Below are 59,304 nucleotides of genomic sequence, written 5' to 3'. Positions count from 1 at the left end.
ATTATATTTATATATATAAAAACAACATTAAATACAAATATTTTCTAAAAATGGAAAGCAAAATCCAGGAAATTTATATTTTGAAATGCCAAAGCTTACGGAAAACCTTAAAAATGTATACATATACATATACAAATATATAAATATGTATATGCTTGTATAAAAATTTAATAATAATTTGGAACAGTATCCACTTCCTGAAGGATAATACATATAATATATGTTTATGTGGCCATAAAAAGAAAAACGCTGTCGTGCGGTCAAACGCTCCAACAATCTGTTGAATATTCCCTTTAATGTCTTTGTCTATTGATTTAATGTGGCCCAGAGACAAAAAGAGATAGCTAGCGAGGGAGAGAGTGAGAGAGGGCGACCAAGTTGAGCAACAAAATGCGGTCACATTTCTCGCAGGCAAAAAGTGCGGAAAATATAGGGAGAGATATTTGCATACATACACACACACACACACATACATGCTGGGGAAAAAATGGAATTTAACTCATTTCGATCAAAACGATAGCTGCTTGGGCCAGGCCACGCCCCCCGTTTCGGTCACGCCTCCTATCCATACAGGGGATTTTGTGGGCGTGGCGGGCATAATTACAGCGGGGCGGTTGTGGTGAATTTTCGGAATTTATAGCATACTTTTCGGCGGTGCCTGCAATCCAGACATTACGTATACGCATTACGTATGCGCCATGTTGCGGGAAAGCGGAGTGTGTGTGTCGTAAGTGGCAAGTAAGTTGAATTTTTATTGAGCAAATTCACGAGTTCCTTAAATATTTCAACATGAAGAACCAAGCGAAATTGTCAAAGGAGAAGCAACGTCGTCGTCCTCGTCCTGGTCGCTTTATGACGCCACCCGATGCCATGTCATAAAAATCCAACATGCACCCACAGACACTCATCATTATCCCCCTCAAGTCTCAGCCAACACCTTAATTCTGATAATTTTTTTTCGATTTTTTTTTTTATATTAAACCAAATGTTATGGTCAAAGATATAAAAGAGCGACGCACAGTAGCGCCTTTTCTCATTTAGCGCTGCAAAAATCATATCTTTTGAACCAAATAAGGTAATCGAATTATTTAAACGGTATTGGACAGGTAATTTTTGTAAAATATATATATGTAATGCATAATGTACCACGCCCACAAATATGCCTTTTCAAAGGGTATCAAAGTGAAAAAAAAAAATATTTTTTTTCAATGAAAACAATTTTTAAAAAATATTTTTTATTTAAGTTTTTATGTTTATTTTTATATATTTGCTCACATAAAAATAATTTGAAAACTTAAAAAAATTTTTTTTTGTTAATTCAAAGTGTAACCGCCACGCGTTACAGTTATATTTCTTCGAATGTATGAAATTGTGTCGGTATTTTGGTATATTTAACCCTGAGTAGTTTTGGTTTATGTCGTTGCATTTTCGGAGACGCAGATCGACGCAGCCGATGAAAGTTCATTCTGGTCCAGGAAAGATTTACGTAACTTGTAGACATAGTGTAGTCGGTGGCTTTCATTGGCTTCAGAAGTTATAGACTACTTTAGGCAGAAAAGGAGAAAAAAAATGGCACCTGACAGGTAGCGATTTACCTGTACAAGCCCAAAGCAAAGTACCGTTTCTTTAAAAGTTTATGAATGTATCTATCATTTAAAGTAAAAACCGTGACCATTGGTTTTATGGTTTTTGTGTAACATTACCTGAAAGTCGACCAATTTACCCATTTTTTTTGGTATGATGCAAAAAACGAAAGAAAGTTCAACTTAAAAATGCTCATATCTTCTAAAAAAAATCTTAAAATATATTTTATTGCAGATTCTGAGTCCTTGGGAAATTTTCTGTCGATTTTAAGTATGGTTAAAATCGTTTTTGCGGGCATGACTTTTTCGATTTTTGCAACGCTAATTGTTCGAGAGGCGCTACTGTGCGACAGTGAAAAAAACGACAAGGAATCAGGTAAAGTTCATTTAAAAAAAAATTAATTTAATACAAATTAACATTTTAGCTGACAGAAAAATGTAATTACTTTTAATTTCTTTTTTTATTAAAGCTAGAAAAATATATATTTTTGCAATGCAAAACCTAACTGAGAAAAAGCATGTTCCCTTTCAAGATGAGTTACTTGAAAAGCCACGCAACCAGGGAGACAGGATACAGAGATACAGGATACGGAATACCGCCAGGACAGGTTACTAGGGGACACGGGCCACCTGAAGTGGCGCTAGTGCGTCGTAAATAAATAAGCTGCAGGATGCCAATTGATGGGGAGTGCCACTGCCACTGCCACTGCTAGTGCTTGAAATGTGGCCCAAGGACACTCACTGCAGCTGCTGCTGCTCCTGCTACTGCTCCGTAATTAGAATACATTTTGTTTACCAGCACAGCTCCAGCTGCGGCCACAGAATATCCATTACGATGGAATAACAGGGTGGGCATGGGGATGGTCACTGCGTGGGGCGTGGCGGTTGCCCATTACTTTTGCGGTCAGTCGACAGAAGTCAACAGGTTGAAAGGCTCTTTACTGTATATTGATTTTTAAGAAAAAAAACCCTAGGTCTTGGGTCTTAGTTTTCCCTAGTTTTTTTTTTTTTGCCTACAATCAAAAGATCCTTTTTCCCCCGTAATTCAAGTCAAAAGTCCGCCTTTGATTAACGTGAAAATCAATGGGGTGGCCTTGAGGGTTCCTTGAGGGGAGGTGCTCTGTAATTTGGATGCGTAAAGGTGCAACTTCAGCGTCATGTTTCGTTGCTTTGCCTATGCGAGCAGCCTTTGTGATCACTTAAAAAAATCGCACTACGTTTGAAAAGGGATTTATATGAAAAAAAAGAAATAAAGAAAAAGAAAGGAAAATAATGTAAGAAAAAGAGAAGAAAAATAAGAACACGAAGCTTTTATTGAAATCGATAGCTATGGGCCTAACTTAACCTTTTATTGAAATGATTGAAATTATTTATCTTAGGTTTAACACTTTTATAACCTTTATTTAACTTTTTATGGCAATGAAAATGGTGGAAAAATCGATATACCAAACATAATATCGGTTTATTGAATTTTGAATTTATTACTAATAAATCAACTAAATACGGTGTTTTTTAAGATATTTTTTCGATAACACCGATAGTTTTACGTTAATTTCTACATTTTGTAAATGAAAAAAAATGTATATATTAAAGTTTTTTGGTCTTTTCCTCTCGATATACATCCCTTATACTTGATTCCAATTCCGGAAACAGTTTTCTGTGATTCCCTACAGCCTCTTCTCCGATTTCTCAGAGTGAGAGGTGCTGGTGGCAATCGTCAGAAATCGAATGCCATAGTGCAAGGCCGAAAAGAACATGGAACATGGCCTCCAGCTGACGCCTCGGTTGCTTTGCAGTCTCAATTTTCCGCAATTACCCCTTTTCTGGGCCTGCCAACAAGCAGCAATTAGTCAGAGGCGCCCTGCAACCGATGGAAATGCAAGATGCAACACGTGGACATCGTCCACTGTTACCTTCCAGCTTCCACCTTCCAGCGCCCACTTCCGATTTCCATCCCCCAGCAGTAGTTCTTTTGTTTCCACCCACCTGGGCCTGAAAGTGAAAGCGGATGCCAAAACCTGTTGATGATGGCCAGTAGCGGGAATGGAGATGGGGATGTGAGGAGTGGACACTGGAGTTCTGCCCGAGATTGCTGGGATTGCGTTGCCGTAATTAAGTTGACTGCACTTGTCATTTGTCAGCGCAGGAGGTTTGCACAGCCAAAGCGGAGAGGGGGAGGAGCAGGAGCAGGAGCGGGAGCAGGAGGCAGATGCTGCCAAGGAGGGACTCCCGCAAGGAAATGGTTAAAATGTCCTGGGTGTCCTTTTTGCCGCTCGTATTTCAGCTGTCGCCTGGCTTTTGTTTTCTGAATTATTTATGCCAGTGGGGAATATACATAGCATATATATGCACGGGCGAGAGGGAAAGAGATGAAACCGCAAGCCTGCACTGGAGATAATCTATAAAAAATCATTTACTTGGAATATTATATCATATTAATTTGGTTATTAGTATAATAAATTTGGTTTTTATTATAATAAATTACTTCATTAAAGGAATTTATTATAATAAATAAATAATTATAAATAATTATTATAATAAATTCCTTTAATAAAGAAAATTATTATAATAAAATTGATATCGAAACTGTTGTAAACTTTTATTTATCGAAATTTTAAATTTTGAAAAAATATTTAATTAGTTTTGAATACATGCAATTAAATCAAATTAATTTATTGATTTATACATAAATATATAGATTTTTAATACAATTATTATTTATATTTAAAAATTTCATATAATTTCAAATTTTATATTTATCCACTTTAAAATTTTTTTAAATAATTAAATCTAGTCTTTTTATTTTATATATATTTTTATTTTCCAACTGCATTTAAGCTTTTCTCTGGCAAAGAGTTTTCCAGTTAAGGGAATATATAAACATATGCCAAGTCCAGCCTCAACGAATGCCCTTCGATCTGACCCGATTTTCCGATTTTCCGGTTTTCAGTTTGCCTTTTCCGCCAGACCCTCCCCCCTCCACCCACACCCACTAGCCCGCTTTGTGCAACTGCAAATGCCACCACTAACAGTTTCTTTTAATTTACTGTGAAATGAGTTTGTCCAGTGGCAGAAAAGTGGGCGATGGGCGGCAGGACTCAGGGATAACTGCAATTGCTGACTGCTTCTAATTGACAGGATGGCAAAGTTTCCAGAAATTATGGCCAACAATATCGGGGAGAAGAGAAGTGCTTAATTCGACAGCCCCGGAGATTTATAAGATCCGGAAAATGGTTGCAGGGGGGGTGGGGGCCCGAACGGAAGGATTTGGCGAATCCGAGGCAACTCTGATGGATGGATGACCAAGGGGCATACTACTCACCAAAAGTTGAATGAATCCTTTGAGTGGTTTGTATTGTTCACAAAGCATTCTTGAAGCTCTTTTAAAATATGATTTAAATTAGATTTAAATAAATGAAAATTGTATTACAGATTTACAAGGCACTGAAACCGGTTAAGGGGAGGACTTTATTGTTAGCATCTTATATATTATAGATAATAATTTCATCAGCACAAAGCAGACAAAATTTCCCAGAAAAAAGCCAGCAAAAGTTATGACTTTTTTACACACACTCAGCTAAGGACGACCCTTTCGCCGTAAATTGAATTTGCATCCATTGAGCTCCTGCATAATGCCACCCTTGGAGAATCCGCTGAATCCTTTGGATTTCTAATTCTAATTGGCAGTTGATTAGCATTTGCCGCTTTTTCCAGTCACAAATTGGATCATAACCATAATCTCAATCAACGTCGGGGGTCACGTCCTTTTCGCTACTTGATTCGGGACGGGCAACTAATGAGTTTAGGACAAGATTTTCGTTATTTTTTTTCTGCAAATTTAGTGCTGATTTAAAATCACTTGAAAAGTTACCCAAAAGTAGGCTGCCACAAATCTTACTTTAGATTTAAGAAATTAAATACATATTTAAAGTATGCTTAAAAATAATATTCAAATAAAGTTAATATCGATTATGATCTATCTAATAATTGTTGTTTATTTTGATTTATTTATATATGGTTAAATTTACATGGATTTAAAAGTTAGTCCAATAGAAATTATGTATACTTAACTACAAAATAAAATATTAATTTGCGAAAGAAATTCAAATATTTTTTTGAATTTTTAAATCAAATGCATTTTTGTTAAAAAATCTTAACTACATGTTGCAACGCCATTCGCATTTAACCGCAACTTAACACGCAACATTTTGGTGCAGCAATTCTTTCGCACTATGGAATATTTTTAAACATTTTAAGTAATAACGAAGAGCGAATGCTTAATTTTTATATGACAGAGGCAATTGTAATTGTATTAATTTTATTGATTAGTTTATTTTCGAGTTGCATTTTTTATGTACACTAAAGTGGTAAATATTTTAATTATTTTTAGAAATACAAATGGACCAAATTTTCCCCATAGTGCACCGAACCTTCGAACCAGACAGCATCGAACCGAACTGCCGTTCCAGCCTGTTGTGTTTTGTTCGCTTTCGAACCTCAAAACTTCACAGCCGCCTAACAGTGGTCAAACATTGTCATTACAGGGAGTTTTGGCAGTAACAGTGCGCCACACAGTAGCGCCTTTTCTCATTATTCTTTGCAAAAATCAAAGCTTTCGAATGGAATAATATAACTGAATAATTTTAACTGCATTTAACAGGTAATTGTCGTAAAATTTTTATAGGCATTAACCTTTTTATAGAGTATAAATCTGAAAAAATCAATTTTTCCTAAAAAAAATATTTTAACTAAGTTTAATATTTTTAAACTTTACTTATATTGGTTTGATAGAATAAAAATATTTTAAAACTGTAACAAAAATATACATTTATTTCAAATATAAGTCAATGAATTTCCAAATATTATTTTGGTGGCATATTCCGAGTCCTTGGGATCCTTTGCGATCATGACTTCTGACTATTGCAACCGTGTTTGTTCTAGAGGCACCACTGTGCGCCGGTCTGGCAATTAGGCCGCGCGCACACTACGAGCTGAAAGCGGAGCTGACGGCTGACGGCTTATCAGCTCTCTGAAACAAACACACTACTTGTATGAGAGCGCGCACACTGAAAGCGGAGCTGAGCTTAGAAATTTGCACTGAAATTATCAGCTCGCTTATCTCAGCTCCGCTTTCAGCTCGTAGTGTGCGCGCGGCCTTAGCGTCATGTTCGATGCTCGATGCTAGCGCGTTCGAAGCGAGCTCGAGTGAATCCTATAAATACGGGTGCAAGCGAGCCATTCGAAGCAACATTTTTTTTTCAAAAACAAATTTCGGCGTCACGGCTGCGTCGCCGCGGAAAACGGAAAATTCGACGTTGTTTGGCGGGAAAACAACCAACTGAAAACTGAGAACTGACAGCAACCGAAAAACGATAAACTATAACAAAAACATAGCCAGAAAAAACTGCAGCTGAAACTAAACTTGAAATATCGGAATAACGGCAAGAACGTGTGATAAGAGCGGCAGCCGAGAGTAAATTTTGTAATTGTAGGCGCGTGTGAGTGTTCTTTGGTTTAATTTCATTGCAGACATTGCCCCAAAAAACAATAATAATAATTGCAACCAATAATAATAACAGAAGCGAAAAAACGTGGTTTTGTTTTTACTTTTTTTTACTGTGTGCAAAGTGTGCGGAGTCCGGCGGCGTGAGCGTGTGTGTGTGTGTGCGAGTGTGTTAGTTTGTTTGCCTTTTAATTAGTTTGCCTCTTGTTTTGATTTTGTGTTTTTCCGCGTCTGATCTCCGCGTTTTGTGTGTGTTTTTGCAGCAGATAAACCAAAGTCACAACAACAGCACTAACAACAACAAGTAAGTGCATAGAACTAAGTTTGAGAGTCAAGTTCATTTATTGTTTTTCTGCTATTTGCCATTTGTTATTGTTATTCTTATTCTTACAATTTCGGTTGCATTCTACAAGTGCTCTGCTCTGCCCGACGGCGACGGCGTCGTCGCAGCGCTCGGGAGATACACAAAACTGCGATCTCTTCCTCTTCCTCTCTTCTGTATTTCTTCTGCCTCTGCCTTCTTCTTCTTCCACTCGATCTTCTTAGCACCACGCACAGTGGGCTGCATTGGAGTCTTGGAATTCGCTCAGAAAAGTTGTATAACAATATTCGAAGGACAATTAAGTTTTGCTTTTTAATCTGTTTTTAAACAAAATATTACGTGTTATTTTAATAAAAATAATACAACATTTAGTTCCCAACAATTTTGGCCTATCTTCCACTGTGCGCCGCCAAAAGGAACTCTCTTTGTTTTGAATGCTTTTTAAAATAAGGCTTAAAGATCACTTGCTCTCTCGTTTTCTCTCGCAGTCTCTCTTTCAATCTTTGTCTTTCCCTGTCTCACGCCGTTTTAAGCTCAATGTGTAAAAAAATAAGAACAGATATTAAAGGCTGCAAGTCCAAAACTAATACTTTAAGCCACCCACATTTGCTCTTCTCTTCCATTCCGCCCCCCACGGAATGAAACTCAGTATGAACTCCAGTTTTAAACAAATTTTTTGTTGTTATAATACTAAATAAAATTATAATTTTAAGGAACTAAGAACTTTTAGAATTTAAAAATGGTGAAAAAAGAATCTTTTTCAGTTGAAAAATCTAATTTCCCTAATTTTAATGTACAAAATATTTAAAAATAAATTCTTTAAAATTAATTATTAAAGTAAGGTTACAGGAAATCTCAGTATAGTCTCTCCCCTTAGCCTAATTAATGCAGATTTTAAACAATAAACGCTTAATTAATATTTATTTGCTGCTGCTGCTACCTCGTTTGAGATAGAATTTCACATTTGTGTTAACACCAGGAAACTATGATTAATGGATGTTTGGTTATTCGAAGCCGAAGCCGTTTTTTGTTGCCATTTTTGTTTGTTTTCATTGTTGGTTTTTGCCACGCCCCTATGTTCATAAACTAGACAGGGAAAAGCTTAAGCCAAAGCTTTGGGGCGATGCTGAAGAGGGGGTTCCAGTTTTCCATAAAATTCCCCCCATTATTTTTTTCTTTACTTTTTTTAAAAGCCAGGATTTGGAGTGGTGCTTCCTCATCGATATCGAAATTGTTTTCGCCAGCTGCTCTTGGCCTTCATGGGTTAACGGCAAGGCAGCATCCCCCGAAAAAAAAAAAACGAAATAGAAAAATAGAAGGACGAAATAGTGGAGATACTGGGTTGTAGCTAAATTGCTTGTTTGTCTGCGGTGATAACGGCACCCCCGTTTTGCCGGAAAACTCCCGCCCGGGAAAATTGCATTCCTCTAAAAAAAAAGAGAATAATAGAAGAAAAAATGTGGCACGAGTACATTCCCCCAGAGAACGGAGTGCAGTTAAGCGCAATCTTGTCTAGAATTTCAATACCAAACAAAACGCTTGACGCTTTGACAGCCCATGAAGTGGCGGCGGCGGCATCGGCATCGGCATCGCCATGGGCTAGATGGGGTTAAGGGAGGGGGTAGCCATGGGCTAAAGGGGAGTTACGAGTTACGAGGGCAGTGGAAACGTTCCTGGGACTAATCTAGACAAGTGGAAATTGTTTCGAGTGATGCAATGCAGCAGCAGACGTCAGCCAACAAAAATGCAACAAAAGACGCTGAAAGCGGAACTGTAACTTAGATCTCTCAGATCTTACTAAAGTCGAGGTGGTATATATAATAATATGTATATAATTAATATGCATATTTTATTTTATTTGGTTGAGAGTCGTTATTTTTTTATTTATAACAATTTCTAAACCAGATCTATCGCAAATCTATCACAAAACTATTACAGATGTATTGCTGATCTATTGCAGATCTATCATTAATTAATCGCCAAGAATGTTAAAACAGAACTGAAATTATTTCAAGAGTTATTTTCACAGTTAAGTACTCATCAAATATTATTGAAACCCATAAACATAAAAGATTCCATGCCCATTTATCAAGTGTTTATCCCATAAAAACGCAAAACAACATCTTATATATACCAAATATCAACAAATAGCCCATGATTTCGGCATTGAAAATGCACATGTGCTCATCTGGAATTATCCAGATTAAATCAAGTATTTTGTTTGATTTATTAATCACAATATTGGGATGTACTTTTGCACATTTAGTTTAACTTAGCAAGAGATAAGCGTAAAATTAATATAATATTGATATTAATACTTTGTGATGCCTGCCAGATCTTAGCTGGGGATTATGGAACAAAGTCTTCCGAGTTTTACGAGTTCTCGACTTGAGATTTAAAATCGTATCAATCTTATACTATCGCTGATACCGCCGTGGTTTATCAGTTTGTCATATAGTATTTGTTTTGTGTGCCGCGTGCGACTGCAAAAGTTAATACATTTTTGATTTATAGAGAGGCAGAAATAAATGTTACAAGCCGATTGATAAACGTTTTTATATTACTGTATATATATATATATACATATGTATGTATATTTCTGGGTTAACACGTTTTCCAGGGATTTCCCCGGGCCCCGTCATTTATTTATTTATTATTTTTTTTTTTTGCTCTCCTAAAGTAACCCAGTAACCTAGAGTAGAGTAGTTAGTATGTGTTTTTTCCGTGCAGCTGCTTTGCACCTGCCTTGAACGAATTTCCCTCGGCCCCTTGGGGAATCAGCGACCCACCTAAGCTGCAGTCCATTCAAATGCATTTCCTTGCAGCTTTGGCTTGGGGTTTTCTACAGAAAATGCCCCATTCCCCGCCCCTTTTTCTCCACAACTCGCATCTCGCCCCAAGTTTCGTTTTTCACTTTATTACCGCAGGACATTTGCTGCTGCTGCTGCTGTTGGTCCTTGCCAGAAAACAAAAACTGGCTAAGGAAAAGCTACCGCCACCCACTTTTTGAGGTTTTTCCACGTTCTTTACCCCCTGTTCCTGGGCTGTTCTGTGCGTTTTTCCAGTGTTACCTTTAGAAGGGTCGCAGCTACATTTTGACATTCAACTTTCTGCTAGCATTGTTGGCCTGGCCACAATGGCCCGCAATTTGCTGCTTTTATTTATGGAAAATTAAAATTAAAACTGATTAATTAAGCAGCAGCAACAGCAGCAGCAGCAGCAGCAGCAAATAAATAAAATAATACCGCAGGTTTTTGTTTTTTCGTTTTTTTTGTCTGACTTTGCTGAACTTTTGTATGAATTTTTAAATTACTCGTATAAAATTTATGTTTTTCTTTTCAACGCTCGCACACATGAGAGCTGGATAGCAGGGGGCAGGGCAAAGGCGAAGGGTAAGGGTAAGGGGGCGGGTGGTGGTGGCCAGACCAGTTTCAGTTTTCAGACTTTGTCGTTGAAAATCCAGCGAACAAATTTCCGAAGCGTGAAGAGCGTCAAACAGCAGCCAATGCCCAAAAGCCAAAGCCAGCGACAAAAATCAAAATCAAAATCGAAACCGAAACCGAAACCGAAATTTAAACAGCTGTTTTCAGACGCCGCTCGAAGTTACACAGGGGAATAAAATCATTAATAAAGCCAGATTATTCAAAAAGTCATATAAATATCAACTTTAACTTGTTGCAAAGGCTTGAGAAATATTTGTAGAAAAGATTAAAGTAGCTTGTCTCATGTAATATCTGTGTGTCTTTAAATTTATAGGAAATTTGTGTTTTTTATTAGCCATTTTGTATTATTTATTGATCGTTAAATGGTTGGGACTTCTGTGATGTACATATATTCTTTTGTGCATTAAATTTTTGTATAAAACTTGCTTATAAAAACAAATTCCTTATTGCTTATTAATCGTAATACTTTGTGGGTGTTTTGCTGCCAAATTAAAAAAATAATTAATAATATTTATTATATATAATTATTAGTATTATATTAATATTAATATAAATCAAATAAAATAAAAATATAATCATAAATATAAAATCTTGTATTAGTTACCATTTTATACTTGCTTAATTATTATTTTGTTAGTGTATTGTTATTGTATACCTTATTTTGGCCAGTGTAGCAGTTGTTGCTACTGTTGCTGGTGTGTTGTTTGATGTTGCTGCTGTCGTCGCGATCTCAGCTCACGATCTGAGTTGAGCCGACTTAGATGTCGCTTTTTTGGCTCGATTGAGATATCGGCTAGGATTTTTTTTACTAACTTCCCAAGCACACTCTCTTTGAGGGTCTTTAGAAATTTAGGTTTATCTACTTTTTCAATTTTTATTAATTATAATAAATACAATCATTATATATTTAAGGGAATCAAAAATATGTTAAAGGAAAAATGTGATATATTTTCTTAAATATACCTTGTAATTTTTTCCAAGAACTTTAATGTGGAAATCCTTGAATTATTTTAGTTGAAAATTCCTTGAACATCTTATTTAAACAACTTTGATTGCAGATTTATTACTTATCCCATATAAACCAAATATGTTCAAGGAAACTCGAGTGTATTCTGTTCAGCTTTTTTATAGTTTAAATATCAAGAAAATCGGAAATAGCTAAGGTTTTGTAAAAGAAATAAATTAAGCTAGATATTATAAATAGAAGCTTAAATATTTAAAGTTAGAGTATTGGTAAATTCTACTACACTTGTTGGTTATTTTTTAATTTTTGATTTGTTACTGTTGGTTGTGGGGTTCGTTCTCAAACTCGAACTCGGAATTCGCATCCGAATTGGAATATGTATCTGTATCTGTATCTGCAGCTGTAGTTGTATCTTTAGCTGTAGTTGTATCTTTAGCTGTGTCTGTGTCTGTTTTCGTATCTCTGGCTTTAGCTGTATTTGTAGTGACGCTAAAACTGAATCCCAATCCGAGTCCGAATCTAAATCTGAGGCTGACTCAAGGTGACGTAATGGCAACGCCTAAAGTGGCTTTTATACGCTCCGCCAGATCAAGTATCAATTACAAATAAGCAAAAAGGCGAGCACACACACACGCACACACTCAGTTTGTGGGTCAGGGGGAGTAGCCTCCGAAAGGAAAGGAAATCTCTGGCTAAAATTCATTGGGCATTTAGTGTTTGGTTTTTGGTTATTGGCTCTAACACGAGAGGTAAACAGAGCGGAGAGTGGAGTTCGCCAGATCCATATATATATATATATATATATATATATATATATATAGTATATATATATATCTGATTTGTGGGCAACTGCGAACTTTTCTCGCCCCGTTTCGACTTTGTTTGAGTATAAATTATAGGGCACTATAAATAGCCCAGATCTCTCACAGTTCCCACTCCGCAGAATCTTGAGAATTCGAGCACATTTCGGGGTGACAGCCGCCGTTGCCCTGGGATATCAGCTTACAGCTTGGCCAAAAAGCTCAACCTGCAACTGACGTTTCAACTTTTTGTTGTTTCTTTTTTTTTGTTGTAGTCTGCTGCCGACACTTTCGGCCAGCTGTCATTCCCCCTCAAAAAAAAAAAAAAATTCTCAAAAAATCTCCCAGCCGCAGCCCAAAAATTCAATGTTAATCACTCGACAGTGAAAAAACGGTAGCAATAACAATTCGCATACTAAATGTAAATAAACAATAAACAATAAGCGGGAGCACCCAGCCAAAAACAAAAAAAAAATAATAAAAACAGAAAAATAATAACAGATAAATCGGTTAAAAAAACGAAGGCACCATTAATTGGCAGATTGGCAGAAAATTAAACAACCCGAAATTTAGCAAAAAAATAAAATAAAAAAACAGGCAACAATGAGTGCTGAAAATGAACTCGACCATGTTTGCCGGGTTTTTAACGCCTCGTCAATGGCGCCAGCATCAAGTTCTATCAGTAGCACCTATTTTCTATATTATATATTTTCCATGTTCTCCAGCGATGAAAGCTACTTATATCTTACAGTAGCAATAGATGTTATTTTATTTGGAGAAATTATTTTATAAATAATTTGGAACTAACTGATTATATTTTTGTTTCTTTATTTTTATTTTAATAAAATAGTTTAAAATGTATATATATATTCTTGATTAGCATCCGAATTGTTTTAGCCATGTTTGGAGGAAAATAAATTATTTATTTCAAAATTTTATAAGGTGATATTTTTGATCTTAAAAATTTACAAAAATTTTAATTAAACAAAAAATTAAATTTAGTATGCAGATTTATTGATTAATAATTAAAACTAGCATAGCAAAGCTTTCCGAATTTCGGAGTTATTTTATATACGTTTTCTTGATTAGCATCAATACCTGAATCGTTTTAGCCATGTCCGAACTTTTGTAAATTTTTTAAAAAATGTTATGCATCTTTAAAAATGTCAAAAAATTATTTTTTTTAATTTTTGTTAGTCCCTAAAATTGTTTAAAATTTTTTTTAAAATTTTAAATGTAATTTTCTTAACTTTATAAAATCTAAGCATTTTTGTCTTAGCTATGATCGATTCTGTTCAAACTACAAACTGCAAGGGACTTTGGCTTTCCTTGGCTAGCTTTCTTTCTTTCTGTATTTCATTAAATGTATTATATTTATAGAGTATATTTCTATGAATAAGAGTACTCACGCGTTCGTTGCGACCCCGATTTATGCTTCGTTCTGCTTTATTTCATTACCATTACCCCGCTCCATCGTCTATTTCCATCTGGGGCCTTTTGTTTGTGTTTTATTTTTGTTGATCTGTGTCTTTTATTGTTATTTTTCTTGTTGTTGTTGCCGCCGTGTTTGTTATGTTTTTTTTTTTTTGGTTGCCTTTAGCTTTTTGCTTTTGTTACCTATTTGCACTTTGCCGTCGTTTATTTGTCTTTCAACTTTTCGACTTTGTGCTTAGAGTTCATGAGCGAAGAGAGCGCCATGTAAACAAATGCTTAAAAATGAATTTTTCAATTCGCATTTAATGTGTGTGGTGGCAACGAGGACAATAACAACAGCAATAACAGGCTGTCGTCCGCTGTCCTTGTTTCTTGCTCGCCGCAAAGGGAATTGGGACCTGCGGCGCGGAGGTCAAGGACGTGTCGAGGTCGCGGCTACGGGATTTCGAGGGATTCCCCCCATTTCAAAAAAAAAAAAAGCTGGCCGCTGGGAAAACTTCACACACCAATTCCAGTTTATGGGACACTTGGTCCTCATTTGGAGTCCCATTCTTGTGGCAACTCTGATGATTTATTTATTACGTTGTCACAGAACTTACTTAACTTAAAAAAAAAAAGGAAAGAAAAGTAAAAGAAACTTTCACTTTGCATTTTATAATTTAAAAAATATGCAAATTTAAACAAATTTATAAATAAAAATACAATTATAAATAAACTGATTTATAAAATAAATCAAACAAGTAATTTTAATAAATACTGCAAATATTTTTAATTTTAATTTATTAATATGATTTGTATATTTTATTATTTTACTAAGTTATTCCTTAAATTGGGTGCAAGCATTTTTAATTTCAATTAATTAAAATCCAATATTTCATTTATATATTTACACAACCTAAATTCTGTTAATTTTGTGTCTTTTTTTATTTCTTTTTGGTTTCAGTAATTTTATTAAATTCTATTTTATTATTTTATTTTATTTAGTAACTCAATAAATACAAATTTGATTGCCTTAAAACAATAGTTAATAAATCTATTAACATCTTACATCTGGAATATCTAGTTTTATCTTGCCATTTTCGACCCAATAACTTTTACTTTTACCCATTTTTCTTCGTTTTTTGTTCCGATTTTCCGCTTCCATTCCGATTCCAATTCCAATTCCAATTCCGATCCCCTTGCATCCGCCTGAAAATAACACCGAGCTCGGCATGTGGCTGATGATTAGCATTAATCAAGCCGTTGATGGCTTCGCTTATCATTACGGATGCTGATGATGATGATGATGATGATGATGATTCTGATGGATCCGATGGAGAACTTTCCGCTGTGAATAAAGCAATCAGCGCACCGATCTGGTGCGATCCATAAACACATTGTTTCGCCAAACAGTCAGGGAGCGTGTGCCTCAGCCTCATAAAAATGTTTCCATTCCCATTCGGCGCCAATTATCGCACGGCATGATCACTGGATCATCTTTTCCGCCCCGGGGGTCACTGCCAGTGACCTGGGCCAGCGCACCTGTACGCATATATTATGCACAGAGAAAAAAAAACAACCACTACGTAATACATGGTAATGAAACTTAATTTATATTTGAGCTCGTTGTAAAATGTTTTATGTTAGATTTTTAGAAATATATATATGTTTTTAGTTTAAAAATTACCTTAATAATTCTACAGTTTTCCTAATAGCTAAATAAGCAAGAGAAAAAAAATACTATTAGCTATACATTATTCTCCTGGCATTTACCTTTTGCACATTAAATATCTCACGTTTACTCAACTAACGAATTACCAATTCCAATTCCATTTATTTGCTCAGTTTTCTTCCATGATTATTTTTTTCTTGATAATTATAGAGAGCTATTGACCGGGTACACAGTTTTTTACGCTTTACAATTCGGGGTTTACTTAACAATTAACAATTTGCATTGTTCTCGGTCTGTCATTAAGCGGTGGCAGCATTGGGTTGCTCCCCCTTTGCCGTTGCGCCCCTGGCCTCAATTAGGAAGAACCCCCGAACTGAACCATAGTTGTAGAACAGCTGCATTGACTTTTGTTCTTAGTTGTCTGCCAAGTCTGGGCTTAGCAAGTGATTATACACGAATGCAGGCTCCATATAAATAGGCCCACATGTCGCTCTGAAACAGAGAAACTGAGGCACAGAGACACGGAGACACACAAATCGATGCCAGAGACAAAGGAGAAGTGTATGTAATTTACTTTAAATATTTATAAATGGCTCACTGTCTCTGGCATTTTCTTGTCGTGATTGCGATCCGAGTGCGGGGAGAGTAGAGAATGGAGATTAGAATTCAAAACGGAATCAGTTCAAAGTGAGGCAAAGTCAGGCAAGAATAAATATTTTATTTATATTTATTTTATATTTTTATAATTTTTAAAAATATTTCATAAGATTCTTGTACAGAAATGTATTTAAAAATCCATTTTAAGCAAACGAAAAATCAAAGGTAAATCTAGTAAAAATATATCTACAAAAAACTGAAAGTTCTCTCTCTTTAAACAATATTTTTTTTAATTTTTCTGTAGTTTTATTTACTAAATCATCTAGACTTGAATATCATTCGTTGTCAGTGTAGAAATTGTATTTAATTCCCAGGAATTTGAGTTATTTTTGTTGTTCTCCCAGTGTGTGCGTATTCAAAAGCTTATGATGATGAATATGACGATGACGCTGCTGGAAACTAATGCGTATCATATCAATTTTTAATGAGCAATTTGTGCATAATCATTGCGCAAAAGCCGCAAAAGCCCAAAAAGCCGCACACTACGAAATCGCAATGTGGCAGGCAAATAGATATATGCACACGCATAATTGTAACTGCAACTGTATATATATTTTTTTATATGACAAAAGTGGAAATCAGTCACAGAATAAGAAGAAGCTGTAACATTATTATGGGTTTTCCGTATATTAATGGCATGATATCTGGGTTGATTAGCTAACAATTTTTACTTCATGGCATTATATTTCGATAATTAATCGATATATTTGTTGGATTAAGTATATAAATATTTTATGGGTTTTATATAATAGTTAAGATTTTGAATTTTAAATTAAATAAATTAAAATTAAATATTTTTACGGTACATATTTTTCGTTAAATAATTCTATAATTAATAAATGTTTTTTTATTAATATTATTAATACCAAGTATATATTGTACATTATTGTATACTTATTTACTCCTTCTGGAGTAAGAATTGGTATCTAACAATTATCTATAAAGAAGAGAATGCATTTATAGATTTTCCGATTAATTCGATAATTAATCGATTTGGTTTATAATATAATTGTTATATATTTCTTTAAAAATATTATTTTTATACATTTTTCAATTAATTCGATGATAAGCAAAATTATTCTTTCGACTAGCAGGCAATACTAAAATATATAATAAATATTTTTGACATTTGTAGTAATATTCTTATTTATCGTTTCATTTATTGATATATTTATGAATTACTTTTATACATTAAGTATATAAGTTTATTTTGCTGTGTGCATTTATCAGTTATGAATGGGTCCTCGTGTCTATCACATATTATTACAGAAAGGCAGATATCAAAGTCTTGGCATTTATCGACCACTTAGCAATCCTAATCGGTCTGTGCACACTGCGCCAATTACGATTTCCGATTGCATTCCCGAACTTTGTCACTGTTGCAACGGTGCGAATGTGTTGCATTATCTAAACGTCTGCTTCCTGCCGCTGCTGCTGCACTTGGCCCAGCCAAAGGGGGTTCATTCAAATACCCGATATCGGGGCTGTAAATGAGCAAACAATTGCGCTTTGTCAAATGACATAATCCCCCGCCATGCCGCCATAAATATTGTATAAACAATATGGAATTGAGTTCTAGTATTTACTGATGCGGCTGTCGCCTCGATGCGTCATTGCAAGTCACTTGTGCACTGGCAGAAAAAAAAGCATAAGAAGAAGTGGAATGCCAGTTACACCATCGTTACAATGAGCCGTAGGCATGACAACTGCAGCAATCAGCTGCTGATACAAATTAATTACGACGCAGACACAGCGCAGACTGCCAGCACATATATATAATATATATAGTATATATACATATGTACATATATCGCGTGGGGAGATCTCAAACTCGTACTCACACTCGATCTGGGCCTGACATTGCTCTGCCGATCTCGATCTCGTTCTGGATCTCGCTCCCGATCTCGATCGAAGCCCACCAAGTGCTTGGGCAACCGGCAGAGCAAGTGCCGTAACCCGAGACACCGTCACCACTGCCAGCATCTTCGCAGCTGCACCATAAAATATATACTCATCTGAGAAAAAAAAGAGTAATAATACAAAAAACAGGAAGTAATCGCTCTCCTTTGCATGCGAACGATTTACAATAAATAATTATGATAATGCCGCCGCCGGCAATGTCAGAGATGAATCTCGGGCAATGACACAGAGAGGAGATCGGAGACCGGAGATCGGAGATAGCAAGTGCACAAGTGTCGGACAGGAAGGAAGTGTTTGAACTTGTTAATGCCCTCTCTCCAGTCCACGCCCCACACACACGCTAGGGATGGGAAAAATATAAGAAAAAAAAATGAATTAATATTGAATATCGATATTGAGTATTTGGGTTTTGTGGAAATTACAAAAATTATTATGTTTTTAAATATTATTTTTATGTCGAACTCAAAATTATTTATAAATCAAGTTAATCTGGAAATAAAATCGATTTTATAATCAATTATTGGATTTTTTAATTTATTCGATACATCGAAATAAATTATAAATATAATTAGAATTGGATTTATTCTTTTTAATTATAATTTGTTTTAGGAATCCAGAATTTCCGAAATTTTTTGTATTCTATGTACATTTCATTTTTTTTCGATTATAATCGAGTACTTGTAGAATTTTTTAGAAAAAAAAAATCGATTCACCAAAAGTCGAATTATTTCCAGCTCTAATATCAAGCTACAAATTTTTAATATACTTGATAATATATCATTATTATATCGATAGTCCCAATAGTTCGACAATATAAACGATATTTACTTATTCTATGTATTATAAAGGAGTTTCATTTCTCGAAAAATACACTCCGAAGCAATTTCAGCAACTATTTGCCATAAAATATTTAAATAAAATATTAAAAAACAAATTAAAAATAACTCTGAGGCTTTGTAGACGTGGCAATAGTCATATATGTCAGCCTTAAAATTAAAAACGTTAACTATTTTTTAAATTAGCAAGCCAGGTTAACTAATGGCTTTTGGACATTAAGTGCATATCGTTCACAGTCTTTCCGTAGTTTTCGAAAACTAATTTATCTTTTAATAATAAGTAAATAAAAAATATTAAGTGTTAAATAAATAATTATGAATAATAATGAATTAAAACAAATAATTTATATATTGTATTCTCTGAAAGTCAAGAAACTTAAACAAAAACGGGTCAAGTCGGGGCCTAACTCCTTGGCTTAACCCTGGCATTTTAAAGATATTTTTCGCGGCCGCTAAAGTACTTTTTTGCCGAAGGAGGGATTTCAGAACTTTTTCTCGCCCCTCAGAAAGAACACTTTCCCTCTCGGTTTTTCTTCACCAAAGTATTCTTTGTGAGCTCAGAGCTTTTTTTGTATGCCTTTTGGCTGTCTGTCTGTCAGCCTGTCAGTCTGTCGTCCGTCCGTCTCTATTTGTCTTTCTGGCACTCTTGTTTCGGTTACAATTTCGTTGTTGGCCGTTGTTGGTTTTAAATTTCGTCGTATTTGGCGTAAAATAAAAATGAAAAATAAAGAAAAGCAAAGAAAAAAAAAACAAAAATGAAAATGAAAATACAAGAAAATGAAATGATCGGAGCCCTTGGTGGGGTTAAGATACTCATTTGTGACATTCGAATCTCAAAATGGTCAGAGTGCAGGCCATTCCAGGAATTTCTGGCATTCCTCAAATATTATTTATGTCAACCGAGAATCGCCGTCACATATATATATATTTTAATTTATTTTTGCAACACCCTGTAATTACATTTTTATGCAGAACTTTCTGTACTTTTTTCGCCATATTTTATGTTTCATGCTTTGGTTTAACCAGGAAGTAAAGGTAAACAAATAGTAAAAAAAGAATTTTTAAGCGAAATTTTCAGCCATTCGTAAAAAATTAAACATCAAAGACCGCCAAATTCCATCAAGTTTTAAAAGGAATTTGTTCTTGAAATAAACATTAGACCGATTTAATGGTAAATAGTTGCCAAGAAATAGTTTTTTTTTGTAAAATTTGTTTAAAAATAAAATTTGTATTCAAAATTAAATTCTAAGTTATTTCTTTAACTATTAATTTACTTTTGTATTTATTTTCAATTTATTCTGTAATATTTGTTTGCAAATTACAATATTAGTTTAATTATGCAAATATCTAAAATTTATTTCATTATATTTAATTAAAAAATATTTAAAAAATAAAATTTATTATAATCCCTGAAAATGTTTGCCAAAAATAGCTCAAAAATTGACTTAAAGTAACACTTCATCACTGATACAATTTATGTGCTTGAATAGAATTTATTTGTGGTATCATTATATGATTATTGCCCACCATGCTGTGACCTTCCCCTTCACCCACCTCTCCGCCCACTGTCCGCGCCCGCATTTCCCGCCACGCTTTCTCACGAGCGGAAGCAGTAACAAAAAACAAGCGGGATTCGTGCCCACATCGTCACTATCATTGGGTCCATTATTATGCATTATGTGTGCCCGTCCCGATTACCATCTCTGTGCTCCGTTCTCCATTCCTCAACGGCTGAGAGGATTCCCGCTGTTTCAGGGGGAAAGTACCCAGAGAGGGTTACCAAGGATAAGCGGACTTTACGCAACTTTTCTCTACGATTCTTCTCGCTTTTATGGTTATGTTCGTAAATTGTTTGCAACAGCAATTGATTATCTAAATTTTTGTAGAGTTATGGCCAGTTTAGTAAGAAAATGGAAAACTTTAAACTAGAGTATAGAAATTATGAAAATGATCATAGTAAAATATATTCCTTAAATAGTATTTAATATTAAATAAATTCTAGATAACTCTTTTAGCAATAAAAACACTTAAGAAAGTGAGTGTTAAAGAAAAAATTTACTCTGTTTTCCAGAAAACTATGTCACAGACAATCTGCTCAACTCTTGAATGATTCTCACATACATTAGATACTCGAAGAAATATTTTGGCGTTGTCTTTTCATGTTTTCGTTTTCTTTTTCTCAAGTTTTTCGCACAGCCAAAGTTTGGGAAATAGCTTGGAAAATAAGTTTTCGTTGAGCGATGATAAAAACTGACAAACAAGTTGATACATTGGATAAGCTCAGAGCTGGGAAGCTGCAAGAGACAGAGAGAAGAGACTTTTTGAAGCTAAAAGATGCTAATTAGAAACGGCGACAAATTCAATCAAAGCCAAGCGAGTTCTCTCTCTCTCTCTATATATATAGTATTTATATATCGTAGCTCTTTCCCCCTTTAAAAGCCAGACAAACAGCCGCCAAGCGATATCGATAAACACGATAAGTGCAGCAGCGAAGCAGAAAAACTTGAAATTTATTTTGAACTCACCAAGTCACTAAGGTCATTTCGAAATGAAAAAAAAATAATAAATAAGAATAATAACAAAAATAAAACAAAACCTGACACCTCTACCTCATCGCCCCCATCTCCCTCCTTCGGTTTGAATCAGGTTTGATTGTTTGACTGATTGATCGCCCGATTATTGATTGATTAACTTCAGTTCTCACTGAGATTTATTTTAGATCATTTAAGAGATTTTTTTAATTTATTTATCGCGGATGATATTTCTGTCGATATATTATATTGAATTTATTTTTTCGCTGTAACAATAATTGAAGCTACTTAAAATTAATAGATTTCAAAAGCCAAAATATTAGTTGGCAATCAAAATTCTTAACTATTACCTTCAGCTATTTATTTAACAAATCAAATTTTGCAAAATGCTCTGCCTTTTAACTAATATTTATTCTCTGTGTACCTCCCCATTTTCAGGCACACTTCAGACTTGAGACAGTCGCAGGCATTAGCATGTGGCAGCCATGAGGCGGCGGCACTGCACTTGCTGCCAGCTGTTACTATGCCCGGCACCCACTTGTTGCAGTCACTCATGATGCAACAGCAACAACAGCTGCCGCACTGGCGAACAACAAAAGCAACAGTAACAAGAATAACATTACAACGAACTCGAGACAAGTCGGTGGGCAAAAATCACCCATACGCCATGTGGGCGCGCGTCGATCGGAGGATGTTGCATGAACAACCTGGCGCCACAGTGGCCCATGGCCAAGGCCAAGGCTGAAGGCACTCATACACAGACACACGCACACGCACACACACGCACACATACGCACACGCATCGGAGCAACAACAACAACGACAACAACAAGAACAAGAAAGCAAATACTGGAAACATCAACAAAAGTTGAAGAATTCCACTGAACTCGAACGAAACGAAACAAAAACAACGCAAAATGTCTGAGGTAAGCTAAGACGTGCAGTGAAAAAAATAATTAATAAATTAACAAATGTTTATATTAAATATGAGCTTAATAAATGTAAAATATTAGCATTGCTTAAAAAAAATATTTCAAAATGTTAAACATCACACCATTTCCAAGTGTATTGAGAATTCTTAAAAATAGAATTATTTCTCTCAGCATGACCATAAGCAGGGGGCTCATGGGGGGCGTGGTTCCTTGACACTGGTTTCCTCAAAGAGGAGGCGGGCGTTACCATTTCCATTTTTATTGAATTAAAATCGATTTTCAGTTTATTTTATCAAAAGACTTAAGAGCTTCAAACACATTAAAAGCAAAAAACCACACAAGAAGCTGTTAGTCAGTGGGGTGAGGTGGGTGTGCAACTGGGGGCTGTATGTACATGTGTGTTTGTGTGTGTGTGCTTAAAGTCTCCTCTATAAACTTATAAGCTTGACTAAAAGCGTTAGATTATTGGCCATAAATATAATGAGTAAATGCCAGGGAAGAGCCAAAGAACTTTTTAAAACATAAAGCTATACTAGTAAAATGTTTAAAATGTACAAATTTTATTGTCTTGAGATCAGATTAGATCAGATCAGAAACTGTTACATACATTCGATATAATTCGATATATGTTTCATTACATGGCTTAATAATAGTTGAATTATTTATAAAATATACAATTTATTTATGTTTTGGGGCTGGAACTTAACTTTAAGGTTTTAGATTTCGGACTGTTTATTATATTATAAAACTTTTTTCGATATTTATCGATATTTTTATTTATGATAAATAGAGTTAATCAAGGAGAATTTATTTAGTTACCAATATATATACTATTAAATCGATTTTTTTTTTATATTTTATATTTAATCTCCCTTATGATAATTATTTTCTTGTCTGATTTCAAAGCTGCGTTCCTTGGGTTTCCGTTTCCAGCCCATCACTTCCTGCTGGCCCGCATAAGCATTTGAATTTTGGGTCAGTGACGTCGTCCCCATCGTTGTCGTCGTCGTCGTCGTCGTCGTCTTTGCTCCTCATGTTTATGTATGGATGTCGGGATGGTGGGATGGCTTGATGGCTATATGGATTTATAGGGAGGGAGCATCGCGAGCAACAGGCCGAGCAGCTGTCGCCATAAACAAACACGGACCGACGACGACGACGACGACGACTACGACTCGCACACAGACATAAATATTGACCTAATTTGCACCTGTTTACAAATTCATTTGAGCCACTGTTGGAGCTCAGGCAGAACCGCCCACCAAAGGCCGGGCGCACACTGCCGGCTGAAAGCGGAGCTGACGGCTTATCAGCTCTCTGAAACAAACACACACCTTGTATGAGAGCGCGCACACTGAAAGCGGAGCTGAGCTGAGAAATTTGCACTGAAATTATCAGCTCGCTTATCAGCTCCGCTCTCAGCTCCGCTTTCCGCTGCCAGCGTGCGCGCGGCCTAAGAGCCACCTCTAGGAGCAGGACTTGTGCTTTTGGCGCATGATTTATGCAGCAAACGGAGCGCGACAGCCTCGACAGCGGCTCCATCGCGAACGCAAGCTCCTAAGTGGGTCGACCATGTCTACATTGCCAGCCACAGTCGATCCCAACATGCCACAACATGTTATCACACGGCAAGAAAAGTACCCAAATGTTAAAGGGAAATAATTAAATTTTACTTTGAATAATTTTTTAAACCTATAAAATGTATATATATTTTTTTAATATGATTTTAATATGATTTTATTCCTAAGTTACTTTGTTTTTCTCACTGTTTGACTTCTCGGTCAGATTGCTGGTTGGCATGTTATTAGGGAGAAAATTTGCATTTCCCATTCTAAAAGGGAAAAGTTACTGTGCGGAGCAGAAGCACATTTGCAAATGCAAAATTTCGATGTTATTCGGCTTTGCGCTGGCTTACGTGGCGTATGCTTGATATGTGGGTTTTTGAGGGATGACAGGGCAAGAGCCACCAAAAGGGGAAAGCGTAATCAAAAATTGAGCTAAACTAAGAGAAAATTAACAAACTACTATAACTTAATGAGATTGAATTTTTTGGGACATTTTGATAGAAGAAAATTGTATGGAAATTGGGTTCGAAATTTTTGGAAAATATTTTCAATTTAAAGATTTAGAGAATTTTAGGTAGAAATCTTTTATATGTATAAATATACCCTTAAACACTTTATTCCAATGAAAATTACTTAACAATTTAAAGAGATTAAATCGCAAAGGCACTTGACAATCGCTTACCGGGAAGGAGAATGGCAATTGGTGCTTCACATTAATCCGGAGTCTGGCATTGAGATACTGTCGTACGCGGAATGCCCAACTTTAGTTGCCAGATTAGGAGCACTCGAAACGCGACTCAATCACGGGACTTAATGAGTGCCTCGGTCATTTGCCTCAATTGGCTAATGATGATAATGAATAATGATGATAATGATGGCCGACGATGGTGTCTGGCAATTAGGCTGATTTGCCATCAACTTGTCCTTGTCATTGTATTATCCTCGCTTATATCCTTGAGGGATGTGCATATAATTGGTAGAAAAAAATTTGCAGAACAATAACGATAAATTTTCATGTTAGTTTTGGTGAAAATATCGATTAAAATTCGATAAATAACAACAAAATAATTTAAAATTCTCTTATATTATATACACTTTTTTCTTAGGTTTAATAGTATATATTAAAAAATACATTTTTAATTATTTTGAGAGAAGAAACCTCCTAGAAAATATACCGATAAGAGTTCATTAATCGTTCCCAAAAATGCATATTTTTTTTGTTTTCCGATTGTATATTTTTCTCTTGTACAATCGATATTTGCAATAGTTGTATCGCCCATCACTGCCCCGCAGATCATCATCGTCATCGTCGCTGGTGGTGTCTTTGACAGCACAAATCTGTTGTTGTCCGGCCATTGATTTCCCCTTGATTGATGCGTTTTTAATGAAGGCGACGCCAGGTGCCGCGAATCATTAGTACGATTTTTTCCTCCACTTTGCCACTGTATCTGTCATTTCTCTATTATTATTATTCCTTTTTTTTTACTTGTCCTTATATATATATATTTTTTTTTTTTTTTGCTCCCCAACCATTGTTTGGCTGGCCACGAGCCCTTGATCCGCAATAAACTAAATGAAAAATAAATAGTCAATAACAATGGAGGGGTTTCTTTTGGGGGACTCCCAGAAGGAGAAGAATGTGTCGCAATGTCGTGGCCTGAAATTGACACAGCACTAAAGTTACGACGAGCAAACAAAAGTGGCCAACAAGCCGCTGCGAGGCTGGTTTGGAATAGGGGAAAAGCTGAGGAAAAGTGTAGGAAAAAGTGAGGGGAAAAGTGTATGAAAAAGTAAGGGGAAAAGTGGGCAACAGGACAACTGGTCAACTGGCAAACAAATGACGCTGCACGTGAGCCATGTACACGAACACACAACTGGGCTATAAGGGACATGAATATATGCAGTATACAAAGTCCAAGCCATGAAAAATGTTGTAATCACAAGCTAGGCAAGGGACACAAAACAAAATAAAATAAAAAAAAAGAACAAAAAACAGAGAGCAACATGTTACGAGAAAAGCTGACAAGTTGTGTTCTTCCCCTGGCTATTTGTCATTTTCTATTTGCAGCCAAAATAAATATAAATAAAGTCAATTAAATATATATCTAGACATGTATATCTAAGGAATTAGTTAAATAAATAATAAAAAAACGTTCATTGAATACATTCAAAAAAATGAAAACCATAAAGAACCCAAAAACTGTCAACAACTTGGGCTTAAGCCGATAAAACTCCCCCTGAAAAACTTTGCCCTAATAAATAGATCAATCGCCTGTAGGACAAGTCTCTCCCTCCCTCTATATGTGTACATATATATATCTCTCTCTCTCTCTCTCTCTATATATATAAATGTATATCTATATCTCTTCCTCTCTCTATATCCCTCTTTGTGGTTATTTCCAATCGAATCAGCGAGGATAATGTCCCGCCAAAGACCACAAGTTCTGTATAATCTCTATCTCTCTCTCTGGGCTAAGGTCCTTGTTGGGGGGTGGCAGTGGCGAGGTCGTAATGAGCCTTGGCCCACCGCAATCCTCACCTTCTCCTTGGCATCCCTGACCTCTGACCCCCAATGCTTAATCGTCGAATCTCCCTTTTGGAGCGTGCGGAGGCCATTGGCCTGCCCAAATTACCTCTCCTCTCTGCGGTAGTCGATTTTTGTTTTGGTTTCACATGAAATAAGTAAATAATGGGTGTCTATTCGATAGAGTTTGGTTTTGCTTTTCATGTTTAGTACATTTTTAGAATTAAAACATTTAAAAAGTTCTAAAAATATTAATTTAATGAGGGTTTTTTTTTCCCAAATTGAAGCGATCGAGAAGGAAAGTCCGTTATGACATATAAAAAACAGAATTAAAATCAATAAATTACAATATTAAATGTAATATATTGTAATATATAGAATTTAAAAATTTTCTAAAAGTATCGAATTTAAACATAACATATCGATATTATCAAAAATTATACTCAAAATGATATTAATTAATTAATTATTTTTTTTCGATTATATTAGTCTGATATTGAACAGAATATCGATTTATCGCAATTTAATTTATTTTTAAAGGTTCAATAATAATATAATTTATTTAATTTGAATACACCTATCTTTGTATAATTTCAATATAATTTATACCCTTGGCTGTTCCATACTTTTCTGTTTTCCTATTATTCACATAAAATTATGTGTTATTTGTTCATAAAGGGCATATTGTCGCCCCATAAATATCATCATACTTACACTTTGTGTGACTTTTATTCTTTGTGGATGTCCTGGAAGGAAACACAGGTGTAGATGAGGAATTTTCCGCTGCACAACACACCTGTGCTGCCCTACAGAATGTGGGGATGGTGTGTTGCTAGTCTGCCATCCTGCCGGATCCTTCCGCATCATTATGGAGCGGATGGCGACGCCTTCGCAGCAGCAGCAGCCGTCGAAATTAACATAAAACATTTATGGGAATGTCGCTGAGTCGCGGGCAGGACTAAGCCGCTTGTATCCTCGATTTGCATGCATTTGCATATGGATGTGTGAGAGAGAGAGAGAGAGAGACAGCGGGGCAGGACACCAGGACACATCCATGGAATGGGTTGTCAAGTGTCCTGGTCGCTTGTGCTGTCGTCGTCGCCGACATCGCGATGAGGCGCGTTTATCTGTGCGTATGCAGAAAGTTTTCCAATTAAAAGTTTCGCCGAGGTCCAAAAGTCTGTTGCCCCTCCGCCACTCCTCCCAGTGCTCCTTGGTCCTGGCGGCTGCTAGTTCCGTCTTTCGACCCCCCTCTGCTCCTGCACTTAAAGCTCTTGCTCATCCTCCTCCCACTTTGGCGACAATTAAGCCGCATAATGAGCTATAAACTTCGAGGCGGCAAGGAGACGCGAGTCCTGTTCAAAATGCGCACATATGGCAAGCGAATAAATACGCATACGCCAGGTGGGACAGCTGGCCGGCATTTAAGCAAGCCAAAATTCAGGACATTTTTCCAGACGTAAAAGGTAGTTTTTTTTTTACAGGTATAGGTATTAATTTAAATAAGAAACATTTATTTAAGCATCGAATTTCAATAGGATTAATTTTTATTTAACTTTGTTAACTCCTCTTCATTGACAAATTATTTATTGTAGTTTTTAGATATTTATTAAAATATAAAAAATGCATTCAAGACTAAATTTTGGCTAGAATTATTTTTTTTTAGCTTTATTACCTTAAAAAATCGATTAATAAAATGTTTACATTTATTTAAATAACAAAAAAAGTCTTTTTAAGCCTAGAATTAAACTACTTCTTAGCTTGGAAACGAATATTTTAGCTCTGCTTGTTATTCACAACCCTTGAAATTATTTGATTTACTTGGAAAGCCCTGTTTGTAAGCTTAAAATACACTCGCAGAGCTACTTTTATTGTCGAATTTGGAGCGTGACAGGTGCCGGGAATTGTCCTGAATGAAGGCAAACAATTGTCGAAAAAATTATTACTGCCGCCTCATTTGGCTTTGACACCTTTGACAGATTGCCTTGCATTGTTCGTGCCTCACCTTTGGCATTTTGGCCCCCCAAAAAGGAGACTCTTTCTCAAAAGAATTTCATAATCAGGAGCAGCAAAAAGCGATAAAAATAAACCTGAAGAGTGGGATGGAAAATAGAGGTGGCATTACGTCAGCCGCCTCTGCAACTTATCAGTGGTGGAAAATGGGAAAGAACTGGACGGAATATGGCCTGCAGCTGCCACTTGCCGGGGATTTGTCGAATGTCATTTGCAAAATGCGACCAGCGAAAGGAATGCCAAGTGTGTGTCTGTGTGTGCCTGGCCCCCAGGCTCATCCTCCATCCTGGAAACACTACCAAGTATCCAGGACAACGCCCACCAGCCACGCATCCTGTCAGTAATCCTTTTGCAAACATGAGACTATTTTGTTAGTCAGGAAAATCCATCATATTATTATATATTATTTGTTTTATTTGTTGAGCTTGGCTTTGTTAAAGAAATTATAGAAATAAATATAAGTAATAGATATTATAAATAAATATAAAAAAAAAAAAATATAATAAATCTTACAAATAAAAATTACAGTAAATATATAAGAATTAACTGTAACGCATAAACATTACAAATAAATGGAACAAATATATATAACAAGTAAATGAAAAACATAAATAACACAAATAATTACAACAAATAATAAAAAACAGTACTTATATTTATTTGTAATATTTACGTGTTATATTTATTTTTTTTTTTTTTTTATAAATATAACGTTATCCCCATGCCTTACCAAAGTATATTTACTTTATCCTGCCGCATAAAAAAAAATTCAATTTCGAATGTGTCGAAGGCGCTTCCTTCGGGAACATAAACCTCAATCTGGGTTATCCCATTTGAGGGCTTTCAGCGATTTGCCAGCAGATAAAAACGCCCAGGCATCCCACGGCCTTATCATAAATTTCAAGCACGCAGCAAATAAATCCAATTAAATTAGCAACAATCTCAAGTGGCCGAAGGATCTGCTTCGAGTCCTGCTGCTGGTCCTATTACACTGCCCGAGTAGCATTATTTTCAATTTGCCTTTTGCGGTTTTACCCCCCCCCCCAGAAGGGAGACTTCCTGCCATTCCATTCCCATTCATCCATCCATCTTTCCGGACTTCTCATCTCATCTAGCCGGTTGACCAGCATCTCGCTTTTTTTTATGGGGTTTCCTTTGGACTTCATCTACGGGCTCTTTGTGTCAAGTACAGCGGAGTTTCGCTAAGCCATATGTTTATTTTAATTTATATTTAACTTAAATATTAAAATTTATATTTAAATATTTTCTGGGGAAATTGCAAGCTTGAATTTATAATTGTAGAATTTTTAATATTTGTATTTAACTTAAATAAATAAAAAATTATATTTAAAATAATTCCTGTGGCACTTTTTAGCCTGAATTTATAATTTCAGAATTTTTTATATACATTTTAAATGTAAATATGCATTACTTTTGTTTTAGTGAGCAATTTCTGTCTTAAATAAAGGCCAATCCTGTTGAATCCTTCTGGGGAATTTCAACTGTTCGTGGTTTACTCCTCTCACAAATACTTTATATATATTTTTATTTATTTGTATTTGACTTTTTATGCCCTAGAAAATTAGTTTGTTTGTTTGCATTTGCCATGCAGTTGCCATAAGTGATGTTTGCAATTTGATAAAAAAAAAAAACGTAGGAGCAGAAATCATTGAAATCTTTGTGGTTTTATTTTTATGACCAAGGCTGGAAATTGAAAATCGTAAGGCATCCAGAAACCAATTGAAATTATCAGCATCTGGCCCTAGAGTTAAGGCAGCTGGCCGAAAGTCTCAAGGCCAAAACCCACTGGCCAGCTCAATATGGAAAGCCAGCTGGTGAGTTTAAATTATAGAGGTAATAACATCGAAACTAAAGGGTTAAATGCAGCAGTAAAATAAATAAAACAAGAAAGGAACAAGTCAAGATGTATGGGAAATATTTTAACAAAATGGAAAAGTGTTCAGGGAATAAGTTGTATGAGTTGTGGGCGAAATAATATTATTTAGAAAATTCCCTTTGGACATGGGCATAACACTTTCTTGGCCTTAGAGTGTGTGGTGTTCGCATTCCGAAGCAGGAAGTTATTTCTTGCTCCTAGTGTTACTCCTGCTCCTGTTCCTGCTTCAGCTCCTACTCGTACTTCTGCTCCTGCTCCTGCCTGGTGCCACTTCATCCGAATGTCTAAGATGCCTGCTCGGGGCGACAACGACGACCTTTGGGGGGCAATCAATTAAGTTCTGCGGCACGCAATCTCCTCGAGTCTGCGGTGATGACTGTTGGTCCTTGTGGTGGCTCCATCTCCAGCTCGCTGCCTCATTAGGGAGCCGGAGGAGAACTCCTGCATTCCGATTGTTAGACCCCCCCCCCCCCCAAGAATACGACTCGACTTGCCCACGTTACGGCTACGTGACAAACTTGGCACGACAACAAGTCCCCTGAATTTTTATTTAGTTTTTTCTTTAGTATACCCTGACAGGGTGTTATAATTTCAGTCAGAAATCAGCAAAGCACTGAAAGGAGTCATTTTCTACCCCATAAATCATATGTATTTTTGATCAGCATTAATAGGCTAGGCTTTCTAGCCATGATGGATAGAAAACAAAATTCAATTGCAAACTTCAAGGGTATACAAACTTCGGCTACCCGAATTTAGGTTCTTCTTGTTTTTTGTAGTTGTTGTATTGCAATTATTTTAAAGCCACTGAAAGCGAACTGAGCTAAGCCAGCGATTAAATAGAATTTAAGCAGCATTTAGGCAACGCCATGGGGAAGGGTGGGGTGAAGGAGATGCCGAAGGTGAGGGGCCAAAAACCTTTTGCCACATAAATCTGTCAGGGCGAGAGCAATTCTCATAAAATAATAATGCCAAAGCAGTGAGAACGGGAACGAGTGCGAGTGCACGTCGGAAAAATAAATACATTTACGATTATTTTTATCGTAAAAAAGATTCATTTCGCCTTTTTGCAACACCAAAATGTAGGCAATGCTTTATTTTAAGACTCGCGGTTCAGCCTTGTTTTAAATCATAATTTATATAATTATTTAATATATATATTTGGGATACCTTTAATATTTGTATGTATTCCTAAAATAAACATTTTTAAATTTATCTCATTTGTAATTTATTAATAAATCAAAAATCAGAATTATAATTTTTAATTTTTAACTAGAAATACTTTTGTAAATTGTAAATAATTACTTTTTTATTAAATATTACCTTTCAAAAGTTATTTAAAATAATTTAACATTTTATCTATTTTGATTTTATTTTTTTAATAATTTAAATAATATATTTAAGGCTCGAGATTTAACAAAATATTTGCATTTCCTTTGAAATAGATCAATTTTTATTTTATTATTTAATATTAAACAATAACCATCGAATTTAATTTGTAAACATTATTATTATCATTAAACTGCCTCATTTTCATTTTTTTAATTCCCAAATAATGCTCTATTTTTGCAAGTTTTTCTCACTGTGCACCAAAAGGCGAGCAGGTAAATGCTGCAGCGATAAAAACGCGATAAAGTCATTCAGAGTGTTTAACCGGCAGAGGACAGGGCAGGGCAAAAGGGGTTAAGAGGGCTTTGGCGGGGGCGGGTGAAGAGGATCATCATCTCGAGAGGTGGGTGGTAATGGTGTTTGGTTGTCAGGCAAACAAAGTCAAAATTTTCCATATTAAAAAAAAGAAGGAAAACGAGCGCCACTTTGCTCTGTCTTTTTAAAAAAAAATTTTTTTTTGTTGTGTTTGCCCCATAGTGTCATAAATTTGTTGATGTTTGCCTAACACTGAGCGAGGGGAGTGGCAGGTGGCACTGGCACAGGTGAGACGGCGGCAACGGGGGCGCAAGGTCGCCGGGCAGTCGCCAAGCGAAGCTGAAAATTGAAATGGAAAATGAAATATGAAAAATGGGCAATCGCAGTCAGTGAATGCGTTTTCGATTCGATTCGAGCGAGAAAGAGAGTGAGAGGAGTGAGTGACGTGCACACGGAGGCATTATGGCATTATCGCATTAGCTCATCGGGCGGACAGGTAATTTCAGGTGTAATTAAGCCGTGTGCATTGTCCGCGAGACATTCATTATTTGCATTTATTTCAAGAACTTAAAAAAAAAATATATATAATGAAATATTTGCAAGGCAGGAAATTGTACTTTTACTAATTATTGTTATTAATAAATTATTTTATTAATATATAAATAATTAATAGCAACACAAACTTTTTGAAAATGCCTTTAATTTTCCTTGGTAGCCTGAATTTTGTGACTAATGCCCATTTAGATAATAATTATATTTCCACTTTTATTTCCATTTTACTCTTTTCTCTATTCTATATTCTATTTCCCCTTGTTTTTCCTTACCCTCTTTTGTTGCTTTTGTGGCCAAGCAGCAGCAGCAGCAGCAGCAATTGCTGCAATCCCAAGCAATTCAAATATTTGGCTAGCTTTGACGAGCTCAGTAATTTCATTATCAGACATCCCCAACGTCTTTACCGCACACAAAGAAGCATAAATTAAGTTGCATTTGTGTGTGGATTTGCACAGAAAGAAATTCTCTGTATATAAGTTCTATAATAAGAAATTTTTTCGTGCATTTTTTTTTGTTTATTTTTTCTTGTATTTTGTTATTATGTATTTTTTTGTGTGTGTTTTTTTGTCTATTTTTGTAATATTATTTTTTCTTATGGCATATGTACTGCTTAATTTTTCTGTGTGTATTATTTGTTTTTCTCATATATTCTTGTGTCATAGTCTGGCCCAGCAGCCAGCAGCTCCAAGTGAGCGATCTTATCGCTTATCTCAGTCAACAGCAGTTCCCCGTCTGCCCTCGTCTCTGCTCGTCAATTTGCCTGGATTAAGATGAAAATGAAGAGGGAGAGTGTACCTCCACGCCTCCCCCTCCCCACTGTTCGTCTGTCCATCACCTTGTCCATCTATCTGCCAGACATATGTTTTTTTTTTGGCCAGGGCGCTGATAAGGTGGCCGGTGCTGTCACCACTTTTGTGTCAGACGCCTTGAGTTGAGAGACGTCATTCCGCGGGAGAAACGTTCTAGCTGTTGGTGGGGGATGGGAGTGATGCAGGAGTGGCGTATTGCTTGACACAAAAGTGGTTTAATCCAGGAATGGTCAGAGAAAACCGGTTGCCAGCGGTATCTGGAAAAGAGACTGGCAGAGGTAGTGCTTACTTTCATCTTAAAAATCGTAAAAGAAAGGGGATAATATTCTAAACAAGAAGGGTAACCATATCCAGGCAAGGGTGTAGCTGCCAGATGTATTTATTTACTTATTTTTTCAGAATTTTTGTATTCCTTTAAAATCTACAAAATGTATAAACCAAGAGTCTGCGCCTAAGACTGTTGCATTGCTGATTCACTCTCGGAGCTTTCATTGCCCTCCGTGGAGACCTCCATCTGGAGAAGTGGTGCCACCGGTCGCATCTTCCTTGCCCGATTCAGGACATCACAGGAGGCACACCGAAATGAGGCATACTCGTACTCCTCCCGGGGCACCATTCCGTTGTGAGCATAACACTCCTTACAGATCATACCAAATCGATTTCGCGGACCATCGCCCACGATGAAGTCCACAAAGCGATCAAAGGCGCTACGCGTCCGATCGTCCACAATGGGAAACGGTCTCCGGCGATGCAGTACCTCCACGGCGAGCACTTGTTCCTGCTGCTCCTGCACCCGTTCAAAAGCTGCTGCCGTTTGAAGACGAATTTCCTCCTTTTCATCGAAGCGCTCCAAGATGTTCAGGGCCACCCTATAGATCTCCTTGCTCTTGACCTGATCCAACAGGATGCGCTTGTCCTCCTTTAGCTTGGCTAGCTTTTCCCCATTTTCGTTCAGCTTGAGTTGGAAATACCAAGTAAGCAGGCATCGCAGCAGAATGATGACAACGGGTATGAGGAGCAACGGCACTAGGTACACTATGCCCTCCAGCACTGTCGAGGGGCAGTAGAAGTAGTAAATGAGTCCGAAGCCCACGATGTAGGCGCCGACGGTGAAGCCCACAAAGTTTGTCACAAATCGACGCTTTCGCTCCTCCGTGTCGATCATGTACTTCTCCAATGCCTGGATCCGCTTCTGCAGTTCCTCCAGCACAGCATGCGTAGTGTTTTTCTTCAAGAACTTGGACAGCACAAAACCCATTTTAGAAATTGATGTAAATTATAAAATTTGCTTGCATATTTTGCTATTAAACTCGCCGCTGCCTTGGATTTATTATAATATAAAATTGGGAATAAAAGTATTTTGACATGTAGAAAAATGCATAGCTCTTACTGAAAAGTTGATGAGATTCCGTAACTTTTACTAGTAATGAAAAATTGTCATTGTGTATATAATGTACCACCTGGTTGTGTATATCACCTGATATCCAAAACATCCATGATATCGTGATGCATTTCCCCGTATCTTTGTCTCCAGCAGAGCAGCAGTATCCATTTCCTTTTGGATTGACGCACAACATGGCGTATGCTTGATATTGGCCCCAGGCCTCGCTGACGGCAAAGGTAATGCGAATCTTGGCATTGAGTTTTGTGGGAACAACAATGCACACACGCTCTTAATACACAGCTAAGAATTTGTAATGTATATATGTAATATTTATATAATAAATAATATATACATATTTTTAATATATAAAAATCAGTTTTAAAAGGAAAAATCTCTGTTTACCTTTAAAAATTCTTAAAAATTTTGAAATTTAATATATTTGCTGGAAATATGTTCCTTTTATCCTTTCTAATGGCTTTCTTTGATTTTCCATAAATGATATATATTTTTTGGAGGTTTCATGCTCGATTTAACGCTCTTTTAGTGGTTCTCCTCGCCAGACCGCCCTTTAGCAGAAATTGTCTCCATTAGATTGCCTGTCAGTTGGCCAAGGGATCCATGTGAATGCATTTGCGTGTTTCTGTCGAGGGGCTTGCTTGGCACACCCATTTTCCCATTTCCCATTTTCCCTGTCTCCCGCTCTCTCTCTCTCTCTCTCTCTCTCTCGTTCTCGTTATCTTTCGCCCGCCTGTAGTTACTCTTGTCCCTTAAAGCAAAATTTCGTGCCATGTTCCATTTTAATCGGAGAAACTCGAGCGCATCACACAAATATCAAATGCAGGCACAGGCACACACGCATATCCTGGCAAAAATATATATATATATAAATATTTGTGTATATATTAAAGGACCTTGTCGCTTGGAGTATAGTGTATCCCTTGGGAGATGTTTTTTTTTTTTGTTTTGCGGCGCTAATTGAAAGCTGCATTTTGAACGCCATTTAGCACTTAAAATAATGGACAAGCTGGCAGGGATGCCCAAAAAAAAAAGATGTGATAATTTATAAATGTATAAAAAATATAGTAAAAAATTATCTTTTTTGAAAGGATATTTTTTTTATATGAAAAAAATATACATATAATCTTATAAATAAATTTTTAAAGAGATTTTTGAAAGTAAAGAAAGCCTTGAAATGTATAAATTGCTTGAAAATGAGCATAGTCTTTTTATTGAAAACAATATATTTTATAGATTCTAAATTATATTATATATAACAAACATTTTTTTAGCTTTTAATATTTTAAATTAAATTTTTATATATTTAACATAGAGTCTATTGTGTATACATATAACAGACTAAATATTATATATTTTTTAGCTTTAAGCATTCTTTATTTTTTTATTCTTTGTTTTTAAATATTAAAATAGATTTTTCGAAGTAAAAAAATCCTTGAAATATGTTCAACATTTTTTTTACTTTTTTTTTTCCAAGCCATTTGCTTAATTTTAATTTTAAATATAATATTCTATACATTATAAAATATATGCTATATTATATATATTACATTCTATATACTATATATTTTGCTTTTTAGATTTTAGCATTATTTACTCTTTCTTACCATTTCTTTATTTTTTACTCAATTTCCAAATAATATTTCCAAACAAATTCATTTCTATACACTTTTGACTCTTCTTTTGAAAGAGTATTTCCTAGTGTCTGATATAAAACTATATTAAGTGCAACACCTGTCAGGTACAACTTGTCACTTTCCAATGTGATGTTTAAAAGGTGCGCGAAATATGCATCAAGTCTAGAAAAAAAGAAAAACGAAAACGAAACTCTAATGAAAGATGGCAAAAATCAAAATGGGAGCAAAAAACAGCACAACAATGTAGTAAGGCAGCGGCTACAAAGGGTGCTCTACACCCACCTTCAACCCGAGGGAAACTAGGGAAAAACTAGGGAACTACGCGGCAAAATCAGAGACGGACAAAGCCAAAGAGGAAAAGTGCAACGGAAAGAGCACCGCTTCGAGTGCGGCGGAGCGTGAAACGGCGGAAGTGCTCTTGACTTTAGAGCGGAAATACCATAATCTCATGCCAAGTCATCAGCTGCGTGTGTACACATTGAGCAGTTCCCTCTTTTTCCAATATATATATTCTTCTGTATATAGATTGAAGGATACTCCTTCGTCCTTATAATTCGCTTCATTGCAACCAATTACGCGCTGAGCACTTGCCGTTACCTACTTGGCTTTCCCCAAGGAAAACACCCATTGAGTAGGCATATTTTCTGGATAAATATGACTTGTTTTAAAGTCTTGAAAAGATTTTAAAATAATATTTAAAAATAAAAAAACCCAGTTATTAATTAATTGAATGAGAAGAGAATGAGTTAATGTTTTAATTAATATATTTTTTAATTGATTTTAGGATATAGAAATCAAATAAAAAATTAGTTTCTAAACAAAAATGTAATTTAACACCTTTTAAAGCTTTCTTATTAAATATATTTTATATGTATATTTATATTTTTATTTTTTATCTTTATTTTTTCTTTATTTTTATGTATATTAATCATTTTAAGAAATCCTTCACATTTTCCAATTGTTTAAAAAAATAATAATAATTATATTAAATTCTCTCCATTATCCTTGAATTTCCCTTAATATTTTATTATTTCTTGTACATATCCTAGGGTATCTACAAGTTGAGATATTTTCGATCTCTGCGCAATAACTGGTATTTATGCATATGTACATACGTGCCAGTGGAAAAACCTCCGCGATTTCGATTGAGAGCACCCTTGAGGACGCGATTTGCGAGGTTTCTGAGACACTGAAATGAGTGGAAGTGGGAGCCCATGATGATTGCCCCGATGATTTTACCTTCCCTACTCCAAGCTCTCCTTTTTGCTGGCACTGCCACTGCTCATTATCCTTGGCAATGTCTTTTTAAATTGATTTTTTGCCCTCGGCACAGAGTAATTGTCGGTGCCAGTATATCCTTGTGTCTGTCTCTTATTTTATTTCATTTTATTTGTATTTGTGGGTCGTCAGGGGCTCCCTAAATATGTATGTTATCAAAGAAACGATAAAATATGTCATTCTTTCAAATTTCAATAAGCTGAGCAAATGTCTTTTCAATTCGTTTGTCATCTTGGCATATTTAGATTAATTCTGGTTGTTTTTTATGATACATTTTGATCGGTTTGGGTGGAAAAACACTCATAAGAGCAGATTCACTTTGTGGCTTTGCATCTTTGGGCAGTTTTTTTGGGCCAAAAAAGGCAAAGGTGGTGGCGAGAGGACCTCTTTCCCCACAAGAACAATTGTTGCCATTTGCCAATTGTTGGATTTTCGGCTTACATGCGAGTCTGAGTCTTGGCCCGAGTCTGGGTCCCGAGTCTGAATCTCAGCCTGTGTGTACGTGCATGTATATGACTTGATTATATTCCATTTTATGCATTATACATTATACACATTCACATTCGCATTTCTCTCATCTTTTCCCGTCCAGCCTTCTCTTCCTCCTCCTCCTCCTTGGCGTGTCCTTGTGTAGGCCGCTTTGTCATAATCGCATTTTCAGTTATTGTTTGGCCCCCTTTCCCAGTTTTTCGCATTTCCCCAAAACCTTTGTGCATTTCGGATGCGGGCAAACGGAAAGTCTTACCAGAAAGCGGCTCTACTCATGCATATTTTAGTTGCTCAGAAAAAAAAAGTATACCCCAGCCCTAAAAATCATTGCGTACTGCACACACATGTGATACAAGTAAAATATTAATAATTAAAAGCACAAAGTACGGTGAAAGATATACAAATTGCTTCGATCATAAAAACAAAAAGTGGTGATTCAGCTTTTAAAAATTATTGCCTAATTCTAGATGTTGCCTTAAGAAAATTAAAAACAATTTTAACCTTTATAGATATTAAATTATGCAGATATCAAAACTAACATAACAACGCTTTACTTTTAGTTTTTAAAATTTTAAAAATTTAGTATGAAGATTTAATTTAATTTATCAAAGAAATAATCCGTAATTATAGTTGATTAATTTAATAATTTAATTTAATTTATTAAAAAAATAATCAGTAATCTTATCATTTAATTTAATTACCAACAAAATAATCAATAATTATAGTTGCAGGCTATCACCAAAATCCAAAAATTGGTTGGTAGAACTTTAATTTGCTTTGATTGCTTTTTTGGCGATGCCATTTTTTTTGGGGTTGTACCCCAAGTGTTTCGTGGGCATTTCATTAAACATTTAAGTGCATATTTACACTTTGGAGGAGAAGGCAGCGGGAAGGAGCAAATGGGAACCCGGAGGAGTGCCAGAAGCGGACAGGACCTCCTGCCGCTGCCCTGCTTCCTTCGTTTTGACAGTTAATCATATTTGGGTTGGGGAAATGGCAACGAAAACGGAAATGGACATCACACAACATACTGCCCACAAGGGCTTGGTCAATTGCATTACTTTGTCGGTCAGTGGTTCTTTACAACGTCCTTTCCTTTTTGACTCTTTTGCCGACAGAGAGAGAGAGAGACAGAGAGAGGAAGAGAAACTCCTGTCATAAACCATAAACCGCACACTTTAACCAATCGGTTATTGAGTTCGATTTTCTTTAAAGATTTAGTTTTTAGCTTTTAGAAATACTTGAATAAATATCAACAAATTAATTCTTTAATTTATTTAATTTAATAAATTAAAGAATTAATAAACTTTCAGCACTGAACGATTTATCGCTAGTAATTTCCGTAACCGAATCCGCCCACAATCCCCGCCAGAATTTATCAGTTTCGCTGCCGATAGCCTGCTAATTAATATTCCGTAAAAAGTTCTTAGCAGTTTGCCGCCAAGAGACACAGACAGGGGTGAGACAGAGACTTTAATTAAATAAATATTTGGCATTTGATTTGCAGAAGGCGACTCTGGACGAGAATTCCAATTTCCTGTCCCCAAATAGCCGAATGCATTATGCAAGCCAACTAACTCGGACTCGGACACTGGCTTAAATCGAATGTAAATAGAATGTGGCCACTCGGGCGAACGGAAAGCTAATCAAAGGAATACCCGTCGACTGGCTGCCTGCCTGCAATTTAATTGCCAGATTAGGTCCTTGAGTCCTAGACCTCAGAGGATGAAAGAGAGTCCGAGTTCCAGTCCAATCCAAGTCACTGAAAGTCACAAAGAGCAAGGGGAATGTACATATACATATATGATATATATATTTCATTAATATATACCGCCTTATTTTCGGGCCTTTTATCATATCTGCGTATCTTTTATCTGTGACATATCGTTGGAACAAGATCATGGGTTGTCATAAACATCTTTAACGGTTTGCAGATATCAGCGAATAAGTAAAGAATTTACCTTTGCCTCCCAAGACTTTGGCTTTGCCTTTTTTTAGATTGCTTAGATTTTTTTTATAATTAAAATTAAATATTTTGTAAATAATCGATTTAGCAATGTTGCTCTATATATTCCTAGCAACATTCGTATTTATTTTGGTGCAACGTGTTCCTAGCAACAAATTTAAGTTTTTCATTAAATGTAGTTAGTTAGTATAGGGAATTTTTTCATGATTTTATTTAAATTATTATTATTATTATAAAAAATACAAATATTTATTTAAAAAATTGTATAAAAGTATTTAATTCCTGGAAACCAAATAATATTAAATTTTTATTTAATATATATATTTAATGGCAATTTAATATATGTTAAGCTAAATATTATTATTTTTTGTTGCTACTATATATGACCTTTGTTTCCGTATGTATATATTATTTGTAATGAGTGTTCCGTTCACTGAAGAAGTTCAAGGCGATTTGCCTGGCAAAGCAAAGAGACGTGTCTTATCTTATCGCAAAAACTGCCGGAATAACCGAGCGCTATTTATATTATTTATTTTCTTTTTTTTGCTTTTTTTTTTTTTGTTAATTTGTAGTTTTATTTGCAAATTTTTTGTTTTGGTTCTTTATTTTTGGTAATCGAATGTGACCTCATATATAGATTGCCGGCAATTGCCAGGGTCCTTGGCCACTTGAGACTGAATGGATGATCTCAAGTGGATCTTTATCGCTTCGGTGCCGCCAAAGAGAGACTCTCTTTCTCACACTCTCTCTCACCTGGCTCACCTGGCTGGCGTTATCAGGCACAAAGATAAGCTGCCTGCTTTTCGCATTCTCTGGAGCTGTCAGCTGTTCTGGCGATCGACAGTCGAAACGAAGCGAAGTGAGGCGAAAAATTTAAATCAGTTCAGTTCCCAGCGCCGCGTCAACGGAATTCGTTGAACTTCTTTCCCTTTTTTTTATCGCGGCTTCGAATCACAAGAAATCAGTTAAGAAATCAACTGCAAAATCAACTCAAAACTAACAACAAAATATACACAAAAATCAACTTCAAATTAACTTATAACCAACTTAAAATCAACTTAAAATTCAGCTTCAAGATCAACTTAAAATCAACTTCCCTTAACAAATATCAAAATAAAATATCGGAAAACATGTTTCAAGTTCTGTGAGCTGTTGGATATATAATTAAATATATGTGAAATGAGTTCGTGGAATTGCCGTGGATTGAATTTCGGTACGCGCACCGTATCCCCCTCCCTCCCTACGCCCCTTGAGTAATTATTAAAAAGCAGTTCAAGTCCAAGGGTCAGCCAGCAATTTGCCAAATGAAATATTTGCCTTGCCTTCGCCTTTGCCTGGCCCAAATAAAAAGGGGTTCAACGAAAAAGGAATCCCAACTTGACCACAGATTTGGTTTATTTTATCCCAAAAGTCGAGGCAAAAGTTTGTGTCCACTTGCTGGCAAGAAAAAAAATATAAAATAGGGAAAATATACAAATAGCACAGAAGGAAGGTAACTTCGGAAAGCAGAAGTTTTTATGCCCTTGCAGTTAAAAAAAATTTAATATAAAAGCTATAATATTAAATAAAATGTTTAAAAAAATCGGTATATTTTTATATTTTTAAAAAACATGGATAGATCGATTCGCCTGACTTATAGACTCCGAAATCGGTCCTATTACCTTTCAAAATACTTTCTCTGTTAAAGGCTACTCTTAAAATGATATAATTACAATGTATTTAAAAATATAAATAGGCCTGGAATTAGATTTTAAATTTATAAATTATCAGCAAACATTTTTAAACTTGGTTTTTATTATGTCAAATATTTTATATGATCTTTAATATCTGAAATAAAACCAATTTTGAGAAATATTTAACCCTTAAATGAATATTAAATATTTTTTTTATGCTTGATATTCTTTTAACAATAATTTTCCTGAAATATTTACGAGTTTCAGTTAGTCTTAATTAATAAATGAAACCTTAAATGATTTTTAAATCATTTTTTAGCTTAATATTCACGGTAATATATATATATACAATTTTTTTCTCTTTCTTGAATATAAATACATAATATATATCTTTTTTTCTCTGACCGTTTGGGGCTTCTATTTTTAGCCGTCACTTTTTAGCGGCTTCTTAATGAACGACCAAATCGGTTTGAATCGGGGAATGCTTTTTATGATTAACTTAGCGACTTCTTTTTGTGTCTGTATGTTTGTGTGCGTTTCGCTCGAGTGCCGCCCACGGGTCGTATGCGCGATTTTTCGATTGAGTTTTAATTTTTGCTTTATGTCTGTTTCGGGCTGCACTTTCGCCTCCTTTTGGGCGATAAGATTGCCCGAAACACAAAAAAAAAAAATAAACAAAATTAAAGGCTAAACAAAAATCGCAAATCAGCTGGCAAATATCAGAAATCAGAGAATGTCTCGTGACTTTTTTGTGTGTGGCAATAATCGAGGCCGAGAAAATGAAAAATCAAAGGTTGAAGTGGCTCAGGGGTTGAAGATCCACAAATGAAAATCGCTTTAAGATTGCTTAATACACATTATTTATTTAAAGACTTGACACAGAGAGAGACACACACAATAAATAAAAGATAAACTCAAAAGAAAAAAAAATCCCATCAATACTCGAAAGTGAACTGATAAAGAATGATGAATCTGTTATCGGTCGATATTACAAGTGTTATTAATTATGTATTGATAAGGCAAAGCAATCAAGGGCTAGGAAGGAGAAAATAAACGTTATTTTAAAATGAAAACTATTACAAATATTTCAATATTTAAATTACATTATTTTTATTTTTTTTTATATATTTTTTTAGGTAATTAAAACCACAATTTTGCACTGTAATTTGTTGAAGAGAGCGAGAGAAATACATTTAAAAGCGAAATTATATTTTTTATTTATTTTTTAATATTTTTAATATTATTAATATTTTATATATTTCTTGAATTTTTTATAATTATTATATTTTCTAATTTTTTTTTTATATTTTTTATATATATTTATATATTTTAAGTAATTAATTCCACATTTTTACACTGCAATTTATTGAAAAGAGAGAGCCATTTAAATCGCGAAATTCCCAAGCTTTAAGGTCCCTTGTCCGTGACCTATGACCCCTGCGCCCAAGCCCAGTGACAGCCTCCCATTAATCCCTTAATCCGACGAGGGAACAGACCGAGACTAATCCCATAATCCTCGCCCTTTAACTCCTTTGTTATTAGTTAATATCATTGTGTCAAAGAGAAAGTCCTTTAAACGTAAAAAATTTTAATTCATTGGAATCTTTTTCTGCAACTCTTGGGGACTTTAAATAATGTAATAAAAATATAATAAATGGTGCGTCAAAAATTGCTTTAGTTCCTTTAAAATTTATCTTGAGTTGATATTTATGAATTACATTTTAATTCTGCGTTAATTTCTTAATAAATAAAATAAACAAAAATATTTGTTTATACATATATCTTTATACTTTTTTATTTTTATCCATTTAAAAATAGTTTCATAAGTTTTTTAAGACATTAAAAACTACCAAAAGTCAAGGATTTCGGGGAAAAATCAAGATGAAATCCTTTAAAATGTGTCTTAAGTTGATATTTATGAATTATAAGTATAGTTTTATGTATTAAAAATACTTCCATTCATTTTTTAAGACACTGAAAACCAGCAAAAGTCTAAAAATTCGGGCAAAAAACCATATGAAATGCTGACATTTTTGTATTTTTTATAGTTATTTATATATATTTAAACCAGAATACATTTTGTAATATCTTTTCAATATATTTATTAATTAATTATATATATAAAATATATATAATACTATATATATAATATAGTCTTATTATACTTATTAATTAATTGCTTTAATTTATATATTATATTTCTTTTAAAACCTTTTCCAGTCACGCCGACAATCGGTGAGCTTGACGGCTATGCCGCCGGGCGTCCTGGTCAACGATAGCCGGGCCAATTCCACCGATGACATCCAGATCGCCTTGGCCCCGCACATCCAGACCTATCTAAGTCAGACAGGTCGGCGGCACTCCTGCTGCAGCGTCATGCTGCCGGTGGCCTTTGAGCGGGCGGCGGCCAAGTCCTGGCTGGATCCCAAGTTCGATTCGCCGGTGCTGGAGGAGCAGTATCAGGCCAGTGTCTTTCCGCATGTTCGCATGCGCTACAGGTGAGTGATAATATCGCCAAAAATATCAATATATCAAATTTTAAAACCTTATTATTTTTTTTTTTTTTTAACTTTTTAATCTCTAATAAAATTTTGAAATTAAAATAAATGTAATTAAAAAAATCTATAACTCGGCCAAAAATGATTCAAATTCAATTTTGAAAACAGTTTGGTGCTAGTTTTCTATAGGTTAATAAATCTGCATCTTTAATCTTTAATATTTTAAAAAATTACCTTTAGCCCTTTAAAATTTTTGACAAAAATTAAAAAAAACAAGAAAGGAAGCTAACTTCGGCACGAAGTTTGTATACCCTTGCAGATTGGTTTATATTATAGATTTAAATGCTGAAAACACTCACAAAACAAAGTTTCATTACATTTTATCTATACTTATTATGTTTACAGTTTGACAGTTACAGTTTTACATTACCAGCTTTACATATTTTATACATTTACCGATCGCTTCTATGGCAGCTATAAGATATAGTTGTCCGATTTTTATGAAATTTATACAAAAATTCTGAAATAATACTAAAAGCTCATATCTCAGAGTAGATGAAAATACGTTGAAAAACAACGAAGTTATAATTTTTTCTATTACTTTTCCTATCGTTCCTATGGCAGCTATAAGATATAGTCGTCCGATTTTCATAAAATTTAAACCAAAATTTTGAAATAATACCAAAAGCTCATGTGTCAAAGTAGATTAAAATACGTTGAAAAACAACGAAGTTATAATTTTTTCGATTAATTTCCCGATCGATCCTATGGCAGCTATAAGATATAGTGGTCCGATTTTCATAAAATTTTTACCAAAATTCTGGAATAATATAAAATGGCTATATCTCAAAATGATGGAATAATATCGAAAAACAGCCAAGTTATAATTTTTTTTCCAAAAATTTATCGAACATTTGTATGGCAGCTATATGATATAGTCGTCCGATCCGGCCCGTTCCGACATATGTAGCAGTGAGAGCATATAGAAGACTATATGCAAAGTTTCATTCAGATAGCTTTAAAACTGAGGGACTAGTTTGCGTAGAAACGGACAGACGGACGGACAGACGGACAGACGGACAGACGGACGGACAGACGGACAGACGGACAGACGGACAGACGGACAGACGGACAGACGGACATGGCTAGATCGACTCGGCTATTGATGCTGATCAAGAATATATATACTTTATAGGGTCGGAAACGTCTCCTTCACTGAGTTGCAAACTTCTGACTGAAATTATAATACCCTGCAAGGGTATAAAAATTTGTTTCCTACATGGCTGGAAAGACTCGTATATTGATGCTAATCAAGAATATATATGATTTATGGGTTCCCATAGACCATATATATTCTTGATCAGCATCAACAGGGGAATCTTTCTAAATATGTCAGGAAGAAATCGATTTTTTGGCCATTTTTGCGAAACTTGATAAGGGGTTACATCATTAAAATGTTTGATTTTGATAAAAAATTGAATTTCCAAAATTTTTAAATGAAGTATGCAGATTTATTAACTGTAGAAAATCTAGCACAGAACAGTTTTCCGATTTAAAATTAATGCTCTTTTGGCCGAGTTATGGTATATTTAATTTAAAAAAATCAAGAAGTTTTTTAATATAAAAAATCCGATTTTATAATACAAAATAATATTTTTCTAAGTCAAGGAATCATTTTCAACCCCATATACCATATATATTCTTGATCAGCATTAACATGCGAATCTTTCTAGACATGTCCGGAAGAAATCGATTTTTTGGCAATTTTTGCGAAATTTGATAAGGGGTTACATCATTAAAATTAGCAAAAATGGCCAAAAATGTTGATTTCTTCAAATTTTAAATTTGGTTGCAGTTTTTTTAAATTAATAAAAACTAACACAAAACTGCTTTCCGAACCGAAATTAATGCATTTTTGGCTTAGTTATGATATATTTCAATTTAATTGTTACCTGCAAGGGTATACAAACTTTGGCTGGCCAAAGTTAGCTTTATTTCTTGTTTTAAGCTGCATTTTCAGTGCTATTTTAGGTACAAATTTGTATGAGTGTAGGCATGGTATTTCTAAGGCCTTATATTTATTGCCAATTTGGTAATTGCTTGCCCTTAATTAGCCACAAACGATGTACTACTAACCATGTGGGAAATTTAATTGAACATATTTGTGACACTTACTTGATGTTTATAGTTAATTAAATTTATTTAAGCTACCCTAAATCATTGTTTTTTGAAGGCATTGACTTTCCAGAGATCAAAATTCTTGAGACTTATCTGTCATTTACTTAAAACTCAGACATTAGGCCCAGGTTCGCTGACCCCGTCCTTATGCAGATCCTGTTTTTCCTGCCTCTTCCACACTCCCATTGCTTCTCTCGCACCTTTCCCTTAACCCTTTGATTGCTAAATGGTGGCAGTTCTCGCCCCTATAGTACGTGTCCAACTTTTGCACGTGCATGCAATCAACACGAATCCTGGCCAGCAGCAGGGAGCAGGGAGTTGCAGTGGGTAAACCAGGGCAAATTAGCTCAGCAAGTGCGCAGGATGGCGAAATTGCCGCCATAAATGCTTGCTTGGCGTGTGTGCCCCTTCGAAGGGCATGTGGGGGAGGGGGGGTGAGGGAGAGGAGTGATGGGGGGAGAGAAGTGGTGCAGGGAAAGGTGAGAGGAGCAGCAGGTCGGCGTAGCTGCAGGTCAATGCCATTTTGGGCCATTTGGCGGCCAATTGCAACCGTTTCGCGTGCGGGACAACAAAGCAATCGATTATTACAGCTGACTATTTTAGCCATTTTCTAGCACAGTTTTTTATGGGGGTATTTATTATTATTTTTTAAAGAGATAAAAATATTAAAAAATTTTAATAATTTTATAAATGAGGTTGGTGTATTTTGTTTTTAAATCTGGACTCGTAAAAATTATTTTTAATATTATTATTTTAAGAGATTTGTGTGTTTGTCCTTGTTATTAACTGAAATTGTTACTTTATTAAAATACATATAAATTCTGTTATGTTTTTGTAGATTTTTTAAACTATTTTAGCGAGCTCTTTGATTTTCTAGAATTTCTTTAAGGTCGCCATGATTTATTTTCTTGGCCAAACCAATTGATTTAAGACCCTGTTCCTGACACACGCAGGCCAAAAGTTTTCCAAGCTAAAAAAAAAAAAAAGGGAGAACAATGGCGGCAGGTCCTAGAGCTGCTGCATCAACAATGGCCGGAGATTAGAGGACAGCTAGCTCTTCGGGTGTATGGGGGATCGAATGGGAACCTGTTTGGTTCCGGCCTGACCTCCGTCTCCCTTGAGCTCCTCGAAGCGGAACAAAATGGGTAATGAATGCATTTGCCACTCGCTAAAGTTGTCATGGCGACAGGTTGGAAAGTGTAAGCCGCTCTCCGGTCTCCACTCTCTTTCTCGCCAGAAATTCCTTGGCTGCAGTTAGCGTTAATTAGGATGAATGGCAATGGCCCGGGCAGGGAAAGTTGGATGTGGAATTACTCTTGGCCTGGGTAATGGGTAATGGGTAATGTAATGGGACTCTTTCAGCCTCTCAGTTCAAGGCCGCAGCAGTAGCTGCTGCTCCTGATTTCCCCGCGGACTTAATCCTCTGCTCTGATTTGGTGAGCAAATTTAATCAGCTTTGCAAAATAAATGGCCCCAACCTTAACCACTCTGATGACAAGCCTTTTATTTGTTTAATTTAATGAGAGAAATTCCAAACTAATTTATTTTATTTATTTTTATTTTATTTTATATTATTTTATTTATTAAACTAAGGGTTTTGTTATTTGCTTTGTTTAGTGCTATTAAATAATGTGCTATTACATATTTACTTGTCGATAATGATAATCGATAAGATCGATTTCTTTAGCACATCCTTCTTATCAAAATCCTTGTAGTATAAATAAAATGAGCAAAATTTCTCCAATTCCAGGTTCACCCTCTCGTACATCCTGCTCTGCTCGCTGATGTGGTGCCTGTACTTTGTGGTGGACGGCGGATCCGAGGACTTCTGGCGCCCCATCTCGAGCAGCTTCTCGATGCTCTCGCTGGTGACCATCATGGCGCTGTGTTTCACCCACTGGGAGCTATATCGTGACCACAGAACGGTGACATCTGCCGTGACAGCGTTGCTCCTGTGCGGCGCCTCCCTGGCTTTTCTCACCTACACGGGCAGAGCCTTTAGTCCCCTGGGTCACTTTGCCATCTGCCTGGAGATTGTGCTTCTGATCTACACGGCCCTGCCGATGCCCCTTTGGCTGGGAGCCAGCATAGCAATCAGTTACTCCATAGCCTTCGAGATGGTCTCGCATATGGTCATTGGATGCAGTGGCATCCATGGGGGAGCAGGAGGAGCGGGAGCAGGAGATCCCAGCAACAAGATCCTGGTACTCCGGATAATGGCCCATCTGAGCGTGCATCTGGTGGGGGTCCATGTCCTGATCATGAACTTGGTTCGCATGCGCGGCACCTTCATGAAGGTTGGCCAGAATCTCCTAGTGCGCCGCCAGCTGGAAATGGAGAAGCAACTAAAGGAGAAGATGATACATTCGGTGATGCCACCAAAAGTGGCCGATATGCTGCTCAACGAAGGTGGCACCGCTGGCCTGGATGCGGGCGGAATGCCGCCCGAGTCGCACTACATGCGACCGCGGGCCTCCAACGATGTCAAGTCCCTGTTCCGGCCCTTTCACATGCACAGCATGGAGAATGTCAGCATTCTCTTTGCGGACATTGTGGGATTCACGCGCATGTCCTCAACCAAGACGGCCGAGCAGCTAGTGGAGATCCTGAACGATCTGTTCGAGCGCTTCGATGATCTCTGTACGCTGAGTGGTTGTGAGAAGATCTCCACGCTGGGCGATTGCTATTACTGTGTTTCCGGCTGCCCAGAGCCCAGAGCGGATCATGCCATCTGCTGCGTGGAGATGGGATTGGGGATGATCGATGCCATGCGTTGCTTTGATGCTCAGCGGCATGAGGGCGTTAAGATGCGGGTGGGCGTACACACGGGGACAGTGCTCTGCGGGATAGTGGGCACCCGGCGGGTCAAGTTTGATGTTTGGAGCAATGATGTCAGTCTGGCCAACAAGTGAGTTAAAGGAGAAGGATGTTCATCCTGGTATTTTAAATAATATTTTCCCTTTTCTTTGGTTTTTTTTTAGGATGGAATCATCTGGGAGGCCGGAGCAAGTGCACATCTCGCAGGAGACTTCCAGCTTCTTGGGCGATGCCTACTACTTGGAGGAGGGCGAGGAGGTCTTTGGTGAGTTTTCCAAAAATATTTCCACAAGACTCCAAATTTAATCTCTGTTCTCTTAACAGGCCATCGCACCTACTTTGTGGTGGGACGACGTCGCGACTTCTGCCGCACTAACAGCCTGAGTCCCAGCATGCCAGCCAATCCTGTGGGCAGCTCCCTGCTCCTGCCCGGCGGCCATGTGGCCTCCTTGTCGCAAAGCGCCACCAATGTATCCGTGGTCCAGCCCAATGTCCCACCCGCCTCGCCGGTGGGTCAGCTCTCCAGCTCGCTGAATCCCTCGCCGGTACTCTCCATGCGACCACGTCTCACCTCGCTAAGCATGAAGCTGCGCAAGAAGTCGCAGAGTCGAGATCGGGACAGGGACAGAGATGTGGAGCGCGGCATTATCCATCCGGCAGCGGCGGGGGTGCCCCCCGTAATTGTAGTTCGTGAGCGACCCAAGATTATCATAACAACCAAGTCGCTGCCGGGCAGCTTGGACTCGGATGAGCAACCGCCAAGCAGTCCGCCGCCTCCACAACCTCCAAAGCCGCCGCCACCACCGCCGCCAAGCACCACCTCCGCCAAGATCAAGCTAAAGGTGTGGAAGGTGACGCGTTTTCTCAAGCGATTCGAGGATCTGGCCAGCAGGAATGGCAGTGTCAGCAGCTCCTCCTCAGCAGCAGCAGCTCAGCAGGAGAGGGAAAGGGAGAAAGAGAGAGAACGAGAGCGGGAGCGGGAGAAGGAGGAGCTGAATCCACACCTGAATCCCGAGGAAACCCTGGCCTTTATGGACAGCCAGACGCAAAATGGCTGCGGCTACCAGCAGCTGCCCGTTCTTGTGGAGCAGCGCACCCAAACCCTGGACATTCCAACAGCTGCTGCCCGACCAGTGCTCCATCATGCCGCCACATCGACGGCCCTGGCCAGCAGTGTGCTTCGCTCTCCAGAGGCGGGAGCAGGAACTGGCTGCTGCTCCCCCGGCCAGTATTCCATGTACGACGACATCATCGATGTCCGCTCCTACATCAGTCAGTCACGGAGCGACATCTCGCCCTTTGGACGCTCGGGTAGCTATAGATCCCAGTGCGGCCGCCAGTCTACTGGAGGCAATGGAGCTGCTTGTGGAGGAGCAGGAGCCCAGGCAGTACCAACTGTGGAGCAATCTCCGTTGCCCAGGCCTAGGGCCTCAACATTGGCCACCGGGCGACCACCGGGTAACAGCCTGGAACCGGGCAGCTCGTCTTGCTTGCCGGCTCCCAGTGGATCAGGAGGAGGTTCGGGATACCCGCCCACGCACTCCCGCCAGTCAAGCATCTGTCCCTCGGCCACCTCACGCAAGGATTCCGGGATCAAGAGCAACTCGCGCCGCTCGTCCATCCAGCAGCAGATTTACGCGCTGAATCAGTCGGCGATAAGTCAGCACCGGGTCTCGGGCTACTTCACCAGCTCCACGTCAAGCATCTCCAATCTGGGCGAGGTGGGTCAGGGTTTGGGCATGAACCTAGGCCTGGGCATGGGCCTGGGTATGGGTGGACTCCCATTGGCTGTACAACCGCCACCGCCAGCTATCCTAATGCCCGCATGCTCCTCCCAAATGGCCGATCCCCTGGCCGCCTGCCTGCAACAGTTGCGAAAGCAATCCGATCTCCAACTAATCCGTTGCGTCCGGGACAATGCTCGTTCACAGCGAAGCTACCTGGTGAAGCCACCGTTGCGCAGATTTAGCCTCTACTTCAAGTCCCGCCAGCTGGAGCGAGATTTCCGCTCCAAGGCCCATCGCTTTGGGGCCGAAAATGAGACGGAGGGACCGCCGACGCTGGCCACGCCGCGATATAACACCTACATCGATATATTCGTGGGCATTGCTGTGTACCTGTGCATCTCCGTCTCCCTGTTTCTGATGACCCAGAACACAGTCAGTCCCAGCTTTCGGCTGTGGGTGACGCTCTTCTCCTGCTTCACGGGCATCCAGGTGTTTGCTTTGTTTCTATTCACCCGCCAGATGTGTCGCCGGCAGAGCGGGAGCAGCAGCCAGAGCAGCCATCGTTTGAGATCCAAGTCTAGCATCAGTGAGGATATAGAAAGGGAGCAGGAAAAAGAGAAGGAGAGGAGATCGGAGAGGGAGAGAGACCGCCGCAGGGAGCCTTCGTCGAGCTCTGTATCCTGTACAGATCGCATTTTCGAGGCCATTTCCAGCTGGTATCCCTGGCACATCTGCCTGGCCGTGCTCATGGCCATGCCCGTGCTGCTGATCATTGCCAACTTCCTGCTGCTGGACCTGGAGCAGCTGGAGGCCTTCGAGTATCACTATGGATTCCTGATCTTTGTGTGCATTGTGCATTTCTGCAATTTTACGCAGCTCAATTGTTGGGTGCGCAATGTCCTGGCCTTCCTGGCGGCCCTCTGCTTTATCGGCATAGCAGTGTCCCAGCTGATGGTCTACAGCCAGAATCGTGACGACCAGCAGGAGCAGCGGGAAAAGCAGCAAGAAGACTCCAGCTCATCCTCCACCTCCAACTTTAGCGAGGAGATCAAGTGGTTCCAGGACTACCATGTGGAAATCTACCTAGATTTACTGCTCATCCTGGTCCTGGTATGGTTCCTTAATCGGGAATTTGAGATCGGTTATCGGTTGACCTTCTATGGCAATGCCGTGGCCAACCAGGACAAGGTCCGTGTCCAGAACATGAAGAACCAGGCAGACATGCTGCTCCACAACATCATACCCAAGCATGTGGCCGAGCATCTGAAGAACACCGCGAAATACTCGGAGAATCATCACAACATTGCCATCATATTTGCCAGCATTGTCAACTTCAATGAGATGTACGACGAGAGCTATCTGGGGGGCAAGGAGTTCCTGCGCGTTCTCAACGAGCTGATTGGTGACTTTGATGAGCTGCTCTCCCGGCCGGAGTTCCGGGCCGTCGAGAAGATCAAGACCATTGGTTCCACCTTTATGGCGGCCAGTGGATTGGATCCTTCGCATCGAGGACTGGGGGATGAGCATATACACACGCTGATGGAGTTCTCCATTGCCATGCAGGAGGTGGTGGATGCCTTTAACAAGGATCTCCTCGAATTTAATCTTATCTTGAGGATTGGGATGAATGTGGGCGATGTCACAGCTGGAGTGATTGGTACCAGCAAGCTGTACTATGACATCTGGGGCGATGCGGTGAATGTGGCCTCCCGCATGGACTCCACGGGCCTGCCCAATCGGATTCAAGTGGGCAAGGACTGTCTGCCTTTTCTCACCAGCAACTATGAGTTTGAGCCGCGTGGGAGTGTCTATGTGAAAGGCAAGGATCACATGGAGGTGTTTCTCTACACGGGCAGGAGGGAAAAGCCATTGGATGAGGCGGTGCAGAATCAGGAGCAGGAACAAGAGCAACAGGAAGACGAACTCAAGCAGCAGGAGGAGGAGGAAGAGAAGCAGCCTCTGCAGGTGGAACTGCAACTAGTGGAGCAGGAGGACGACGAGGACGACGAGGATGAGGATGATGATGATGATGATGATGATGATCTGCACTCCAGCGAGACCACAACCCTGTTCAAGTCGCAGGAGTCGCTGCAGGCGAATGGAGGCAACCATATGGCCCCCAATGCCGTGACCACCACCAACTCCATGCCAGTGGAGATCTGAGAGAAGAGCCAAGCCAAGAATGGTTTCAAAATTGCATTTAAAGACTCTAACAAGCAAAAGCCAACCAAAAGCAGGCGAAGATTCGGAGCAGGTGGAACCAAGGGAAGAAGAGGAAGCGAAACGGAAAGAGGAGGGAGGATACGCCAGGGGGGATACGGTCAGGGGGAGACTCGAGGTTGAGCATCAACCGTGTTTTTGTGATAATAAATGAATATGAATAGATAGAAATGATAAACGATAACCGATAGTGGCGATAAATGATAGAAACGATTAACGATAGTGACGATAAATGATAGAATCGGTTTAAAGTTGCTAGTGATGGGTCGATTAATCGATTGATTGATCGATTGTTGTTATTTGCGGTTGGTTAAGTACAGTGCAAAGATATAGAAAAACAGGAGATCCTTTAGAAGAACAAGATCAGTTCGATATTGATTTCGATATAATTTGTTATCTTTTTTTAATCTTATCGAAACAGATGTTGCCCTATATGCGCCTGTTTTACCTTCTGCCGCTGTTTTTATTTCCTTTTTTTTAATAGCTCTAACTAAACTAAATTTTAAATTAAATTAAATTAAAACTAAATGCAAATAATACAATTAAAACTAAACTAATGCAAGTACGTGGCTTTAAGTGTAGCGAATTATAGATGTGTATGTTAAGGGGGATTGTGTGGTGTGTAGTTTCAATGTAACAAAAACAATTTAATAAGAAACCAGAGATAACAGTTAATTTTTTTTTTTTTTTTAAGCCAACGAATGGATATTACCTGTATGTGTATTTGCTGTTGTTCATGTTGATCAAGTATGTGTGTGTTTATGTATATAAATGTATGTAGCTAAAGTTAGACGAATGTGTCGGCCATATATGCAAAGCTTAGCATTTTCCTAGATTTTAAACCAGAGCTTGAAATTGTTTATAATTTTTTGTTGAATTTTTGAAAAGAGAAAATAGAGAGAAAGTGAAAGTGAAAGAAAGAGATTTAGAAACATACCGAATTACCCCAAAAAGTATGCACCAAATGCTTGCCATACCCTTTCACCTCACACACACACACACACACACACACTGGAAAACGGTCATAATTTTATAAGTCTTTTTGTATAATTTTTTGTACACACACACACACACACAACTTTTGTGCAATAGAATATAAATAACAAACTTAAGCAAATCTCTATTTCCGCTACATAAAAAAAGAAAAACTAAACAGTGAAAAAATAAAGATATATGTATAACACCCATGCATATATGGTATATATAGTATATGCTGTAAACGTGTTACGTGTATTTGCAACCTATGGACCCTATTGTATTTTTATATAAACAAAAATATGTATTTTCTACTAATTTATTGAACAACAAACAAAACGGAACACGAGAGACGTACTCTTATTCTTGTCTTTTTGAAACATCTAAATGTACATACTCTATATACGATATGTATTCATATTTATAATTGTATATTTTTTATATAAAACAAGAAAGAAGGAATGTGAGCACAAACAGAGCGAATGATATATGATATATGCATATATATATTTACGAAAAAGTCTAGATCCTGTTTACGATGTGTGTAGAAATGTTTAAATGTTGTTAACGCTGAGATACAGCCCAGCCACCCATGGTCATTATGTAAATGGATCGTGTCCTACGTGTGTTTTAGCAAAAGATTTCAAAGAGTTTATCGAAATGTTATAGGCAAACCTACTAAGCGAGATGTGTAGAAATCAAATAAACAAAAGGCAGCAGTCTTATATTGTATGTACTTAACGTGAGAGTTTTTTTTACTGGGCTTGGAAAAGCGATATAACTCAGCCAAAAATCCTGCTTCTGTGATCCCTCAGGAACCCCTTATGGAGGAGTACATCATTGCAGCTTAGGTGTGGAAGCTCAGCTCCTGCAACATGTACGAGTCGGCCAGCGGTTTTCCTCATCCCGTGAGTTTTATTATTTATTGAGAGTAACAGTAACCATAAACCGAATCCTTTTCTTAACCAGATAAAGCAAAAGTGGCTGTCTACTATGAAGATGGAACGTCATTATCGGCATTCCCGAGATTCGGGTGGCCTACCGCTACGAGTGCCCAACATTTTCAAGGTGAACCAGAAATGCGGAAATGCGGGTCCTGGCTTCTGCGCTAGCTACGGCTTATACGTATATAGACGCTAGTTATACAAATATATATTGTACATTTATATATATTATTATTGTTCCCAAAAACACCAAAATGTAAACGCGGCAAACCAAAATAAACTTTTAATATTTATAGAAAACTTTTGTTTTTAATTGTATTGATATATTTTTTATTAATTTAACCGACAAAATAACTAGATGCGCATCACTGGCAGTTAGTGAGATGCCATTTTCTCGCAATAATTAAAAAAAAACTAAATGGGCATCACTGGCAGTAAGTGAGATGCCATTTTCTACTAATAATGAAAAAACAATAGCTAGATGAGCATCACTGGCGAATTTTCCCCCCAATATTGCAATATATGGCCAGATGAGCATCACTGATGCAGATGAGCATCACTGAAGCAGATGAGCATCACTGAAGCAGATGAGCATCACTGATGCAGATGAGCATCACTGATGCAGATGAGTATCACTGATGCAGATGAGCATCACTGATGCAGATGAGCATCGCTGATGCAGCTGAGCATCACTGATGCAGATGAGCATCACTGATGCAGATGAGCATCACTGAAGCAGATGAGCATCACTGATGCAGATGAGCATCACTGATGCAGATGAGCATCACTGATGCAGATGAGTATCACTGATGCAGATGAGCATCACTGATGCAGATGAGCATCACTGAAGCAGATGAGCATCACTGATGCAGATGAGCATCACTGATGCAGATGAGCATCACTGATGCAGATGAGTATCACTGATGCAGATGAGCATCACTGATGCAGATGAGCATCGCTGATGCAGCTGAGCATCACTGATGCAGATGAGCATCACTGATGCAGATGAGCATCACTGATGCAGATGAGCATCATTGATGCAGATGAGCATCACTGATGTAAGTGAGCAAAAATTTCCATTCAATTTGGCCGTTTCCCAAACTGGGGTAACAGGCGAACAGAAACCAGCAGCAAGCAACTGAAAACTGGTATAAACTGTTATAAAAACTTTTGGGCAAAAATAATAATTGGTATAAACTGCTATATTTCATTTTATGCCTTTATACCTATTTGTTGCGGACAACAACAGCTTGATGGCAACAACAACCTTTTTACAACAACATCCCTACAGCAGACCATCCAAATTTCCGAACATTTCCATGCAAATTGCCCGTTTCCCAAATTGGGGTAACAGGCGAACAGAAACCAGCAGCAAGCAACTTAAAACTGGTATAAACTGTTATAAAAAGTCCAAGTTTCGAACCATTTAGGAGCCGGGGCAAGTAAGCGGTGACTCAAACCTTTTGAATCCAAATTTAAGTTTTATTTTACAACTGCACCTGGGCACACTGAAACTGATAGTCGTTAAATTCAAATTTCGCAGTTAAATTCAAATTTGGCAGTTAAAATTAAAAAAAAAAATGTAAAAAATTCTAAAAAAATCTAAAAAAAATCTGAAAAAAAATTTAAAAATTCAGAAAAAACTTTATTTAATGCAGAAAATTTTTTTTAAAATTTTAAAATTCAGAAAAATGTGCTAAAAAATCGAAAATGTGAAGAAAAAAAAAATGATTTCGCTTTGAAAAAATTTCCCCCCAAACAATCCCAAGGCCCCCAAATAAATGCCGCCATCAACAAACCTTTCCACATTGATTTCAGGTTCTTTTATTGATTATTTGATTATTTTATTGATTTGTGACTAGCGCTACAATTATAAGTGTAAACTTGCTGTGCTAGGATAATATAATAAATAAATTAAATTAATATTCGTATGTTCCCTCAATTACATTTACACATTTAAATTGTATTTATAAATATTCTAATACTTTGCGCCTTCTGCACGATTTCAACTAGCCCCGACCCAAGTTCCGACCTTCGTCCTCGACTGCCATCCGCTTGAGCTTCGCCATCCCAGCTGCTCGCTCCTCCAGCTTCACCTCTGCCGATCCGATGATCATCAATCAACAATTACAATGATGACTAGGATGAACTTGTGCTGTAAGTAGAGGAAAGAGTATGGGATTTTATTTGTTATGGCAAATTTATTGGGGAATATTATTTATATATAATAACTGGAATAAACAGGCCTGCTCCGGTAATCGAAAACGGCAAGAATTTTTCGTTTTCGTTTTTGAAAACGAGAAATTGGTGCTCCGGTAATCGAAATCGAAAGATTTTTTCGATTTGAAAAACGGGCACCTTTTTCTGGCCGGAATGAAAAGTAAATGGCTTTTTCTATATGAAATCAGATCTTATTTACAAAAGGAAAAAAATAGTTTACTCAGTGGTCTATTGATGTATATTCCACACCACCACAAGATCATTCTGGCAGGTAGTTATTTTATAAAAAATTTATTTCTGACCCCACCTCAGATTTGACAACAAAATTTTTGCCGTGTTCAACTAGTTTTCTCGGTTTGGCGATAGGTCGATAAGTTCACCGCAGAAAGTTATCGCCAAGGTTGCCATATTGTTGGTGGAACGAAACATCCAGTTAAAAATACTTATAAAATATAAATGAATTCATTAATAACTTTAAAGAACCGCCAAAATGGTTGTTTATAAATAATGCTATTTAATTGTACTACTTAAATAGTCCAAATTAACCAAATAATTATTTGAGACCACCGGAATTAAAACTGTGAAAAGTGTGGCAGCATCTTAGGTGCCTAGATTTGCTTAACTCGACCATTTTTTGCCTTTTTCTGGCTTAGAAAAAGGGCAATTGTAAATATAATAGTCAGTACTTTACGTTGTTTGCTTATTACCAACAACACAAGTTAGCTGCTTGAGCAGTGAGAAACGATGAGAAAACGAAACATTCCGATAGCAGAAATTTGCCGAAAACCGGAGCAGCTAAAACGAAAACGGTTCGTTTTCGCCCAAAACGAAATCGAAAAAATTTTACGATTACCGGAGCAGGCCTGAAAATGTGGTATAAATAAAATTAGAAAACAACTTTAAATTAAGTATGCAGATTTAATAACGGATGGATTTTTTAAGTTTTGTTTGTTGTTTATTTCAATTGTTTTTTAAAATTATGGGTAGAGTATGCAGTTTTATTAAACTTAAAAAAACTAATTCAGTTAGTTATGAGATTTTGAAAAATTGGTTTCCTGCCAATTTTTGTTTAAAAAATTATTTAAAAATTACAGGTAAGTATTGAAGCAAAACTGAGTAGGCAGTTTTTTTCTATGTGTTTCTATGTGATTAATAAATCTGCATACTTAATTTAAGTTAATTTTCTGCCTGTTGAAAAAAAAGAGAAAAGGTTCATGAAATGTATTTGTCGAATGTAAAATTATTGTAAAAGATGATTCCGCTTTGACTGCTACGTAACCCATGACTCGAACCATGAGCTTAGGCAGGACTTGGCCCAAGCCGATGACTGCACGCGCAGGCCCAGTTTTGGTGGCGGATCTTTTCATCTTTTTAAATTTGAATTCAAATTTGGCACTTAAATCAATCTATATTCCAGCTTTATTTAGGATATTTAAAATTAAACTACATTTTAATTTTAAAAAGCTGTTTTCGGAAGTATTGTAAAACAGTCTTTTACTAAAATGGTTTATATGATTTCTGTATATTTTTATGCTCTAATCTGGCTGCCAAATATTTGGGCACTAAGTCACCTGATTTTCTTAGAGGATTTATGAAGGAAACTTCTCACTAAATACAAATATTTTCGCCAGAAAATGACCATCTCGCGGAATCTGTCCTCAGTCCCCGGGTCAAATGAACTCGGTTCATCCCGTTTTTATTGCAAA

At 37.1% G+C, this 59,304-nt stretch overlaps 2 protein-coding genes across 5 annotated transcripts; one reads left to right on the top strand and one right to left on the bottom strand.

Annotated features, from left to right (window-relative positions):
* Window positions 1-6,854: 6,854 nt before the first annotated feature.
* On the top strand, window positions 6,855-55,175 carry Ac13E (Adenylyl cyclase 13E). Of its 4 annotated transcripts, XM_070288207.1 has the most exons (7): window positions 6,855-7,081; window positions 7,163-7,390; window positions 22,083-22,570; window positions 44,240-44,517; window positions 48,446-49,603; window positions 49,677-49,777; window positions 49,837-55,175. In XM_070288207.1, exons 3-7 carry the CDS (start codon window positions 22,562-22,564, stop codon window positions 53,400-53,402), a joined length of 5,112 nt encoding a protein of 1,703 aa, XP_070144308.1. In that variant the 5' UTR covers window positions 6,855-7,081; window positions 7,163-7,390; window positions 22,083-22,561; the 3' UTR covers window positions 53,403-55,175. The 4 variants fall into 4 exon arrangements, with proteins under 4 accessions (XP_070144308.1, XP_017029225.1, XP_041630679.1 ...); XM_017173736.3 differs by having other exon boundaries at window positions 6,855-7,390; XM_041774745.2 differs by lacking the exons at window positions 6,855-7,081; window positions 7,163-7,390 and adding an exon at window positions 15,323-15,624.
* Window positions 33,922-34,903, bottom strand: LOC108079410 (endoplasmic reticulum junction formation protein lunapark-A-like). Its single transcript, XM_017173737.3, has one exon. The coding sequence runs from the start codon at window positions 34,833-34,835 to the stop codon at window positions 34,029-34,031; it is 807 nt and encodes a 268-aa protein (XP_017029226.1). The 5' UTR covers window positions 34,836-34,903; the 3' UTR covers window positions 33,922-34,028.
* Window positions 55,176-59,304: the final 4,129 nt, after the last annotated feature.

The sequence above is a fragment of the Drosophila kikkawai genome, chromosome X (assembly GCF_030179895.1).
Source record: "Drosophila kikkawai strain 14028-0561.14 chromosome X, DkikHiC1v2, whole genome shotgun sequence".
NCBI classification, from domain to species: domain Eukaryota; kingdom Metazoa; phylum Arthropoda; class Insecta; order Diptera; family Drosophilidae; genus Drosophila; species Drosophila kikkawai.
This window is presented reverse-complemented; position numbering and strand designations above follow the sequence as displayed.

Bases quoted from the DNA above. Each gene is read 5' to 3' on its own strand.
- Ac13E (XM_070288207.1), top strand. The intron at 44,518-48,445 runs GTGAGTGATAAT...CTCCAATTCCAG, and splicing joins CATGTTCGCATGCGCTACAG to GTTCACCCTCTCGTACATCC. The intron at 49,778-49,836 runs GTGAGTTTTCCA...TTCTCTTAACAG, and splicing joins GGAGGGCGAGGAGGTCTTTG to GCCATCGCACCTACTTTGTG.
- LOC108079410 (XM_017173737.3), bottom strand. From the start codon at position 34,835: ATGGGTTTTGTGCTGTCCAAGTTCTTGAAGAAAAACACTACGCATGCT.